This window comes from Polistes fuscatus, unplaced genomic scaffold (assembly GCF_010416935.1).
Source record: "Polistes fuscatus isolate 324 unplaced genomic scaffold, CU_Pfus_HIC Scaffold21, whole genome shotgun sequence".
In the NCBI taxonomy this organism is placed as follows: domain Eukaryota; kingdom Metazoa; phylum Arthropoda; class Insecta; order Hymenoptera; family Vespidae; genus Polistes; species Polistes fuscatus.
In genome coordinates, this window is record NW_025113098.1 from 1,958,633 (window position 1) to 2,030,721 (window position 72,089).

General features: G+C 33.3%; 3 protein-coding genes and 1 pseudogene across 3 annotated transcripts; 3 read left to right on the forward strand and 1 right to left on the reverse strand.

Annotated features, from left to right (window-relative positions):
* Positions 1 to 18,627: 18,627 nt before the first annotated feature.
* Positions 18,628 to 28,124, reverse strand: LOC122517851 (annotated as a pseudogene).
* Positions 28,125 to 33,530: 5,406 nt separating this feature from the next.
* LOC122517852 lies at positions 33,531 to 34,802 on the forward strand. The gene has a single exon (XM_043636448.1). It carries the CDS (start codon positions 33,531 to 33,533, stop codon positions 34,800 to 34,802), a length of 1,272 nt encoding a protein of 423 aa, XP_043492383.1.
* A 60-nt stretch (positions 34,803 to 34,862) lies between these two features.
* On the forward strand, positions 34,863 to 37,295 carry LOC122517853. The gene has a single exon (XM_043636449.1). It carries the CDS (start codon positions 34,863 to 34,865, stop codon positions 37,293 to 37,295), a length of 2,433 nt encoding a protein of 810 aa, XP_043492384.1.
* Positions 37,296 to 37,690: 395 nt separating this feature from the next.
* On the forward strand, positions 37,691 to 38,650 carry LOC122517854. The gene has a single exon (XM_043636450.1). The coding sequence runs from the start codon at positions 37,691 to 37,693 to the stop codon at positions 38,648 to 38,650; it is 960 nt and encodes a 319-aa protein (XP_043492385.1).
* The last annotated feature ends 33,439 nt before the right edge of the window (positions 38,651 to 72,089 follow it).

Sequence of the window (72,089 nt, forward strand, 5' to 3'; positions counted from 1 at the left end):
CTTTTTATTACAAGACCAAGTTATTTTCATTCACAGTTTGATTGTAATAATATAATATAAAATACAATAAAAAATTTAAGAACTACCATTTTAAAGCAGATGATATGAATAGATGAAGACTCGTCATTAAACAAACAATGAGAGTGATTCCTTTTTTTTTCTTAAATGATTTTTTATCGATATCTAATAATGAATTCGGCTACACTTGTGCTTGTTTGGTCCCAAGATTTTTATAGCCTTATTATTTTTCTTGTGTCGTATAATATACTTTACAATAATAAAAACCAAAAATAATAAAAGATCAGAAAAAAAATATTTTCTCTGTTAAAGAATCGATAGATACTCGTTTCACAATTCGAATAAGTCACGTAGTTAATTTGACTTCGGACACTAATTTAACTTTATCATCGAAGCATGATTCAAATAATAGGGATGTTACAATACAATCGTTCGATTAAAATCTATTGCTTTTAACATGAAGCTAATAATATTTAACAGTAATCAATTGCTTCTAATAAGTTCGCAAAGATAAATATACTTTTATTACTTTTAGAAAAGATTTAATTGTTTACCCGTTTTATACTATCTAGAACGTTGACTTATCAATTGCTTGATTTACTAACTAACAAATGCAGAGTATAATTTTTTCTGACTGATTGACTTATTTTTATTATCTTTTGTTACCTGCAATTCTTCTTTAAATATATTTAGTTTTTCATATAAGAAATATTTATCAAGTACATTGGGTTTAATTGTTGCACAAAAATATTATTGTCTATGAATTGGAATAATTTAACATTTACCAAGGTTTCTGTTATATAATGAAACAATATCTAATTGACAAAAAATACGAAGGATTTAACGGAAATTATTCTTATATGGAAAGCTGATGGATATTTCCACTAATTGCCGATAATACAAACTGTTAAAGAGTGATATCGAAAGGATTGCAATTATATATTTATTTATTTGTAAAGAAAACCAATAGTATAATACAATTCAGTTTTTATCTAAAGATTTTAATTTTATAATATTGAATCATATGTGAGACCGCAAAGTTATTTCTTTTTCTCCCACACTCACTCTGTCCATATTTGACTATGTATTTCTCCATCAATACAGAATAAGTAACAGAATAAGTGGAAAATATTATACGAATAGCTTTAAAGCAGAAATACAAATTCCTGTAAATATGTCTTATTTGACCTTGTTTCGGAGTTACATCGAATTACGTGGTGTTTCTATCGCAATGATTATTACAAAAAGCGGAAATAGGACGTTAAACTGGATGTCGAACAACCTATATAGTTAACGCATGATGAAGCACCGCTGGGTCTTGCTACCTGACCTGTTCGTTCCTCCGATTTGAATCTGTTGGATTCTCACTCGTGAGGCTATTTAAAAAACATTCTCTATAAAAAAAAACCTATAAACAATGCAGAAATACTTCGTGAAAGGAATTATCAAAAACTTCCAGTATATCCGAGCAATTGTTCGAAAATATGGAGAGAGAGTAAGGCAATCGCCCGTAAAACGACTGCAAGCTTGTGCATAGGTACAAGGAAGCTATTTTGAACACCTCTTGTGAATGTAAGTGCATTCAGTTAATCCAAACTCCGATTCGATATAATTTCTAAACATGGTCAAATAGGATATATGCTCATATAAACTTTTGTTCTGATTTTGATGTGTTGAAGTTATCTCATAGTATTCCGCGTTTATGCTACTACATCCTGTATATTGATCGGTCTATCTGTATGTGTGTATGTATGTTTTACATATTTCCACTCACTATACCTATACACTCTCTCACACTCATGCTATCTACGAAATTTTTACACAATACATTCAAGCATCACACAAGTGTAACATATTTTTAATATTTATTATTTAAGAATTGATTTCTTACATATCTGAAAGACTTTCACTTCTTCTATCAACAAACTCCGTTAAAATGCTTAAAAGCTTTACGGCGTTCAGATCTAACGTCCGACAATACAAATAATCCAAAAAATCCTCAAATCAATCAGCCTTACTCATGTCAGTGAAAAAAATCCTGTGGCATTTGAAAATGCATTTGCTACGCGAAAGAGTACATGCACTAGAAAGTAAGAATTGGAATAGTTCAGAAGGAATGATTCCAAAATAGAAATGGACAGATGTATATATTCTTTTGGTTGAATCATACACTAAATTAGTAAGTAAATATTTACACTTATAATTTTTCTGTCGAATCGTGTACTTTAGTTTTAGTTGATAAATCTGCAGTTAGTATCCAGTTTAACCAGTACTGATTATTAGGTTCGAATTTCTCAATCTTAACACATCGTTGACCGGCAATTTTACTAAAAATTTATCTCATGTCACTGGCTATTATTTCGTAATTGGATGTGGAAGTAAGACAATAAAAGTAAACTTTAATAAATTTTATTTATTATTCAACTTTTAATATTTCCTTTTCGTATGATAAGCTGTATAACAATCACCTACGTGTAATGGTACACAACAGCTTTTACAAATATATCTTGTTTGCTTCGTTTTCACTTTGAAGAGCATACTCTGCATGCTCTACTCGGATTTGCTTTTCTGGTAGTGACTTTGTTTCTAAGACGTGGTCTCTTACTTGTCCGGAAAACCTGAAAGGTGTGTTTTTATAAGGCGCTGTTTTAGAAATTCGAGAAGTGTCAGAGTTGCGTCAGGGTTGCTACATTCTTTGAAATCCACATTAACTGTTAAATTTTAATTAATTCTCTATCTACTTCCAGTAGAAATTTTGTGTATCTTGTTTTATTTTCTGGCAAATAGGTACAGTACAGTTTATAAGCATTGAACAAGGTGCAGTTTATCAGAAAAAATGCTAACTTTTTTTACCCCTTTACAGTTTTTCGTAAGATACTGCTGTTCGCCAAGTACTGATCTGCACGATCTACCCCTTTCATATGTTTATTGTATTGCAATATGCAAGTAGGTTTGATTGTGTCGCCTTTGCAATTTTTTTTCGATTTCCACTTTGTATGTGATGTAGACTTTTGTTTCACGTAGAATAATTTTAATATAGAACATGATTAAATATATATATCAATATCCTCGAAAAGGTTATGATTTTACAGAATATCCTCTAACTATCAAGGTACTATTCGTATAATTAATGCTTCAACTACACGAGATTGAAAGAATTGTTAATAAATAAATTGTAGCTTAAAATTTTTTTTAAATCGTTGTAAAATTTTATTTCAAATTTTATTCTTGACGTATGAATAATTTGAAGGTAGACGTTTTGATTTTATTTTGGTATATCAAACGCGTATGCGTTAATGTAGATATATACATAGCACATATGACGTTGATACGGAAACGCGAACTAGTTTCAAGTCAAGCTAACGTGGCTGAACCTGTCAAGGGAATATCAAAACATACAGAAAGAGAAGGAATCAGTTTTGCATTAATATACATATCATCAATGCTTCAGAATTGTATTCTGTGAAGACGTTGAAATTCGTATAACAATCGTGTAAATTACCAAGTGGTTATAGTTACCTTATTAGAAGTAATGATCGGTTACTTATAAATTATATTGTTTGTTCATTTTAAATTGAATAACCACAATAAAATATTTTTAAATTTGCGGATGTTTCACTGAATGTAGTACTATTAAGATAGATATAAGTTTCAGATGTTCAATCAATCGACATTATGGTAAAATGAAATCTTTTTTTTTTTTATTTATAATGTTAGTATGAGATATCTCACACTTGTTTTTATTATTGGTGTTACTGGATTGAACTTGGAAAAAATTGTTTGTCCATATTTTCAGGTCTTTGTTAAGAAGAACTTTATAGATCTATGCAGTTATGTTTTGTAAAATAATATAAGATAGCATAATATAAGATATAAGAAATAAAAATATATGATAAAAATTAACTTCATTTTATAAACGTTAAAGGAGCATTCTTCATCATGCAGCATATCTATGAAGCAATTGATTCAAGAAGTTCTTTGATTATTGCAAATCATCAATCATGCTTGTATTACTATTCTCTTTATTAGTCATTTATACAACCGATTTGGACATTACATGAATAAATATAGTTTAGGAGAAATTAGGTTTTTTATTGCTTTTTTTTCTCGTATTAATACTGGAAAGACTGCAACTTAGTATATACCTATATTGCCCAAAACAGTCAAAATGACTGCATCGTGAAAGAATTAGTAATGCGTAAAGAAATTTGTTTAAAATGAATTTTTATTATTTTTATATTATTTACAATTATATAAGTTATTAATAAATAATACCAACAAAAAAATTTACATCACTAGGAAAAAAAATAATTGATTCATTATTATTTGTACATTTTATGCAAATGGGTTCCCTATATACCAAGCCGCCGCTATCTCCATTCCGTCTTAATAAGTCAATAAGTCTTATTGAACAACTGCAACTTATCAAATATGTACGCCTAAATCGACAATTTATCATGTACTGTTATTTAGATACGAAGCCTAACTGGTCATATAAGAAATTTACTCAATTCAATAATAAGAGTCATTTGATTCTATAAAATTTCCCATGCAGCAAAAATGATTGCTTTTGGGCAATATAGGTATAACATATATATACAGGAAATGAAGGAGAGGGGAGGTAACTACACAATTGTTAATAAACGCATTTATATGTTTTACAAAAAGTCACAATATTCTAAGAAATTGTGTCTTATATACATAACTATTTTTATAATTGGAATTAAAAAGTAGTCAAAATGACTTCCTTGGGCAATCTAGTGTTAAATTGTTTACCGAATAAAATTTAAGATTAAAGTAAGCTACTTTCTATTTTTTTTTATAGTTTTGAATTATAATATAAAAATATAAAGTGATCGGATTTTCAGGGATCTACAATATTTTACAACATAGGAGTTATATTTAGTTTCTACTTTTTCTTTTCCTATACATGTTATAATACAATAAATCTAACAATCTCAACAATTTAAAAAAAACTGGTGTATGTATTTATGTACGCACGTAAGAAGTTATACTTCTTCGGCGTACCAAAACGAATATAACCTCAATAACCTCAAAAATAACTTTAAAAATATAACTTCAAAAAAGTTATTGTTGGTGTCGTCGTCGTCGTCGTTAATTTTCTTTTTACATAGAATACAGTTGATAAAGAAACCTGTTTCCCCCTCCTTGCTTGATGATCGATAATATTCGCTAATGTAAGCCGATTATTTTTTTCTTTTATTATTATATTTTTATTAATTTATTTATTTATTAAATTTTATAAATATATATTTATATATATAGCGTGACCAGATAAAAAGGGGTAGGATTGAAAGTATGAGAAGATAAGCTACCAATTATTATTAATTATTTATTTAACAAAAAAAAAGAAAAAAAACATATTTTCAATCGATCGATCTATTATATATATATAAAAGAATAAAAAAAATATTAAAATCAGTCCACACTTAATATAAGGGAGATATATCGAATTACTTAATGCGTCAACGGCCATGACTCGGTGATAGAACTACTTCCCGCTCGATCATTTAAGTCAAGCAGCACTAAGTACGATGCTGTGCATCTTTATTACCGACAAACTTCGTGGTGTCGATTTTTACCATGTCGCTCGTAAAAATTTCACTCTCATCACATTTTCCCAATCGCGCCAAAAGAAGTATAACTTCAAAACTATTTTTCGAATCATTTTCAAAGAAAAATTTAATTTTTCTTATTCGTCAAAAGTATTTACATTTATTAACTATTGAGCACTATAATGCTTCGTTATTGATCACAGATTTTTTTTTTAAATCACAGATAATTCGTTACATAACTGATAAAAGTAAAAAAGAAATAATCTAAATAGTGTTGTTTGTAGCTTATATTGTTTACTCGTTGATATATCGTGGAAGGTCCACATAAGCGCTAAACCTATTACTGCTGGTCGAATTAACAATTTTTAAGCTTTTGGGTATAATTTCTCACATACAATCTCATTACATGGCTATTTATTTTTACGGAATTTTTTAAAAATATGCATACAATAAATGTTTCATTACTTACTTTTTCTCTCCTGTTTTTTTTTTTTTTTTTTTTTTTTTTTTTGTAGCCTCTCCTATTTACTACGACCGATCAATCTGACCAATCAGAAAAATTATGAAGACATTTATTCTTTTGAATTTATTCACTCAATACAAAAAATGAAGGACAAACTGAAAGCGAAATGAATCTTTTTATTACATTGTCTGAAAGTGTCCATTATTACAAAAGTGTAAACTGACTGTAAAGTAAGGCAGGTGTTACAGAACAAATTTATAATTATAGGAAAGAGAATAATCATAGTACAAAATTTCAAAAGTGTTTCTCCGTTGCATATTAAGTTGTAAGTACTAATTTGAAGGAAAGAAAAGTAAGCCAACCATACTTCGATCTAAATTTTGTATTCTGTATATAGTGCATTATTTTTTAGTAGATATTTGAGCCGTTTATTTTGAAAGTAGCCTAAGTTCATTTTTATATATTTTTGTTGTTGATCATAATAACATCTACAACTGGAAGTCAACTGTCATGAAAAACATTTCGCGGAAAAAAAATAGTCTTAGGTTATTATCAAAATAAACGGCTCATTTATTCGAAAAATGTCATTACATTCTAAAAATAAGACATCAATAAAAGAAATAAAAAGCATATAGGGGTAGTATTCGTATTTCAAAAAACAATAAATTTTGGAAACTGAAGATAATATAGATAAAATAATGACATTTGACACATCCGATGAGCTAGAATTTTCTGACTATGATGATGACGAGGAAAATAATTTAATTGAAATAACAGAAAACAATAGATCTTTGTCATCAATTTTTTACTTCTTATATTTGCAATTGGTAGTTGAGCCAACCGTGAACGCGTTAATTTATTACTACAGTATTGTATTACATTTTATTACCTACGTTTTATTTATATAATGTATTAAATAATATTAATAATTTAATGCGTATTACATTAGCTTCCAATCTATTATCTACGATTATTGTCGATAATATAAATTTTTTCTAAAAATCAATTTTAACACAATCCTAGTAGAATAGCTATATATAAAGTTTCGCAAGGTTTAATTTCCATTGACATAAATTTCCAATTTAATAAAGAATTAACTATTATCTACGTTTAACTGCAAAAAATATTCTTTCTGTCCGAAAAAACGGTATATATTCTTAAAAACATTTAGGATTACTGGATTTGTAAAAAATGAAGTATTTAAGTAACCTTACTTTGAATTTAGTAATTATTATAAAGCATCACATGATAATAGGCAGACTTTTTTTTTATAAGAAAAACATTGTATTTATTTTAAATAATGTAATATCCGCTATTTTTAGAAAATGTGAGAGATTTTGTTAAAAGTAGTATTAAATTGTATAAAAGGAATACTAAATCGAGGCACTGAACTAATACGGAATTTACAAGTTTATTGCAAAAGTTGTTATAATTGAAGAAAGGCTAGAAGTTAAAACACACTGCTATTAAAATTATTTAAGCTGATTTTAAAACAAATTGTTTAATTGCGGCTAGAATTTAACACTTGACTTAAAAACAATATAGTAAAGGTAAAGTCTTTAACGATGTTTCAAAAGAGAAAAAGATATACCGGAGCAAACGTAAGGATTATTTAGAAAATTTGGCTAAAATTACAAATGTCCCTTTGAATCGTCGATTATCGATTAGTCTGTTTTCGAGCTATTTACGTTCAGAAATTTACATAAATATTTCTGGTTGATCAGCAAGGTTGTTAAAGCAGGAAGACCTGTTTCGACTTCGACTTTTTTCCGAACATTGGTTAAACTTTTTAAAGCGTTTAAAGTAAACAGATGACTTACGGCTAGCGAGTGCTGTGATGGTTCGATCTTCTAATAATGCCATGAAATCTACCGAATATCAATTAAAATTATCGCTGACGGCTATAAATATATCCTAAAAAAAGATTATGCTGTGTTAAACATACACAAAACTGCAGATTTCAAAAATCCGAGCACAAGTTCGGTTTTGTGGATAACAAAATTACGAAGAAAATAGTAGCTAAAACAAGTATTGACGATCGAAATAATAACTGGAAAGAAGTTACAAGCAAATAACATGCGTAAAATAACTCCGTATGCAAACAATTCTGAGATGCAACACTGGCTTGAAGAAATATCACTATCAAATTCGTCTAACTCATTAGAAGAAGAGATAGAGATGAACGTATGTAAAGAAGCTACACCTCATTTTATTAAATCACAACCAATTTACTTTCTAGCTGAATCAGTAGAACCCCGTATAGAGTTGTTTAATTATACAAAACAGGGACAGAAAACTATATTTAAAAACAAATAAAACTGCATCAAGTTAAAAATACAAACTAATACTCCTGAAATATTTCTAAAGTAAAACAAGTTCTAATGTCAAAAAACGCAGTCGTCACATATATCAGCGGAAGACGGAAGAAAGCTACAAAACAGTCATCAGAGGCTTACATCCAAAAAAAGCCAATACAACCGTCAAAAAGGATTTTAAGCTGGGACATGAGATAAGAGAAGTAAATTGTATGACGAAATTTGATATAAAACAAGTATTGCCGTTGTTTATGGGAAAATTCTCGCCTGGAAGCAATAACAAGTATATTTTTAGTATAAACAAAATGCTAAATACTATAATAAGCGTAGGACCACAACGACATAAAAAAGATATGCAGCAGTGTATAAGATTTCAGCAATACGACATACAAAAAATTATTGCAATAGAACACCTACGTGCGTAAGATGTGCACAAAATCACCTGTCAACTAACTGCCCCATTTTAAGAAAGATAGATTCAATAAAGTGCTACAATTGCAAAGAAACATCTACTAATTAGTTACAAAGGTTGTGAGATAAGAAAGTAGCTTCAAAAAAACTCATCTTAATTTCTCCAAGCAGAGTACATCCGCAGCAAAATATACAACACAGAAGAGGTAACTTACTTAAAAGATGATACGTAGGTACTCTAATCTAAACACAATGTGGGGAAAAAATAAATTTTACTGACTCAAATAGTTATGCACAGATGACTTCCACAATGCAATTAATAAACGAAGGGGTAACAAATGACGCTACAGAAATCAAGAAACTCTTCAAACAATCAATTAGAAATACAGGATACTAACAAAAATAATAATAAAATTAAACGAAATAGTAAAATAACAAACAAAAACTAAGCTACAATTGCTCACAAACGTGATAACTAAGAAATAAAAATGGAGATATCCTGAAAATATCATTTTAATATCTTCTTCAAGGGTAAACCACCTATCCTAATAGATAATATGTTTCAATCGTTCTAGATCAAGGATTCTTCACTTCTATGCAATTTTAAAACTTACTGCTTTGTCCAATACGATTAAATGCGTATAATGAATTTAAACAATAGAAAAAAAATTGAAAACGTTTTTGTAATACTACAATCATCTAATGAATTAATTAATTTAAATAAAAGAGCAAATTCCTATAAGATTCTTCGTATTATTAAGGCAAATGTTGTCATGAGGAATGATTAGCAGCGAATTTAGTATGCTTCTAATAAGCCTTAGAAAAGATCAAGTTCCATTTTAATTATAATTACTTCTCGTATTTTGAATTTTGTAAATTTATATCATCAATGACTAAAATTTCAAAAATATATGTATATATGTCCACTATATTGAATTTATTTTATATTTTGATTTTTAATTTGTAACTAGTAACCTCAAAACATTATAATATTATACCAGATTTCAATGAAATTTGATCTTTTTTAAACATATGTGTTTACCGCAATAGATTAATTCTTTTCTTTTTGTGTTATCTTCAATTTTAATTTATAATCAGCGGTTCAATAATCTTAGTATACCAAATTTGAGCCTTAGCAGCAAGAATTTTTTTGGTCTTTTCTTAAGTGACTTCTTAGGTTAAACATATCTTGCCTACAACGAGTTAAAAATTGAAAGAAAACAAAAATTTATGTTCATAAATTAAAGAAAAATTATTTCGATATAGTTCCTTCTGTTTATGAAGTTTTACTTTTACAAATTGAGTTTTAGTAAGTTCTGTTAAAAAGACAGATTCTCTTAAGAAACCATTTAATATGTATTTACAGATACTATTTCATAAAAAGTATTACGATAAAAGTTAAATTCAATTTTATTACCATAAATCTCAATAAAGAGACTTCTAAAAGAAATAGCATAAAAATTGTTAAAGAGATGACAAAGTCCAAATAATTCTTAAGATTGATATATCCTGTTCCAGAAATGAATTTTCTTATAAAACTTCAAATTCGAGCTGTACGACAACATAATAATGTTCAAACGTTGAATGTCATAGCCACCACCGGCAACCGATACTAATTGTAAGTTAGCTTAAAGCGCTACAGGGGTCACATCGATGACCGGTGAAACCATGATTATCAGGAACATATTTAAAGTAACCTACCCTCGGTAAAAACAATAAAACACTCTCGGAAATAGCAATAAAAGCTATAACAGGACGAAGCCCTAATAAAAAAGAGGAAAAAAAGAAGATAATTTAAATAAATTTCCATATATTTAAACTTTTTAATATTATTATCATTACTGCAGTTTTGCGAGGAAATTAATGCCATATAAAACATATAAATATAGAGTTTTATTTATATAAATAATTATAACATATATGTACTTAAATATTATGCACGTTTATGGCAATGTGCCGTATTGAAATATTTCAAATAAAAGAAAGGTGAACCAGTACAATATCGAATTCTTTAATATGGGTTTTTGTGTTTATCCTACTTAGATTTTTTTGTTTTTTTTTTGCAAGATTGTATAAAATCGTCGTGTTGTCTTAGTTTGTCCTAGCATTTTTTGTAATAAAGTAGTTTTTTTTAAATAATTTTACACGCGATAAAACGCCTATCTTCAATTTCACTATCTCGGGGTTTTATTAATCGGGTCAACACAAATAAATGCATTTCAGCGCTTTAGGGGTCCAAGTAAGATAAATGCATTGCATATAGCTATATTGAACTTATATGTTCAAAATAACATTTTAATATGTAATACTTAATAATACCAAATTCGTGTTAACGTCACGACAAGTTATATAAAATCACTGTGACATTGAACGTGTTAATGCAAACATAAATATAATTTTTATTATTGCTAAAGTTAAGGAATTATATATATTTTCAGTTTTGATAAAAATTCGGTTAAAGAATTGTTACAATTAAAAGAAATTAGGTAATTTGAGTAAAATTATTGAAATTTCAAATTAACTACTTAGGTATGAAGAGATAACTACTAGATTCAATTCCCTTACGTATACGGTAGTGGTTTTTTAAGAGTAATTATTGACTGATTGTGAGACAGCATTCATTTTTTATTTCTATCATTTAAAATTTATTCCCACTGGGTCGGAAGATGGTTCCACCGATCGTATTGATTTCTCGAAAATAGCATCGTTTTATATAAACTTCCTTAACTGTTTGAAAGTTTACATCTCTTAACTTCGTTTCGACCTGATTGCTGTATTATTTGCCTGCTGTATTATTTATCGGAAGTTGAATTGCACCGATTCTTAAATCAAATCTAGCTCTGGAAAAGTAAAAAATCTCACCATTTGGCAAATTTATTCTTTTATATTTTTTAAGAATATCTTCCTCTTTAAAATGTAACTCACAAACTAAATTCTTTTGAAGAAGTTGTGATAATGCCGAAACTCATTTTTGCAGTGCTATAGGACATTAAATTTATAGGAAAAGAATAATTTACATAATTAATTTGTTTGTTTCATAAGAAAATGTTGAAGATAACGATATCAACAATTATTTTTAAATATTAATAACATTTAAAGACATATATAGTGATAAAACAATATTAATTTAAGTCAAGTAAATTAACCGTTAAATAAGAAAGTTATTTCTTGTTTTTATAAAAACAATTATGTTTTTTTTTATTTAAAAATGGTTTATTATTTTAAATTAGAAATCTAATCAAAAATATTAAAATTTCTATAAATTTTTTGCTGAATATTTAAATAATAAATTTCTATCTGTGTACTTATATTAGTCTGTAACTGCAATACTGCAAATGAGAATAATATTAGAGAATGAGAATAAAATTATATAGGTTCAAATTGAAGAGTAACAACCAATAATTTTTTCTAAATATATTTTATATGATATTCTTTTTCTTATTCGAAAAATTCACTAATATTTGCTAGATTGATAATCATACGATTTTTTATTTTTTCTATAGATTTTTATAAAATAAAAATATAATTACCAACAATTAAAATTATAGGTTATCTCACCTGTAGAACTTTAAATAAAGTCGTTTGACGATGATTTAACTTAAACTTTTTTCTTCATTTCGCTAAACAGCCACTAATATAATTTTTCACTACACATTTTTTTACAATTTTTCAAAATGTGGGGTTAATTTAATTATAAGCGGAAAATGATTGAAGAGTGCCAAAAATAAAGTATGTAAAAACATGTTTATGTTATTTACAAACGCTGTAGCGGTTTTTCGTGACGTCACAGAAATCGAGATGATTGTAACGCTACTCTGGTGGTGAGAGCGAATATAAGTATTTTGCTTGTATTTTTGAAGACACATTTATACCAGACAACCTATCTCGATCGTCCTTATTGTATATAGCTCCATGTCCCGGTGTTAGCCAAAAACGGTTTTTGACATCTCGAAGACGTCAAAGTCCTACAATGGCACATAAAATAAATGACGTCTCTCAGACATCACTTTGTGAGGATTAGGTCAAAAGCATCGCTTTTGCAATATGGTATTTGATACAATTTACAACAGTATCTTGTTTCGCTCCATTTTCCATTGGACAGATAGACAGACTTTACATACTTTTTTGGGGGGAATTTCTTTATGGTTTTGTCTATTATTGGTTCAAGGGTAGGTATATTGTTTCGTAATACCCGAGAGTCTGTATGCCGGGTCGATTCGTACGTAATCTCTTGTTTTTGGAATAATTTGTTCAATATTCATAATAGTAGTTATTGAGTTATTTTCTTCTGATATTCATTATTGCTCCACAGCAAGTAAAAACTCTTTATATTTAATTTTATTCTCATTACAAAAATTATAAATTTTAAATGTATTTGACAGGCCGTAGTTGATTAGTATTATTAGTACCATCCTTTTCGGCCACTTGATTGTTCTTCTCAATATTGAATAATATGATAGATATTTGTCAGTTAGGTCGACGCTATTCATGTATAAATTGTAATCTACAATGTATTTCGGTTTTCCTGTGATTTTTTTCTTGAAAACTAGATATTTCGTCTCCCGGCCACAAAATTCGGATTTCTAAAGACGAGATATCTCCCATAGGTAATGTGTTAATAAGGTATTTTAATGTTTTTGACTCTATATAAACACTTATGCTCATCTTTAACGATTTAGACACCAATTTGGTATCCCAAGGAGATAGAATGATTTCCATTATCTCCAATTACAACAACAAATTAACGACGAGCAAAAAAGTAATACAATAAAATATAAAATATGACTAGAGAGCTATTCCCGAAAAGTTCAAACTTGCCGTAAAACCTATGAAAATAAATCAATAGCTTATAGTTTCCGTCTTAAGCAATAGATAAGTTGGTAGCCCGTTCTCTCTTCGGCATTTTGCCTCCACTTTTCTTCATACCCTGAAAAAACTGCATTTGGACATTTCCTACGAGCATGCAAAATAAGTTCTTCCATACTACTTTAAACAAATTTACTCGTATGTTTTTATTTCTCAAGTTTTATTTATTTCTCAATTATTAAAAAACTAATTTACATTTTCTCTGTTCATTATTAAAACTTGTGAACTATGAATGAATTCTAAGTTAATTGACCGTGTACACATATACGAGCCTAATTAATTGAATGTCCAAGCAGATAATCATAATCGATGACCTAATAACACGTCGCACTTTTAATGTCAAGTAATAAAATAGAATTAAATGAATAATGCAATAAATGTAATGCATTTTCTTGCAATATTTTTATTTAATTTTTTCTTTATATGAATTATATTAAATATTTTAAAGACTAAATCGCGATAGTGCGAAGTGCTAGTTATAATACTTAAAACTAAGCATCAAACTCATCAAAAAATTTGCGAATTTGATCGACTACATCTCGTTCGAGATAGAATCGAGATAGAAATAAATCTTTCAAATCGTTGCAAATCCTTTTGAGTCATGATACATAATAAAGATTACGGAAGAGTGACAGAATTAATTTATAAAACAAGCATGATAAAATGAAATAATATAATTTTGTAACAATTCTGTATAAAACTCGGAGGTAGGACTTCCACTTTTAAGTGAAAGTATACCACGTGTTTTTCCGGGGTTCCCACCTGCTTATAATTAAAGTTTTCACATTCATTCAGAAAAGTATGCAACCTGCCAATATATTGGCAATATCTAAAAAGAGCAAACATACGTACATACATACCCATCAACCCACTCACTCCACGATTCTCTCACATACCACCAGGGTGCAACCTATAAACTAGAGAGCATCCCCCGACGCACCTCCGACACCCTAGTTTTAAACCACGTGTTTTCTAAGCTTATATGCTAAAGGTATACGTACTTTTTGCTGTAATTGACAACCAAGGCTGATGATTATTGCAAAAATGACTAAATCAAAATTACTGGTACATACTAATATATGTGCATTCTAATAATATACGAGTATATCAGAGTTTCCATAAATAAATTCGGTAATTCTACCATTAAAAACGATTTTATTAAAAGAAGAAAGTATAAAAATTTAATATAAATGTAAAAATGCAAATATTCGTATTTTTTATCTCATAAATGACTTTACAAGTAGTACTTCAAATATTGAATGATGCATTAATTAAAAACTATCGCGAAAAACGATGTACGGTACACACTACCTAATACGCATATAGCAAAGTACATCGTGCAACCACTGCTACAAAGACAATCGCTAATAAGGGAAAAATTTAAAACTGAACCTATGCTAACCATTTCTTACCAGTACGAGTAGCATTTGAGCACACTCCTAGATGGGAAGGCAGAAAGTATAGGAGGAAGAAACGAAAGATTAGCTCATTAGAAGCTGAAAATCATGATTTGAGAAACATGATTAAAAAAACATAAATACATAACATATAAATTCATTTCTATAGAAATTCATCTAAGCGGACTAGGACTCTATAGGTTATTTAATTTTTTTATAATTATTTAATTTTTTTAACTTTTCATTTGTAAGAAATTTTAAATTTAATTTTTTAATAAGTAAGAATTTCAAAAAAGAAAAAGAAATATATAAATATATATGTAAAACCTCGGAAGACTCCTTTTATTAAGTTAGGTGTTCTAATTAAAGAACTAGGCTTTGTACCACCACTTAACTGTTAGAGTCTATCCGTCGCGAAAAGGTTTGTCTTCGTGTTCATTTATTGTTAATATCGAAGTATCGATATATTAAAATTATTCGCACTTACATAAATTAAACACGATGCAATGCATTTAAAGATAATATCACATGCTTTTTTGAACGAAATCGATAAATAAATAATAAATAAATAATAATAATAATAATCGAATAAATTCTCGATTTCAACACTAGTAACGAAAGCAAAATAGGAAATATAAGAAAGGGCGTTTATTAATTGTACTGTTAATTAAATAAATATAACCGATGAAATAAGAAGACCTATCCTGAACTAATAAAACATACAACAAATTATATAATTTTCATGAGTTATTGATGAAAAAGAATTACTCGTGTGCTCGTAAATAATTTATTTAAATAATTACAGCCAGTAGCTCGTGCCGATTAGGACCTTTAATCCTCGGCATGATTGAGCACGGGAGGAACTTTAAATTTCTTCACTCATTCGTTACCAACCGTTATATAACATATTTGTGATATTTTAGAATTAAAATAACACATATACGAAGTATTAATAGTTAGCATTAGGAGTTCTGCGGTGGCTTCAAAACACTCCTACTTCATAACAAGTATTGTAGTCTGACGATCGGAGAGTTACTCTATTTGTTATTGAAGAAGATCCATCGAAGAAATTATTCCACATCTATGAAGAGGAAGATAATCCGTCGTTATGTCTGTAACATAAAATACAACAAAATGATAAGTTATATGTAATATGATTCAAAATCATAGCAAACAAAAACGAATAAATGTTAATAAAAATGAATATTCAGAATGCATTCCAATGGGATGAAGCTCAATGGCACTATGACGATGCATCACGCATGTATCAAATAACGCGGTATAAACGAAAATAAAAACCTTATCTACAAGTTTCTTCTCGTAAAATCAAAATTTGAAATTACGGCGAACAACACTGACTTTAATTCGCGTATGATTTTAATTCATTATGCATGCGATCACTGATTCTATAACTGCTTCCCAAAACTGATTTGCACAAAAACAATGCAAGTACAAAAATCTTTATTAATACGCTGATTAATACGCGAACTGTTTGTGCGACTGTTTAAGGGTAAAAATACAACTTTACTCGAACAAAATCTAATGCAATTACTGCCTTGGTCGCAGTTAATTTAATATATAAATTTTAAAAATAACTCGCGAACGCGACAGAATTGAAATTAACGAACGAACGTGCTTCTTAACACGTTGAGCGCGGCGTTGGTCCCTGGGGACCGCCGCTGAACTTTTCTTCGGGACGGCGTCGGTCCTCGGGGACCGGCGTTAGACTTTTCGTTCGGCCGACATCGGTCCGGTGGGACCGACAGTATTAAAGATAAAAAGATAAATGTCGCCTGAATGAAATCTAGTCAAATAATTCTAATGAGCTTTATTAAAGCAATCTAAGCAAAAGTATGGCTTTACACAGGTAACAAAATGTAACAACTTTTTTGTTATATTTTTGGCTTTCTTGGACCCAAATAATCTTGAATTTTTAGCATAACAACCAGAACAATATTTTCGAACTTTATGGACGCTTCCTTTCTTTTTCTGCAATTTATGAAGAATTTTTCCTTCGCGATGCGGAATTGTTCATCTTCTCGCTGTGTCAGTCCATTCACCAATTATCTCCGGAATTCCGTAACTGATATTTTTTGTCCTGTTACTTCTTGAAAGACGAAGAGCGAATTAATCACAGCGGTGTTCAAATAACTCAAAGGCTAACTTTTTATACCATTTGAGTGTTTTCCTCAAGGGACTGCTATACGCACTCATTTCATCTGATAAATCAATGGATGTTTTTGCTTTATTATATTCAACTATAATTTGTGGTTTACAGCAAAATCTGCGTTTTGTTTTTATGTTTATCATTTCACTGGAATGTTTTGTGGATAGGACCAAAAAATCTCTCTTGTCCTTTCATTTCAACACTGTAATACCCTGATTATTTTCTTTAGCTATAAGTTCTCCACGTTTCAAATTAGTTCTTATCACATCACTTGGGTTTTCCCTACGATTTGTTCGAAGTGTTCCAATCAAATGTGCGTTTTTTTCTATTAGGCGATTCGCTAAATCGATACTGGTGTACCAGTTGTCAGTACACAATGTGTGGCCTCTATGAAATAAGTTTTTCAATAGAGACATTACAACATTTGACGGAGTTGTGTTTTCCTTATCGAGACCTTTTTTGGTGTACACATTACAGTTATAAGTGTATCCATGACCACAACATAATTTAAATAATTTTATACCGTATTTGTGTTTTCTCTGTTTCATATACTGCCTAAATACAATGCGCCCACGGAATGTAATTAGCGATTCGTCAATACATAATACTTCTGGTGATGTAAATTTTAAAACGTAATTTACAATAAATAATATTTATTAATAAATAAATCAATAAATCAAAATTTTATTTGCAACGTTTGAAAGTGTGTGTTGTTGTGAAACAGTCTACAGTTGGATTGAACAAAAGATAAAAACTATTATTATCGCGACACACAACAGGAGGTTAAATTATTGGATATATAAAATTTCATTGTTAGATTTTTTAAGTGCTTATTGTATAATATAAATGTATGTATTACAATTGTGTGAAAGAGAATTACCTTTATCGACAACCGGTTTCATAAAATCCTCTCGCAACATATTGAACACCCTGTCAGATTGTCGACCATGAAAAGTTTTAAGACCAAGTGCAGTTATTACTGGTCCGTTCATCAAATCCTCTATATTTTTACTGTCCCGTAGAATTAAATTGTGATATTTAGCATCTGTCGTATTAATAGATTATTATTATTATTATCTTCATTTATATGTATATTTCGTGCTTCATTTGTTGAGACAATTCGAATAGACGGATTATTGTCAGATTTATTCAGAAGTTACTATAGCTCGAATATTCTTTAAAGAATTTCATAATAAAATATCTTTCATGCTTTTCACAAATTATTGCCTTTCGAATTTTGATATGCAAGTTATTTTGTAAATTAAATTCAATTAGTTACTTTCTGAACAAGCTGTTATTATTATTATCATTATTTAATTGTGCTGATTGTATTGTAGCATGCTAACGAAGTTTAATAATAATTTACTAAAGTTATCAGAGATCAGAATATTGTTGTATATTTTTTTAAAAGTCATCACATTGATAAAATTGAAAAAGTATGATCACCTCCATCAGTATAAATTGATGATAGTTTCCCGAGAGTTTGAGAAGGTCCATAGGAAGGGGAAAGTTTTATTAGAATGTTATAGAAATCGATATTATCTGTAACTTGGAGAATGGTATTTTTTTTATATTCCCGTAAAGAAGTGGCCATTGACCATCGACCACTATTAACAGCATTTCTAGTTGCGTTGGCTAATATTTCTATTTTTCTATAACCATTAGAATCGATCATACCCTAAAAATATTGAATATGAAATTTATCTTAACATGATAGTTATGGTGATTGATCGTTTATAATCGTGGAACAATTGACTCCATAGCATTACCGTGCTAAGTAAAAAAGGTGCCCAAGTGAGAACAGAATCGATTGGAGATATCCATACATCGCCAAGGCCAATCCCTTTTAGGTTACTTTTTATAGTATGTACGATCGGAATCGATCATAGCCGAAAATCGATTGTAACTAAAATACGAGATTACTATGCGCCCACTAAATCGATGGAGAGTTACTAGTAACTAGCATCTATAACCCCCACCACTCGACCGTCGAGTGAGGGCGCCCTGCAGGGCACAATACGAAAGACAGGCTCGAGTCCACCGCTGGACGCCTACGAGGACACTTGGAGACAAGTTAATCGGAGGCAAGGAGCGAGAGGAGCATAGAAAGACAAGGAGTTTATCTGTTAAGCGAATGTATCTTACAGATATTATAAACACGATAGAAAGACAAGGAGTTTATCTGTTAAGCGAATGTATCTTACAGATATTATAAATACGATAGAGAGACGTAGAGGCGGCAGTTAACGGTGAGAGATATAATTTCTATTTCTTTCAACTTGATTACCCATCCGGGTAATCGTGACGAGAAGGGATCACGGACTATGTCCGTTATCCATCGTCGTCCATTGTACTGATAACAACAGGGTTTTTGCCGCAAGGCCTTTTCCCTGACGAGCCAATAAAGCATTGCACTTATTGGCTCAACCACGTGTTTTATTTTATTCTAATTCACCTTTTCACCTCCTTATAATAAGCTTAATCCAATCGCCGGAGGACTCCGTGTTGGAGGAATTTTGGCAAATACATAGTACCTGCTTGCTGTTCCTATAAATTTAATATATTATATTTTAGTAATATACCTGATATGTTTATATTAATATGTTAAGTATTATTGTCATAATTGTTTGGTTATGGTTATTGTATATATTTGTTTGCTATTATACTTTTACGTTCATAAATATTGTATAGTAATGCAGATAGATCGTAAGACCCCTTAAACCTGTAAAAGAGACAAGTAGAAGATAAATATATTATACTTTATTTTATATTTGTTCTAATACGATTTTATTATTTATTATATTTATATATATTATATTATTATTATCTTTTGATATTTTTTTTTTATCAAAAATTTTGATATTAATTTAATTTATATTTTTTATGTAATATATTATTTAAATATTCTGTTATATACATATATTATTATATATATATTTGTTATATATTTTATTATATTTATTATATATATATATTTTATATATTTTATTATATTTATTATATATATATTTTTCTTTTTATATATTTATATACATTATAATATTTATATAATAATATTTGTCTTTTTACGGTTTCCAATCACTTTTTTATTAACACCTTCTCACATTAATTTTTTACTACCAAAGGAGACGCGTTTTATTCGACGACTCTCTGGACTCAATAATCACACAGTTTCAGTCTTTTGTTTCTTCGGACGGGTCACCCATCCATGTTACTAACTGTGCCTATGTGACTTGATTTTAGTAATCGTACCGGAAACTAGTAATCTACAGTGTGGCTAGACCATCGATTTATATAAAATAATTATTGTAATAAACATTACTATATATAATAATTAATAGTATTATTTTATTTTATATTATATTTATTTATATTTACAATGTTGCAAATATAATTTTTATTTAAAACATTACCTTTAATACTTTCTCTTTTATGGATTTTTAGGGTCTTATGAATTATAAATATATTCTAAAATATCTAATAATAAGTATTAATTTTTTATAATGTATTTTTTATAGGACAAAAAAATAAGAAAATAAAAGAAAGATCAGACCTTATACCAAAGTAGAGCAAATTCAGCCACTATCTTTCCACCGTACGATTCGGTTAGGATATAAGTAAATACATCAGAAAATTTTGGTAATTTTTTTAGAAATCCTTTCATACATTCGACGAGATCAATAGCAATTTGTTCGTTTGTTTGAGCATATGCTGATGAGTCTTACACATAACTAAACCCTGCACCAACTGGATTATCAATGAACAAAACATTGTAATCCTTAACCTGTTAGAAGATAAATATTTGGAAATTTTTAATGCATTTCTGTAATACTTATTTTTATTTAGAAATGTTCGAAATGAGAAAAAAATAAATTCCTACCCACGTGTAATTCCTTGGTTTCAAATTTGTATCGAGAGAACCAAGTTCCTCGAAGTTTCCAAAAGAAGTAGAGGATGCACCAGGACCAAATCACTAAGGGTTTTTCATAATACGATTGAACGTCTGCTGTGGTGTAATAAAGCCACCGGAACATATGGGAATATTTTCTAACGGTCACATATCCCTAATCTTGTTCACCTGGACCGAAACCTACTTTTCCTAATATAAAAATTATTCAATTCACTATATTTTATTCTTTTTGTTTCTTTGTTTTTATTTATATATTTTATATTGTAATACAAATATATATTTTTGAATTATACTAATCTTACCGAGACTTTCGGAAAGAAGGCACGATAAAATGATAACACTAACGCCGAGCGGTGCATGTTCACGAATTAGAATTTACGGAACACTGATGGCACAGATTTTTACGATTGTATTTAATATATCGTCTTATCAATACATAAAATAGATTAGATACGATTCTATATGTGACTTTTATGACAAAGTATATAAGCCCCTTACTTGACAAGTGATCTAATAATAAGTTCCAAATTCGGAAAAATTAATCTGGTAGGGAAATAAAAAATAAGAATCTTTATTTGACAATGAATATAATTGAATTATGTTTTCAAAAATGTATTAGCAGTACAAATAAGTTTCCGCAGTTTTGAGAAAGATGCCATTACACGAGGCTTACGTTAGAATTCGCAGATAATAACCGGCTTGAAAATTAGGTTACCCATTCAAAAGCAACATAACCCTATCATATTATTAACTTCGTATTAGCATCATATATTTTTTTTATCCAAAAATGTCTAAATTTGAGCTAAATAAGCGTCATTTGCGGGAACTTTTAATTTACTTCTTTAATTTAAAAAAATCTACAGTTGAAGCGCATCGATTGCTCGTAGAAGCATATAATGAGGCTGCCTTGAATGTGAGAACATGTTATGAGTGGTTTCAAAAGTTTAAAAACGGTGATTTTGACGTAAAAGACAAAGATCGCAGTGGAAAGCCAAAAATTTACGAGGATGCAGAATTGGTGGAATTATTGGAGGAAGATTTGTCTCAAACACAAAAGGAACTTGCACTTACTTTAGAAGTCACTCAGCAAGTAGTCTCACATCGTTTAAAATCGTTAGGAATGATTCATAAACAATATAATTGGGTTCCATACGAATTAAAGCCGAGAGATGTTGAACGCTAATTATACATGAGTGAAATGCTGTTAGCTAGGCAAAAAAAAAAGGGTTTTTACATCGAATCGTCACTGGTGATGAAAAGTGGATACATTATGATGATCCAGAAAGAAAAAATCATGGGGACTACCTGGCCACGCGTCAATATCCACAGCAAAACCGAATATTCATGGAAGAAAACTCATGTTGTGTATTTGGTGGGATCAGCTGGGTGTGGTGTATTACGAGTTGCTTAATCCAAGCGAAACAATCACTGGAACTCTCTACCGAATACAATTGATGAGATTGAGCCGAGCTCTGAAGAAAAAACGCTCTCAATACTATTCTAGACACGAAAAAATTATTCTCCTGCATGACAATGCTCGTCCACATGTAGCGGCTCCCGTGAAAAAGTATTTGGAAAAACTCGATTGGGAAGTGTTACCCCACCCGCCGTATTCACCAGACATTGCACCGTCCGATTATCACCTATTTCGGTCCATGGCACATGCTCTGTCGGAGCAGCGGTTCAAATCATATGAAGATACCAAAAATTGGGTTGATTCGTAAATAGCCTCAAAAGACAAGGAGTTCTTCAGACATGGAATCTGAACGCTGCCTGAAAGATGGGAAAAAGTAGTTGCTAATGATGGACAATACTTCGATTAAATTTAAACTACCGTTCTGTCACAATAAATATTATTTTTTTGACAAAAAACTGCGGAAAGTTATTTGTACTCCTGGTTGAATTGTTCAACACAATGGTGGATGATGATGTCCATACGGGTGTCAAGCATGCGTTCCCTTCTTTCAACTACTCTGAACTTGCATACGAAGATATAATATATCATTACCTGTGTTTTTTTGCTTCATCCAATGAAACCGATTTACAAAAAGTCGATTTACGTGTCGAAATCAATATGAAAAAGAAACGATAGAAAATTATGCTGATAGCTTACGAAAAATATATAAGAAGTGCAATTATCCGGATCGCTTAGAAAACATATTATGCGAACGATTTCTTAATGGAATCCGCGACGATGATATAAGAAATCATTTAAGTAAAACACCTTGTTTATCGTTCGATGAGACGGTAGTAGAAGCCATTGCATTTGAAAAATCTAATGGAGTAATTGATTATGTAAATTTAGCTCTCCCTATGATTAATATGTACAATCAAGAAAAGAAAGATATATTTTATATGTGGTTAAATAAACTTGAATATGTTATGAATATTGTCAGGGTACCAGATGAGAAAAAGGTTAAATTTTTCAACGAAATGGTAGATAATGATGTTCAAAATAAAGTTAAGCAGACTTTTTTTTCAGTAAAATTCTCCGAACTTTCATACGAAGATATTATAAGCTATTAACTTCATTTTTTTAATTCGTCCTATGAAAATGATTTGCACATGAAACGTTTTTTGTGTCGAAATCAGTATGAACAAGAAACGATAGGGAAATATGCTGATAACTTACGGAAAATATATAATAAGTGCAACTTTACAAGTCACTTAGAAGAAAAATTATGCGAAAAGTTTCGTAATGGAATACGTAACGTTGATATAAGAACTCATTTAATTAGATCTCCTAGATTATCATTCGAGGAAGCGGTAGTAGTGGGTGTTGCACTGGAAAAAAGAATGTTTGTTTTGCAAAGTAAACAAGAAAGCCTAAGTTTACTACAGGACTTTAAACAATAAACAAATAAAAAAGAATAAGCAAAAAAAATATCGCAATTAGTGTAGTAGTCTTCAATAATTCACGAAGAAGAAGAAAAGCAAAGAATATCACATTTTTATAACATTTTCTACGAGAACAAGAAAAGTTCTTAACCAGTAAGGTTTTATCATCAGCTATTTAAGAACAAGGAAATTCCATTGAAAATATTACACTAGCAAAGGTTAAAAGAAGTTTAAGTAAGCAAAAAAGCTGTGTTTCTATCGTTAAAGAATATTCCTGCACGTTATCGATAAATTTCAAACATCTTTTTTTGGACAACAATTACACACAATTAAGATATTATTTTTATATTAAAGACATGAACATTTTTTTTGTTTTCAACAAATGTTTCTAACAATTAGACGAAAAAAAAATGATATATTTTTCGAGAATAATATTGTTATTTATTTAAATTTTGTACAAAGTGAATGCACAATATAATTATGATATTTAGATAAAAACTGTTTATAAGTTAGTACATGTAGTTACCTTATATTGTCCTATCAGGTTTTCATCATCATTTTACAAATTGTTTGACAAAATGCTAATTAATTGTTTCTTTAAAGTATTAAGTACCCCGACATTCTGTAAGCATCATTTCGGGTTTCGAAAATGGCTTTGAATAATCGAGCAAAGTCATCGTCTAATTCGTAATATATCACGAAATCTTAAACAGAAAAAATACTGTTTAACAATATTACTGGACTTTGGACAAGCTTTCGATATAATGTGATACACTGGACTATTGTATAAACTCAAGTAAACGCTGCTGTATCCTTTCTACATAATCCTCAAATCTTACTTCACTGACAAAAAATTCGTCCTAAGGTACCTAAATTACTTCACCACACTTTTTCCAATCCTATCCGGTATCCCATAAATCAGTGTACTAAAACTATTATTATACGTAATTTACAAGGCAGATTTAACTAACTCAGATGAGATAACAACGGCTTCATTTGTGGACGACACAGCTTTGTTAGCATCAGATGACTATCCTCAAAACGGGATTGAAATCCTTCAACGTCATCTGCACGTGCTAGAAAAATTATGCCAAAAGTGGCGAATCAACATTAATGAAAATAAATTAGTACGTGTAACCTTAACGCTGCGTAAGCGCACATGTCCTCCTGTGACCAGAAATTAAGCAGTTTTACAAACTAAAGATTTAGTCAAATATTTAGTTAAGGTACTGGAAAACAGACTGACACGGAATTCAACTGTAGGGAACCTCTGGTAACTCAAATATTGAAATTCTTCACAGATTTTAGTCAAAAACCCTGCGGAATATTTGCAATGTCTTATGGTTAAAACAAATGAAAGAATTTACAAGGACTTAAGAATTTTTACAGTAAAAGAAGACATTGCAAATATCAGTGAACACTACAACTTCCGTTTAGACAAATATCGAAATCCTCTAGCAACATATTTGTTAGAAAATACTGGTTTAGTACTTAGGTTAAGAAGGTTCTACCCTTCTGATCTAGAAACAAGATTTGGCTTATCAATTATCTTGTTATGCTGATAGAATTTTGTATGTTTACATTTACCATTTTATCATCTCTTGCTTGTTAATGCATTTAATTGCTTGTTAATGCTTGTTAATGCATTACGTCAGCATAAATTACTCATAATGCTTGCTGAGAATTGATTGTATTTTCTTCTATTAATAAAAAAGAATGTTTAAAGATAATATTATTTAGACGATTTATATTATCTATTGTATTTTTATTTGATTTTTGCTTTAAGTGAATATAGAAAATTGAAAGTTGGTTATGAGTAACTCTGTGTCTAATTTTGTTTATGTTTACGATCTCATGCCTAAGCTTTTGAAATTCATCTTTAAGGTCTTTCAGATCAATAGAGTGATGTACGTTTTGTAAAACAACATAAAACGATTGTTGACTTGTTTTGAAATAGTTTTTTAACTTACTGATACTCTAATTTACTCTTTACTCTGATATTGTTACTCTACTCTTTAAACTCTTACTTTACTTTTTCAACTCTTACACTCGTCGATACTCTTTACACTCGTTAATACATTCGTCAAACTCATCAAACTCATACTCATTAAACTCATCAATATACTCAGATTACACTCGTCCAACTCGTACTCCTCTGCCCATTCTCTCACCTTATATCCTTTCTTCCTTTTGTCTTCCCCGCATCCACGCTAAATACATACATACATACATACTCTCTCATTCCCTTCATACTACAATAATAAAGGAAAACAATTCTTATACCTATACCTAACCGAAAAACAACTTTTTCCTGATTCTCGATTATTCTTGAATATTCATATTTCAACGCCTCTTGTTTCTATATTTATTCCAATCCCACATGTATGAAAACTAGCGTTAGATGATTTCAATATTCCCGTTATTTTTCTACAGGTCTCACAAGGGGACCTTACAGGGATACCAACGGATTTTAACGAGCTTTGGTATATTAGTAGTATACTTTTAAGGTGTTATTGTGGTAAAATATTTTCGTCAAATGCCCAGCCAATTTTGAGAATAAAGCTTTAAAACATTATTTGTTATACAATTGCATGCATTAAAATTATTTATTTCTTTTTATACATTAAAATTATTTTTCAAATTTGGCGCTCCAGCGAGTGTTTATTAGTGGTCTTAGTTTTTATTTTTCTTCACCTTTTTCCTTCAGCCCGATATTCACGCGTACACCGGTCCGGATTTTGTAACGTGTACAGTTTTAAAACTATACCTGAAACTATTATGATTACTCTTTTAAGCCCTGTTGTCCTTCACGTCACGTGATTACTGCCAAAATAAAATATGCAATATTTAAAATCAAGATTCTTCTATACGTGAATACCTGGATGGGTTTCATAAGTTTTTCTTCATTAATTAACTCGTTTATAAAAAATATTAATATTTTTTGAAAAATAGTTCACCACGCGATAGTCTATTTATCCGATTCATGAAATTTCGAGTAGTTTGATACCACTGTTGTTTAATCAAAATTTTTTTTATTAGTTATCTTATTGTTTATAAGAAATAGAAATTTTGTTGAAAAAAAAGTTCACCACACGATAGTGTATTTATCCGATTCATGAAATTCCGAGTCGTTTAATACCTATATTGTGGTACCGATTTTTTAAAACTAAGAAACGAAACTAAGAAAAAAAGAAATGCAGTCTCACTGCCTCTAATCTCGTTTATTACCACTAGTGGGGATTCGCGCATGCGCCGTGCAGCATATGAAAGATCCGAAGAGTGTGACTTTTGTCTTACTCATTGGCTTCGGAGTAAGCGACAGAAAAATTGAATATATTAAAACTGCTTTTTTCCATTCAAAAAAAATTTTTTTATATTTAATTTTTAGCTAGCCGTACGCATTTTGGTCTATAGAATCTGTCAATATTAAAAAAAAATTTATTTTTCAATATTGACTATTTTTTAATGCCAAAAAACTAAAATTCGTTTTTTGATAAAAATGGCCAAAAATTTATTGAGCTTTTTTGAGCTTTTTCATTATAAAGCTAGATTAAAGTTACAATTTAAAAAAGAAAATTTTTAATTAATGGATTTTTCGCTGAGTTAGAGCTATTTGTTTACAAGCGCTCGCACTCGGCGCCTATATTTTTCATTAAAAAATTCATAACTCGTAAACTATTAGTCGTTGAGGAATCAGGTTTTACTCGTTCGATTTGTTATTCTTTTCTCTAAATTTCATACGCAGCATGTCTCGACTACTTTTTATTAGTTTTTGAGATATTTTAATCTAAAGCTACTTGCAAAATGGCTATTTCGTAAACGATTGAATTTCTGCGATTTTTTTCTGTGAAAATGATCTACATATTTTCTGAATATTAAAAAAAAATTTTTAACTTTTGAGCAATTTTTTTTGGAAGTCGTAAACAAACCCTGTATTTTTTCTTGGCCGACTGGATTATATGCCGTGCCTTCCTATCGTTCACTTCGGTAAAGTCTCGTAGCCGTCTGCAAAGGTGCGACGTTGCACCGCTATTTACGCAACATGTTGCCGCGAACATATTCTCCTCTGTACGCAATCCCTTCTGTGATTTGGCAACCGCGCACAATACACGCTCTCCGTGCCGTTCGCTTCCAGCGGTTCGTTTGCTTTTCGGGATCTGCATTTTTCTCTGCACAAGGTATAAGAGTGGGAACAGACGAAATGTAACCACGTAACAGAACATAGAAGGCGTCAGAAGGGAGTGCTAATACAAATTAATACGGAGTTGGCCAATCGCAGAGCGAAGCACGAGTAACGTCGTGTGTACTATTACTCCTATTACCAACAGCTCTCAATAATTTGCGTAATTTTAATGTGCATCATCTTGTCAACAAAAACGGTTCAAGGTTATGCAATAGGATCGTGCTCTGCACAACTGAAATGCCAGATATTTATTATGCCACATCGAAAGGGTCGTAAAGGATATAAACCTGATCATTTCTTTAGATGTCGAAAAGTTATTGGATAAATTAGAGAATCAAAAATAAATGTTAATATAAAATATTATTCCAATATATATTATATGTCAAATTCATTTATGTAAAATATAATGAAAAATATAAATATTGTAACATTAGGGGAGAATAAGTGTTAAATTAAAAATTAAAAGAGAAAAAAAATATTAAAAGTATCTTAGCTATTATATTAGTAATTTGTAAATTATACATTTGGATATAATGTTAAAAAAGAAAAATTTTATTGTAGCAAGGGAATAAAATGTAAAAAAGACTTTTTGAAATTTTTGCTTGAAGGTAAGCGCGATCCGGAAATCACGTGGGTCTGTCAACAATGTTGCCATATATGTGTCAAACCGGGGATTTATTGAGTAACGTGTTAAGATTGATGGGTAATATAAGAGAATAAATTTGAAGATAAACGAATTTAGGTAGTTTCGATTATTTCGTATAGTAACTACCGGATTTAAGCATCGCTTGTCTATTCTTACACCACTGAATTGTGTTTTTATTATAATTTATTTTACTACTAGATAACTTTCGCTTGTTCTTTTATTTCATTCTAATGATCTTGAGGAAAACAGCGAGAAGAAGAAGTAATAAAAGATAAGGCGGTAGGGGCGAAAGTATTTCAAAGGAAGAAAAACGTGATGTAAAAAGTGTGGAACGTCACAAAAGCCTAGGAGGCATAACTGTATCTACGCATAAACGATCTGTATATGTAGCTGTCGTAAATGAAAGTAACTATGCGTCCTACCCATGCACAAGGCTCAAGACACAATACTCCAACCTTGCTCTGCACGCCTTTGCATGCCCTAGCAATTCCCCTAACACCGCATTCATTAAAGCAATTCGACGCTAAGTACAAATTCTTCTCTACGGGTTAAACAATCAAAACAAAATATTAGAAATGTTATTCAATGATTTTAATAGTGTCAATAATTTGTTCTAAGTTTGCAGATAGAATTAAAATAAAATATGTGAAGAGAGAGAAAAGAGAAAATATAAAATATTTTTTATTTACTAGACAGAAAGTATTATCAATATGCGTTATTGTAACAATACCTTGCAAAATATTGATTTACATCTCTGTGCAACGATCACGATCAGAGATAGAGATGTTAAAAGAAAAATTTTACGTGCGATTAGAGTACCATCATGTTCACCTGAACATAAACTTGATGTAAATGGTAGATGTCGACTCGTAATAAAAGTATATATATTACATATTTTTCTTCGAAATTTATAATATATGTTTATATCATTTTTATATTTTAATAAAAATTGATAGTACAACATTCTTGATATTCTAGCAATTACTTTCGATATTACTTTAATTGAATATTTTCTTTTATATTTATATATTTGCTTACACTATTAACTCTTACAACAATGGATCTCAAGTTTTGTAATAATAGTAAATTTCCGATTTAAATTCGATTAAAACTAATTCCGAATTATTTTAAAGTTTGAATTAAAAAAAGAAAACAAATAAAAAATTGAACACACGTGGAATAAATGAAACAAGGTCGTTCTAAAAAGTATCGAATCATCGCTAATAAAAACGAGTAAAATTTTAAACTTGGCATAATTTTTAATGTTAAAAATAACACTTTACGATTGAGATTATTTCGTAACGCAAAAAAATTATTGGCGATTAATTTTGTAGATATATTATAGTTTGTTAGTATTTGAATTTAACGTTTTTCATACAGTGTTACGGACAAAATTTAATTTAAAGAAGAAGAAAAAGAAATAATCTAGATACTAATAATCACATTCGTCCGGATATAGAAAAATTGCACTAGGTGTACACTTGGTGAAAGTTTAAATGTTTAATATTATTTATATCTCTTTCCTTGAAAGTTTCATTTTTAGTCGCCTTTTACGACAAGACGGGATTACTGAGGGGGTATTATTACCCGCCCACCCTACGTGTTTTATTATTATTTTATTATTACATATCAAATTTTGTTTGTCTGATTTAAATAAATGTAATTTCATTATTTCGAATGATTTTTTTTTCGTAAAACAATTTAAGAGAATAAAAATTATAGAAATGAAAATGAAATATTATTTGTTTCAGATTATTTTAATCTTATCAGTTGCGGAACATATTTTTTTAACAAAGTATAATGTTTATAGAAATAACGAAGCGAAAAACGATGAATCATTGAAAATTTTAATATTTGGTAATCAAAATTACCACGTGTCGGTAATCAAACTAATATTTTCAAGGAAATTCGTATAATAAAAAATAAAATATAAAAAAATAAAAAACGTGCTACGAAAATTGGAACCACGTAAAATTCTAAAATTAAATTTAACGTTTCTTCAACGCGTGATAATGCTCTAAACAATAAACTAATATTGTACTTTCTAAGATATAAATACGATGTTTGAATAGTGCAAAAGCAGATATTCGAGCAACACAACTGCATCGATTTAGAATAAAACATTTGCTATAAAAAAAATAGAAAGAATAACTCGAGTTTCTGTTCTTTTGGACCATCTTAGTTCACGTAAGTATCGCAATAATTTAATGCTAATAACGAAAATTAAATGATTTCATTAAACGTTCTCACATCACTTATAGAGAGACTTAGAGAGAATTAACTGATTAATTTAATAATATTTAAGATGAACAACAAGTGAATAATTTTTTCTGAAGTAAAAAATATTGTTTTTTTTGTAATTTTTTAGGGAAATAATCAACATGCGTTTTCTTTCATAATTTGCGTATTTTTAATATTCACCATTTTTTTTAACAAACACGGTTCAAGGTTATGCTACTGGTTCGAGCTCTGCAGAACCTAAAGGCTCGATCATTAATCCTCCACCACGGAAATGTCCTGAAGGATACAAACTAGATCGTCGCTTTGGATGTAGAAAAGTTATTAAGGTTTAATAACTTATAGTATTAATAAAATTATAAATAATGTAACATAAGTGGAGAATAATGTAAAATTAAAAATTGAAAGAAACAAATAAATATTAAAATACTTCGATATAATATTAAATATAAAAATTATATTGTTGCAAGAGAAAAAAATGTAAAAAACCAATTTTTAAAATACAATAATCATTGCATTGGAATAATCCAAATTTGTTTTATTAATTATTTAACTACCTAATACCGAATAACAATTGATCTACGTTCTTGCCACGTTCTGTATCTATATATATCGACGTAGAAGCGCGGCGTTTTTAAATCGAATCTGAATGCTTATGGCACGCCATTTTTTACTTATTGTCAAGAAAAGTAAACCTTCAATAACAGAAAAACAATAATTAATTTTAACATAAACTTATTATTAGTCGAGAATAAAAATAATGAAATTATTTCGTGTCTCGTTTTAATACTCTACAACCTGATTTAAAAGCTAAGTATTGAAAATAGGGTTTTTTTAAAAAACAAAGGAAATCTGTACCGATCGGAATCGATCATAGCCGAAAATCGATTGTAACTAAAATACGAGATTACTATGCGCCCACTAATCGATAGAGAGTTACTAGTAACACTAGCATGTATAACCCCACCACTCGACCGTCGAGTGAGAGCACCCTGCAGGGCTCATTACAAAAGACATTCGGTCTATTCAACCGCTGGACGCCTACGAGGACACTTGGAGACAAGTTTAATCGGAGACTACAAGCGAGAGGAATTTAGAGAGAGAGGCATATAGCCGAAAATCGATTGTAACTAAAATACGACGATTACTATTCGCCACTAATTCGATAGAGAGTTACTAGAACTAGCATGCATAACCCCACCACTCGACCGTCGAGTGAGAGCCCCTGGCAGGGCTCATTACAAAGACATTCGGTCTATTCAACCGTGGACGCCTACGAGGACACTTGGAGACAAGTTAATCGGAGACTACAAGCGAAGGAATATTAAGAGAGAGGCAAGGAATTCATCTGTTGAGACGAATACGTCTTAGAGATATACCCGGTAATAGACGTAGAGGTGGTAACCCGGTAGTAGAGGTAGAGGCGACAATTAACGGTGAGAGATATAATTTTTATTTCTTTCAACTTGATTACCCATCCGGGTGATCGTGACGAGAAGTGATTACGGACTATGTCCGTTATCCATCGTCGTCCATTGTATTAATAACAACCAGGGTTTTTTGCCGCAAGGCTTTTTCCCTGACGAGCCAATAAAGCATTGCACTTATTGGCTCAACCACGTGTTTTTATTTATTCTAATTCACCTTTTCACCTCCTTATAATAAGCTTAATCCAATCGCCGGAGGACTCCGTGTTGGAGGAATTTTGGCAAATACATTTTGGTGCCTCCTGTGAGGTCTGAATTTCTGATTCCTGGTTTGAGTGAAGCTGCGTATACGGAATCGCCACTGAGAAAATCTAGTTCCTGAACATACACGCTGCCACGTCGAGCTAGTCATCACAAAGGATTCGAAAGGGAGATAAGTAGATTGCATCATTTGTGCATACGTTTATGCGTATCCACTTTAAATATTATAAAATATTCTATAGGAAATTACGTCTTCGAACCCCGTAGAAGTTCGTAATTTCTAATATAAATTTTATTATTTTCTCTCATCTTTCTTACTAAATTGGTATATTAAAATCGGAAACAACTCATTCGAATCCACTTCAAATTTTAACCGAAGTAACGTATATTAATAGAATTTGAAAATCGCTTTGTCTTCGGACAAAGAGCGCGATAACAGTTTATACGGTCACATCGCTTAGCAACGATACATATTTTCAAATCGCTTTGTTTCTACGGTTACATCGCTTAGCAACGATACATATTTTCAAATCGCTTGTGTTTCGGACAAAGAGCGATAACAGTTTCCACGGTTACATCGCTTAGCAACGATACTTTTTCAAACAAAGATTAAGCAACGACGAAATCGTGACGTCGATAGAGCCGATAGATAAGGGACCCCCACCCCTTCTTTACCAACTCACAGCTCAGGACCGTAACCGCGTAATCGGAAACCCGACGCATTATAACAAAAATTCATATATTAAAATCTTCGTATCAACATAATTTACATTAACCCATCTTCGAAAAGTAAGATAATTAAAACCGGTAAACGATGGAACCGAAGGAACGTTTGAATCGGTTACGAAGGACATTAAAAATGCAATTGACAATTTTTGAACAAGAAATTGAAGGGGAGAGATTAGATGAAACAACATTAGTAGGTCGATTTAAGAAAATCACGAAACACTTAGAAGCATACGATCAGGCACAACTGGAGTGTGATGATGAGGATTTAGGGGAAGAAGAAATACAAGAAGTAATGTTAATATTACGCCGGTACCATGCCATAGAAGCAAGAGTTCACCCAAATCCAATACCCGCGGCTAACATTCCGAACGATAACAGTATAATTTCAAATCAGACGAGTACGACCGACCGACCGATTAAATTAAAACGAATTGAGATACCTAAATTTGATGGAAGATTAGAAAAATGGTTAGAATTTAAGAAAGGTTTTTTAACTCTGATAGACGCGCGGTCGGACATATCCGATCTAGAAAAACACGCCTATCTTCGAGATGCATTGCAGGGCCGTGCACTCGAAGTGATTACACTATATTCAGGGGACGGGTCGAATTACAAACTCGCGTGGGAAGCATTATTAGAAAAATACGATAGAAAACGCGTACTGCTAGCAAGACTTCTCGACGCGATTCTGGATTTAACACACTCCGAGGATGATTCGGCAAGAGGGATTCAAAAACTCATAAGAGATACGGAGGCATATCTCAACATGATTGATTCGTTTAACGAGCCTCATGCCCTAACAGTGCGCGTTATCGAGCGCCTTTTACCTCGTCGCGTTCGGGAAGAATGGGATCGACAACTCAATTCGGACGATTACCCTACCCTCAAGGAACTCTATAAATTTTTAAAAGAGATAGACCACCGATACAGTGCTTCGGAGAAGCTAACGACGGATATCAAAGACGAGCCCCGCGAAAAACGTAAACGCACCGAACCGACCGCGTTACGACCGCGGAAACGACAAATTGTAAGACCCACGCGTACATTTCTCACGGAGATTAAACAGAAATGCACCCTTTGTAAAAGAGATTCTCACGCACTATTTCGTTGTAGTCGATACGGACGCATGACACCGCTCGAGCGATGGACAGTAGTAAAATCTCGGAGATTATGTCCAAATTGTTTAAAAAGACATGTAGGAAACTGTTCAGGTCCACTTTGTCAGATTTGCTGCAGACCGCATCATACATCGTTACATAGAACTGATTCAAATAATCACGCGGAAAATTATGAAAGCCCGTCGCCAAAAAGGGAAGCTGTCGCGACCGCGTCTCAAACCGATTCTAAAACATTGTGACTTAGGCCAGTTTTTCATGTTAACCCGCGAGGCACAACGCCTCAATTACTCATGAGCGCGATGTGTCGCGTGAGAAGGGGGGACGGAACTTATAAGCAATGCCGCGCACTATTAGACACCTGCGCAGCAGCGCATTTTATAACCGAAGACGTCGCGAAGGAATTACGTTTACCAATCAGACCGTATTCAATTCCTATCAATGCCATTAATGATACACGAACTCGATCGACGGGTATTATCGAGATAACAATTCAATCCTTAGATAGTCGATATAAACGGAACCTTTCATTACTCATCGTACCCAAGATAGCCGACCAAGTTCCAAGCGAAGTCTTTCCTCGAGAACTTATTAAGATTCCAATCGATCGAAAATTAGCAGACCCTCAGTTTCACTTACCGCGACCAGTGGATATTTTGATAGGTTCCGGAGCCACGTTATCCCTTATGTCCGTTGGACAATTTCGTTTGTCACGCGCCCGCGGCGATCTAATACTTCAAAAGACGCAGTTAGGTTGGGTAGTCGTCGGCGGAATCGACTCGGAAGAATCAAAAGAAAAAACCGCACTGTTCGCGACCACAGAGTTGAGAGACCAATTAGAAAGGTTTTGGTTAATCGAGGACGCGATCGTGACGCGAACGGAAGGAACACAGGAAGTAGAATGCGAAACCCATTATACTCAAAATACAAAACGCGACGAAACGGGACGATATATAGTGCGTTTACCATTCCGCGAAAAGGGACACGATTACAGCGAGCTGTATCATATAGCTTTACGTCGCTTCCACAACCTATGGAAAAAGTTGAACGCGAACCCGGAACTTCGGAAAGAGTATGAGCGCACCATGCAGGAATATTTAACATTAGGACACATGTCGCTTGTCGAGGACGACCCGACGGGCGGCTGTTATCTTCCCCACCACGCCGTTATTAAATCAACCAGCACAACGACGAAGGTTCGAGTCGTATTCGACGCTTCTGCAAAGAATAGTCAGGGCATTTCCCTTAATAGTACATTGTTAGTCGGGCCTACGATACAGGACACATTAGTGGAACATTTACTGCGATTTCGTACATATCGATACGTGTTAACCGCGGATATAGAGAAAATGTATCGACAGATATGGATACATCCGGACGATCGGCAATATCAACGTATATTTTGGATACATAAGGATCGAATTCGTACGTTCGAGCTCAATACGGTTACATTCGGTATAGCGTCAGCACCCTTTCTCGCCATTCGGACCATAAAGCAACTAGCGAAGGATGAAAGCGTCAATTATCCCCTCGGAGCTGAGATTCTAAACCGAGATTTATACGTCGACGATCTCATCACGGGAACCGACGATGTAGAGACACTCGGGAGAATACGAGACCAGACCATCGAGATATTAAAACGAGGCGGTTTTAACATACGGCAATGGGCTTCCAATTATAGGCCGATTCTCGATAAATTAGATACAAAAAAGGTTAACGTCGAATTCTTCTCCGGAGAAACATCGATCCTAAAGACACTCGGAATTTCATGGAATACACATCATGATCATTTGATCTATACAGTCGCGCCGATAGACCTTCATGAGAAAATCACAAAACGTCGGATACTGTCGGAAATCGCGAAAATATATGACCCACTGGGATTATTAGGCCCCATTATCTTAACAGCTAAAATCTTGATCCAAGATTGCTGGAAAACTAAGGTCGAGTGGGACGAGTCGGTACCTAATGCATTGCATTCCTCCTGGACAAGGTTCGCGGAACAATTAAAATTAATTGACAATTTGACCATTGAAAGACGTTTGATCATTGATAATCACATTGAAGTACAAATCCACGGATTTTGCGATGCGAGTCAGGCGGGTTACGGTGGCAGTTTATACGTAAGATCGCGAGATCAAGTTGGTAACGTACACATACGATTATTCTGCGCGAAGAGCCGCGTGGCTCCACTTAAGGACACGACCATACCGCGATTAGAATTGTGTGGAGCATTAACGCTTGCTCGACTATATAGAGAGATACGGGCATCTTGCGGAATAAGACCTAACAAGATAATCTTTTGGTCCGACTCCACGATTGTATTAGGTTGGTTAAGAAAGGATCCCAACACGTTGAAACAATTCACGGCGAATCGCGTACGCGAAATCCAGGAAATTTGTGTAGGGGTCACGTGGCGGCACGTACGTACAGAAAACAATCCCGCGGACGCATTATCTCGCGGACAACTTCCACGCGAATTCGTAAAAAACAATTCGTGGTTTCAGGGCCCTTCTTGGCTTCGCCGACCGGAACTTGAATGGCCAATTCAGACCGAAACAGAGACAGACGAACTACCCGAACTTAAAAAAATTCCATTATTGATGACACGGATCGAACCGGAGAGCATCTTTCGGCGATTCTCTAACTACACGCGATTATTAGAATCACAGCTAGATGTAGAAGATGGGTCAAAACCAATTCATATCGGGGAGAAATTTCGACCGCGGAAATAATAGATACAGAACGACACGTACTCAGGCTCATACAAAATGAACAATTTCGCGCCGAAAAGGATAGATTAACTGAATCGGGGGGAGTAAAGGGCGCAAGACTCGCCGCGCTAAACCCAATCATCGATGAAACGGGCTTGATTCGAGTAGGAGGCCGATTAAAGAATGCGAACTTACCTTTCCAGGAGAAATGTCCAATATTATTACCATCGCACCACCACGTGACCGATCTCCTCATCCGGAAATTCCATGAACAAAATTTTCACGCCGGCATACAAACTACTCTCTACGCTATACGCCAACGATTTTGGCTTTTGGACGGTAAGAATCAAGTGCGAAAAATCGTACGTCATTGCGTACGTTGCATTCGATTCCGTGCATCTGGCATACAATACAAAATGGGCGATCTACCGAGATCTCGAGTCCAAGAAACCATCGCGTTTTCCCACACTGGAGTGGATTTCTTTGGTCCACTCTACGTGAAAGAAAAGAAATACCGAAATAAGGGTCGCGTGAAGGTATACGGGTGCATCTTCGTCTGCATGTGCATAAAGGCCGTGCATATCGAGTTAGTCAGCGACTTGACAACAGACGCTTTTCTGGCCGCCTTTCGACGCTTCACGGGGCGAAGAGCGATTCCATCGCACGTATATTCGGATAACGGTACCAATTTTGTCGGGGCGAACAACCAATTAAGGGAATTATACGCGTTAATCGAATCGGAAGAGTACAAAACAAAGATCCATAATTACGCGACCGACCAAAGAATCTCGTGGCACTTCAACCCCCCATTATCACCTCATTTCGGAGGTCTATGGGAGGCCGCGGTTAAGTCATTCAAACACCATTTTAGACGGGTGGTAGGAGAAGCCTTATTTACATATGAGGAACTGAACACATTCGCGATCGAAATCGAAGCCATATTAAATTCGAGACCTTTATGCCCTATTTCGTCAGATCCGAACGATGCGACAGCTCTAACACCTGCACATTTTTTAGTAGGAAGACCTCTTAATATGCTACCAGAAGAAAACTACGAAAACACGCCGATAAATCGACTATCGTCATGGAAGCACATTACAAAGGTGCGACAAGACTTCTGGCGACGGTGGTACATCGAATATTTACGCGAGCTGCAGAAACGACAGAAATGGAATAATTCCCAATATAAACTGGAGAAGGACACAATAGTCATCCTCATCGATAAAAATCAACCCTGCATGAGGTGGCAATTGGGACGGATCATAGACGTCCATCCCGGAGAAGACGACGTGGTTCGGGTAGTAACCATAAAAACTACTCACGGAAACATCAAGCGAAACGCGACAACCATCTGTCCTTTATTAAGTGATAGATGAATAGTTTAAATATGCACGCTAAACGAAATATTAAGACATAATGTAATTTGCAATAGATAAGCTTGTACGTACAAGATATACAAGATATATAAGTCGCCTGGCCAGCGACATTATAACGACGCTAAACGATCTACGACAAACCCATTGTAACCTAAATTAAGAAATTAACGTCATACCTACGTAGGTTAAGAATATTGTTGATAGGTACCCTCTCAACGGGGGGAGTATGTACGATCGGAATCGATCATAGCCGAAAATCGATTGTAACTAAAATACGAGATTACTATGCGCCCACTAATTCGATAGAGAGTTACTAGTAACTAGCATGCATAACCCCACCACTCGACCGTCGAGTGAGAGCACCCTGCAGGGCTCATTACAAAAGACATTCGGTCTATTCAACCGCTGGACGCCTACGAGGACACTTGGAGACAAGTTAATCGGAGACTACAAGCGAGAGGAATATTAGAGAGAGAGGCAAAGAATTCATCTGTTGAGACGAATACGTCTTAGAGATATACCCGGTAATAGACGTAGAGGTGGTAACCCGGTAGTAGAGGTAGAGGCGACAATTAACGGTGAGAGATATAATTTTTATTTCTTTCAACTTGATTACCCATCCGGGTGATCGTGACGAGAAGTGATTACGGACTATGTCCGTTATCCATCGTCGTCCATTGTATTAATAACAACCAGGGTTTTTTGCCGCAAGGCTTTTTCCCTGACGAGCCAATAAAGCATTGCACTTATTGGCTCAACCACGTGTTTTTATTTATTCTAATTCACCTTTTCACCTCCTTATAATAAGCTTAATCCAATCGCCGGAGGACTCCGTGTTGGAGGAATTTTGGCAAATACACATAAAATTAATTCAAGATATACAGGAAAGGATATTCTAAACGTTGAATTTATTTTTGTCTAGACATAATTTTAATTTGTTTTTATTATGTTATAAGAAAACAGTAATGCATTTTTATTGAGCTTCAAAGTCATAAAAATTGTAGGAAAAAAAATTAAATACTTGTCAAGTGGCGCGTTAGCGTAAGTAGTATCCTCTTTTATTCTCGCGCCGGTTATTTACGTTCGATTCTTAGTGGGTCGAATTATTTTTTTTATAAGTTTTTCTATCCTTAACAAGGAGACGGTCAGTGAGTCCAACCTCAGAAAAACTTATAAAAAATAATTCCCCCACGAAGAATCGAACGTTAAATACCCAGCGCGAGAAGCGAAGACGTTACTACTTTCGCTAACGCACCAATTGATAATAGCTCAATTTATTTCGTACAATTCTTAAGACTTCGAAGATGAATCAGAATGCATTACTGTTTTCTTATAACATAATAAAAATGAATTAAAATATGTATAGACAAAAATAAATTCCACGTTTTTAGAATATCCTTTCATATATCTTGAATTAATTTTATGTGTGGTTAAAAATTCTTCTTTTTCAAATATGTATTTAATTTGATAAACTAATAAATTTTTACGAGACAAAAGTCAGTAATTAAAATTTATAATACATAATTTAATAGGAAAAATATTTAATTTAAATCTCGTCTTAAAGAGAATACGTATTCAATTTGATATACAAATCTATTTTGTGAGGCAAAGAATTTATATCAATTAATTATTCTAATTAATTTTATGGCGAGACACAAAATTAATTCATTATTTTTACTCTCAACTAAATAATAGAGTTGTTAAAATGAAGTTATTTTTTTTTACTCAAGGTTCATTATTTTTGACAATAAATAAAGAAATGGCGTGCTATAAGCATCAAGATTCGATTTAAAGTGCCGGCGCTTATACGCCGAATATATAGATATATAGAACGCTCGACGCAACGATGGCCAAAACGAAAAAATTCTCGCTACCGAAAGAAAAAATAGAAAGAGAGAATATCGGTTTTTCTTTCTCACTCGCACTCGTATACAAACGCACGACGCTCGATGGCCAAGAAGTAGATTCTGCTACCGAAAGAAAAAACTATAAAAAGAGAAATATTAGAAAGCTCCCAGGACAATAATACTCGTATTATCGCATGATAAATAAAAAGAGAGATAGTTGGTTTCTTCTCTCACTCTCATTGCATTCAAGACCGAGAGTCCCGAAGATTGCCGAAGATCCTTCGTTTTGTGTATTAGTGCACACGGAAGCTCGCACGCTACTAGCTCGCTCGCGTGTAAAACGCGACGGAGGGATAAGCTTGCTTTCTCCCACTCTTACAATTTTTTTCCCATCTTCAATTCAATTATGCGCTTATTTTTGAAAATACGAAGATAACTCATAGAAACATTTTTTTAGTATTTTTCAATTCTCTACAACTTTTGTTTGAAACTTTTTTCGATTAAATGCCTAGATTCTAAGATATGGCTATATTTTACCCTTTTTTACCCTTTTTCCCCAAGATCACGGTGCTGATCTTATTATAATTAGCACCATTCGATTCAGCGTCGTCAACTTACCCTTAGGTCAATTTTGAAGATGCCAGCTAAAAGGTCAGTTTTGGCCCGCGTTGACTGGGCTATATGAACAAGAAAATTAAAAAGGTATAAGAAAAATAAATTATAATAATAATATAATAATAATAAAAAAAAATTTTTTTTTTTTAAGTTATTTTTTTCTTTGAAGTATTTTTTTGAAGTTATTTTGAGTTTATTGGGTTATATTCGTTTTGGTACAGCAAAGAAGTATACCTTCTTACGTGCGTACATAAGTACACACACCATTTTTAATTTTCCTGTATTATATTTTTTAAAATAATGTTTATAATTATTGTATTATTATTATTATTATTATTATCATTATTTCTTAGTACATAGAATATAGAGATAAAGATACCTGTTCCCCCTCCCGCTAGCTGATCGATAATATTCGCTATGTTAGCCGATATTTTTTTTTTATTATTATAGATTTTATTCATTTATGTGATTTATCTAATTATAAATATAAATATAGCGTGACAGGTAAAAGGGGAAGATTGGAAGTATGAGAAGACAAGCTACTAATTATTATATGTATTATTGAACAAAAAAAAGAAAGAAATCATATTTTCAATCGATCGATANACTCTCTCTCTCTCTCTCTCTGTTTATTCTTTTTTTTCATTATTTTTTTCTCCTTCTACGTTATTCTACATCGGCAATAACTTTGATACAGTCACGTCGTTTCTAATTGCGCAGTTATTTGTTAAGATAAAGCCCTCGGAGAGTGTCTCATGGTCGTTCGCGTTCGTATCATAATATAGACGGTACAGATTAGGCGAATTATTATTTTACATATATATAGATATATATGTATAATATATTCTTTTTCTATTTCTTTCTCTAGTTGTTTTTCTTTTCTTCCTGAAATGAGAGAAAGAAAGAAAGAGAGAAAAAGAGATAGCGAAAAGAATATACAAACGGAGTTTCGTAGTCGGCGATAGCGCAACTTAAGTTTCATATCAATATTTATTGTAAAGATAAGATTAAATGGAGAATTTATTAATACGCCGCTTCGCGTATTTAAATTCTTACGTCTCGTGGCGCGTCGGCAACGGCTCGAGTCGCCGATGAGGAGAGGCACTACGGCTTTTGTATCGAATAAAATAAAACGGTTCTCATTCTCCCAGGCAGGCATACATACTTACACGTAGTTAAATCGCTGTAAGAGAAATCGAGAATAATTAAAGCTCCGTCGAATTAAATTCAACACTTGTTCCCCCGTTCGAATCGTCGAAATTAGATCAAGCGTTTTAGAACAAACCTGAGAGAAACGTTATTTCAAATCTTATATCATTTCCCGCCCTTGTATCATCGATAAGAAAGATTTCTACGCTACCACCGAATGAATATCTTCTCGATTATTATTATTATTATTTAAATATTTTATTTTTTTTTCGAACCCCTCCCCAACCCCCCAAATGCCTATTCTTGAACAAACTTATTAACGTGTTTTTTACTTTTCTTTTTTTTGTTTTTCTTTCTAACATAGCAATCGCGCGTCGCGCGCTTATGTGTTTGTGTTGTGTTGGTTGAAGAAACAATTGAGAACTGACGTGGTTCAGATATATTTTTCTCGTTAGGGAGAATAAAAATATCCTTCGCAAGAAAATGGCCGAGAGCGCGGGAGCTCAACGAGCAATAAAACGTCGAACTCCACGGGCATTATTAATAAATCGTATAGTGGTTTAGCGGTAACTATAGCTCGGCTCGCGGAGAGTACGGCGATAACGTACGCGCTCTTTTTCGTCTTCGTTCGTTCGTTCGTTCATTCGTTCGTACGTACGTACGTACGTTTTATCCTTTTCAAACCCTTTTTCTCTCTTCTTCTCCTCTTCTTCTTTTCTTTTTTCTTTCTTTTTCTTCTGAACCTAAACACGAGCTCTGCCGTCGAGTTGGTCGGTGCAATCGTTCATCCAGAATTCGTGGTTCGGGGACGATTTTTACCTTTCTACCATAACTCTGCCGATGGTCAATTGCGACAAACTTTCGAAATTTAATTAAAGTATATAAATATATATATCTCGGTTATTAGATTCCAATAATTTTCTCGGATAGTTAGAGAAAACTTGGAGAGATATGAATTTTTTTCCTTGAACCCTTTTTTTATTTGCTAGAAAAAATAGAAAAGAAAAAGAAGAAAAAAGGAAGAGAAGAGAAGAGAGAGAAGAGAAGAGAGAAAGTAGGAAAGAATTTCTTGGTGGAGGGAAGGGGGTGGGTCGAAGGCGGAGAAAGAAGGCCAGCTGGCTGTAACGAGGCGTTTATCGATCGATAATAATTTAATGATAGTTATTTCCGCTGTTTTCTGCGTCCCTTTAGCTTTTTTCCCCCCTCCCTTCCCTTCCAACCCACCGTCCCGCCCTCTTTTTCTCTCATAATATATGTGGGATGCGAGCACCTCCAAGCCAAACACTTAAATAGGCATTCGTGAGGAGATTGGACGGTGGGCCCTGGATAGCTCAATTGGTTAAAGAGCAGTCGCCCGGAAAGCGGAAGATCCGGGTTCGAGTCCCGGTCCAGTCTGTCCAACAGCCCAATTTTTCACGAATCCTACATAATATACACAGTAGGATCTTGGAGGCCCTTACTATCCTTATTCTTTTCCTTCGGTACGCTATGTACGAAAATATTTTTATTTCCCACTCTCGGCTTCTACTTGAAAGTCGATTCTTCACGATCTATGCGTAGGAGAAATATGCTACTTCATTCCCAATGGAAGAAGAATGACGAACGGTGAGTAAACGAACGAGGATCTCGTGGAAGAAGGGGTACAAGGGGGAGTTTAGGAAAAAAACAACTAAGTGTATAAGAATAAAAGAATAAGAGAATGGAAGGAAAGAGATAGAAATATCTAATATTTTTTGGCCCCCTCGGTTGTGTATTATTATATTATATATAATTATATTATATATATATATATATATATATATACATATAAAATAAATAAATACGATACATTACATTCATTTTAAGTTCTTTATCGATGCTTGCCCTCGGAGATCGTATGTATTACGTGTAGTTGCACACACTAACTTCTATCACAGACAGGACACAAAACTTAAAAACACAGACGGTCCACTGTCTCCTCTCGAGTTCGTCCTTCCTTTTCTCTCGTATCTCTGTCTCTTTCCTACTTCTTTCTCACGAACCACCTTCTCACAGACTTCGTAGTCTCAACGATTCATGCCTCCTATGTCTGTCTATCTGTCTCTCTCTTTCTTTCTCTTTCTCTCTTCTTTGTGTCTCAATGTACGTATGTATGCAGGTGTATTTGTATGTATGTGTGTTTATGTGAAGGGCATGTATAGGTATACGTACGCGCGGGCGCACGGTTATAACTTAATATTTTAAAGATGGCAGCGAAGCTCATTTGCAATTCTATGCCGGACGTCGATATACCTGATTTATCGTAACTATACTTATATACGCGGACCCGAGTCCGCGTTTCTCTTGCAATTTATATATTATATTGAGAACAACGTGTATATATATATATATATATATATGTGGGATGCGAGCACCTCCAAGCCAAACACTTAAATAGGCATTCGTGAGGAGATTGGACGGTGGGCCCTGGATAGCTCAATTGGTTAAAGAGCAGTCGCCCGGAAAGCGGAAGATCCGGGTTCGAGTCCCGGTCCAGTCAGTCCAACGGCCCAATTTTTTCACGAATCCTACATATATTTCTATATACGTATGCGTGTCACCTGACGTATTTAATTGAAATATATCATAATTCAATATTTCACGTGCACCCGATGATAACTTACTTGCCTCATTATTTTCATTTATTTCATTTATTTTTAATTAATTATATTTAATTTGATTTTTTGATTTGGATTTTTCTTTTTTTTTTTTTTTTTTTTAAGAAGAATAAGAATAATTTAGATTAATTATAATAATATCGAAAAGATGTATTGTAACCCGTAACGACATCTTTTTCCGACCTTGATCGATGCGTTCGCAGATCGAACACTCCTCGGGAAACTTGTAAGAAAAGTAGATCGTAAAAAAAAAAGGTTGTAATAAAAATGGTAATGCAGTGAGTAATACGCGCGTAATACCGGCCATTATCTGCGCGCGAGCGCGTACTAGCGTTCGCTCGTCTTTCTTTATTATCTACTTTATACTCGATACAGTACTACAGATCGTAAGGATCGCGGCAATAAAAGGTATTATTTTTTGCTACTTAACAGTCACGCTTAAATCGAGCCGCGAGTTTTCTTATATTCTATCTGTCTGTCTGTCTGTCTGTCCCGTCTGTCCGTCCGATTCTAGATATTTTCATTCCGAAGAATTATTCTCCCAATTATATCTTTTATTTTATCGTTCGTCCGAGAATCGTATTCTGCATCCGATTAGAAAAAAGAAGGACGATTGAATTTATTAATAATAATAATAATAATAATGATAGTGATAATATAATAATTAAACGAATGCAAAAATATTCAAACGCAATTCTGATAGAGATTAATAAAATATATGATATAATTAATGTGGAATAATATCATTTCTTTTCTATTATATATAATTATAATAGTATGAAAAAAAAATCAAAGATATTAATATTAATGATAATAATTATTACAATCGTGTTATATTAAAAATATCGCGTAATTATGTTACGAGTATTAGTATTAGTAGTAGTAGTAGTAGTTGTAGTTCGGTGCGAATAGATTTTTCGAACGATTCGAATCACGATTTCACGGATAACTCTTAAAAAAGCTATCGAATTTATTTCATGGTCCATCGTATCTACCTAACTCTCAGAATTATTCACGTAATATTAAAACGTTCGCCGTAAGAATAATCTTGTTCGTAGGTTTCTCAGATACTGCGGAAACAAACATGGGAATGGTATGATGAATATCCCTCGCGCTCCTTCACCCCTCTTTTTTATATATATATAACAAAATACTTCTTCGGAATAAATTCATCGTATTAATCAAAGTTTATACTCGGTACGTACATACACACATACATATATAATCATACACACGTATAGATCGTGTAACCCGGTACGAGCCGTTCTCGAACAAGAAAGTAATTTTCTTCCCTAACGTGCTCGTTAATTTCGCTTGTCATCTCTACTCTCCTTCCTAAAGATATTCGAATAAGAGACAACAGATCGAGAAAATGAAAAGCAAAAAAAAAAAGAAAAGAAAAAAGAAAAGGAAAAAGGAAAGAAAGGAAAAAAGACAAAAAAGAAAAACAAGGAGGAGCGCGTATACGCGTGTACGTACGGGTGAGAGAAAAAGAGGAGAAAAGGGCGAAAGGAAGGAAGGAAGGAGGGCGGGAGGGAGGAGGTTTAGGAGGGGAAGAGGTGGTTGTTGAGAGACACAAATAGACAGAGAAATAGAGATACGATGGTAGAGATAGAAGAGATCGATTTCGTGGAAGGGTCGGTCGACAGAGTTTTCTATCTCTTTCCGTCTCTCTTTCTCTCGTCCCTCTCGGAGAGAGTAGGTAAAGCCCCCCCGGCGCGTGTTGTATCCGCGTAGCAGCGCGAACTCGTTCTATTGTTCGACTTATCGTACTCCGCCATGTGCTCTACATAATGGTAGTGTCGAAAGTGTGGTTTAACGATATCTAAACACGAGTATACCGCTCGTTTCCGCACTGCTGGGAAGAGTCGGTGGGGAGGATGGGGTGAAACAGGGTGAGGGGGTGTGAGAGGAGGATGAGGAAAAGGAGCAGGAGGGGATGGTCGAAGCGAGTACGATTTTGACGAGAGCGTTTTCCACCAACAAAATCCCTCCGATATGCGATGCGTGCGAGGCCACCCGGAGTATTGTGTTTGTACCCTTGTACATACGTACCTACGTATTTCTATGTGTATTCGTGCGTGTGCTTGTATGCACGAGAACGAGAGAGTATCGATGCATATCCTCTATCTCTCTCTCTTTCTCTTTCTCTCTCTCTTTTTCTATCTCTCGATACCTTCGAAACGAGGAACCACGTTCACGGTGTGCTGCGAGGAACAGATATCGGTTTACATCGGTGCAATAACTGCCTCTTGCTGGCCACCAAAATGTTATGCTAATTGCCCGATGCCCGAAATCTCTTCGTCTTTCCATTTCGTGTATCCTTCGATCTAACTATCCACTTCGCGAAATTTTATCCGATTACTTTCGTTTCTTTTTTCCTTTTCGTACATTTGTTTGTTTGTTTGTTTGTTGTTCGTAGGTTTGTTTGCTTGTTTATTTTTTTCTTCTCCTCCCCCCACCCCCTTATCACTCGATTCCCTCGTATCTTCGATGTCCTTTATACGCGTTATTTATTTCTGAGATATTTTTATTTTCCTTTTTTCTTTTTATCCTTTTTGTTATTTTTGTAGTTGTTGTTATTTTTGTTTCGTGTTATCCTCTCACGTATATTGCATGTTTCATGTACCTCGTATTTTTATTTACTATCCAGAGAATTTTAGTAGTACACTTGATTTATTTAAAAGAAGAGAGAGAAAGAGAAAAAAAAGGAAAAGGGGAAAAGGGAATAAAGAAACGAGAAACAAGATAAAAGGATAAAGGTTTGATTAATCGCGTATAATTTACGTAAATCGCTTATATATTTACGATAAATCGCGTTGAAACCACGAGTAAGAAGAAGAAGATAGTATTATATACCCTCCTATAGGTAATATATATATATGTGTGCGTAGGAGTTTTGTTTTGTTGCTTTAATTTTTTTTTTGTATCGTTGGTATATGTAAGGTGGTGGTGCTCTTACTTAAGAGAGATAAAATTTAACTGGTGCGCATTGCAGCTTTTAAGTCGGATCCCCAAAACCTGTAATTCACCTAACGGATGCTGTTATTCGCCGAAAAGGACGTTCGTCCGTGGGGGAAGGGTAGGAGGAGGAGAGAGAGAGAGAGAGAATGAACGAAAGGAAAAAAAAGAAAAAAAGAAAGAAAGAAAGAAAAGAAAAATAAAGAGAAATGGAAGGTCGTTTAACGTGGAAAAACAAAAAAAGGAAAAACTTGGTGGGTTGTGGACGAAGAGCAAAGGGCGCAAAAGGAATGAGAGAGTGGGAAGGAAAGGGGGGGTCTTTCTAAGGGAGCGAGAGAGAGATAGATAGATCTCTGGACCAATCGTAAATCTTATTAGCCTCGTCGGGACTCGGAGTCGAACGTTTCGTAATTGATTAGTGGCGGCGGGCGCATAAGGCGGATATCTAAATTATACTCATTCCGATGGACCAATCATGCAATTATCCGTAATTTTATATCGCTCCGAATATTACTTATATTATATCCTACCCAAGAGATAAATAGATAGATACAGAAAAAAAGTCGGGGAGAGTGAGAGAGAGGAAGGGCGGGAGTGAAAGGGGGTTAAGGATATACAAAGAAGGAAGAACTGAGAGGGTTTTTTCTGTTCCATTCGTTGATCTTCACCCCCACCCCTTCTTTCTTCCCGTTCTCTTTCTTCCTCTCATTTCGTTTCGTATCTTTATCTGTCATTACGACGAACGACACACTATTACTATTACTTTTTCTTCTGGTACGAGGATGTGAGAACACACACACACGCGACATGCGATTTAAGGCACGAACGCGAAGAAAAACGAGTTCTTAACGTGTACGTTAGAATTAGCAGCAGCAGCAGCAACAGCAGCAGCAGCAGCATGAACGCGCTAATGATAAACAGGTTTCACGCAGAAAATGTCATTTATTGTAATAATGGATAGAAGAAAGGAGTATCGTTATTACAGAGAATACGAAGTTGATACAGTGTTAGAAAGAGATAGGGAGAAGGAGTGGGAGTGGTGGAGGGGAAAGAGGGAAGATTACGTTCTCGATGTTTATCCTGATGTGTTGTGTCGGACATTGAAAAAGATGTTGGGATAATGTATTGCTTGTAGTATACATATCTTTTCTCGGTAAGAAAATTACTCTGACGAGTCGTTGGTTATAATAACTTAATTGTTATATAAAAGTATATTATGCGGCTTATTGCTCCCGTCGTAAGCTTTTTTTTTTTTTCTTTTTTCTTTTCAAATTCTCGGTGGATTTTTTTCTTTTTTCCTCTTTTTTTATTTTCTTATTTTTTTATTTATTTATTTATTTGTTTTTCTTTCCTTCTACCCAAGTATAATCCTCGTTCTTCGACGTTCGTCGTTCTACTCTTACGGAGGTTCGTGCGCGTACTTTTTTTTTCATATAGATTTTTTCCCGGTTTTTTTTTCTTCTTTTTCTTTTATCTTTTTATTTAGATTTAATTTGAATAAAAAGTACGAATAATGTCGGTTATTATGGATAAGAATAAGATATAAAAAGAAGTTAATATTATATCCTTGGAAACTTAAATTGTAGTTAGAACTAAATTACGGTAGAACAGATAATAAGTTTTCATTGGAAAATTCTTTATCGAGATCGGAACGGTCCGATCTTTTAAAGGATACGCGTATCGTAGATCTCAGGAGGGAAGAAAAAAATATCAAATTTTTTTACGACTAAGAAAAGTCGCGGTTGTTGTATTACTATGATTAAAAACTAACGCGGATTTTTCGTTCGATGCAAATGTTGATTTTTCTAGGCTGAAATATAAAGAAGACGAGTCGAGAAAGAGAGAGAGGGGGAGAGAGAGAGGGAGAGAGGGAGAGAGGCTTACTTTCGCAGATGATATCCTGCTTAAAAATTAGTTTGGACGTTTAAGAACAACATAACATATTAATATTATTGATTTCATATTGGTAAAATATAATTTTTTTTAGTTGAAAATGTCCAATTTTGAGCCAAATAAGCGTCATTTGCGGGAAATATTAGTTCTCTTCTTTAATATAAAGAAATCTGCTGCTGAGGCGCATTGATTGCTCGTAGAAGCATATGGTGAGACTGCTTTGTGTGAGAGAACGTATCGTGAGTGGTTTCAAAAGTTTAAAAACGGTGATTTTGACGTAGAAGGCAAAGATCGCAGTGGAAGGCCAAAAATTTACGAGGATGCAGAATTGGAGGATATTGGAGGAAGATTCATCTCAAACACAAAAAGAACTTGCTGTAACATTAGAAGTCACTTAGCAAGCAGTCTCACATCGTTTAAAATCATTAGGAATGATTAATAAACAAGGAAATTGGGTTCCGTACGAATTAAAGCCGAGAGATATTGAACGCCGATTATGCTTAAGAGAAATACTGCCTGCTAGACATAAAAAAAGGGTTTTTTACATCGTATCGTCACTGGTGACGAGAAATGGATACATTATGATAATCCAAAAAAAGAAAATCATGGGGATTACCAAGCCATGCGTCAACATCAACAACAAAACCGAATATTCACGGAAAAAAACTCATGCTGTGTATTTGGTGGGATCAGCTGGGTGTAGTGTATTATGAGTTGCTTAATCCGAGCGAAAAAATCACCGGAGCCCTCTATCGAACACAATTAATAAGATTGAGCCGAGCTCTGAAGGAAAAATGCCCTCAATACTAATCTAGACACGAAAAAATTATTCTCCTGCATGACAATGCTCGTCCACATGTAGCGGCTCCCGTGAAAAAGTATTTGGAAACACTTGATTGGGAAGTGTTACCCCACCCGCCGTATTCACCAGACATTGCTCCGTCCGATTATCACCTATTTCGGTCCATGGCACATGCTCTGTCGGAGCAGCGGTTCAAATCATATGAAGATACCAAAAATTGGGTTGATTCGTGGATAGCCTCAAAAGACAAGGAGTTCTTCCGACATGGGATCCGAATGTTGCCTGAGAGATAGGAAAAAGTCATTGCAAGTGATGGACAGTATTTTTAATAACCTTAAAATTACCATTCTTCTAGAATAAATACTTAATTTTTAATAAAACATGGCGGAAACTTATTTGTACACCTAATAATTAAAAAGTAACAAGGAAAATTAAAGATGATATTATTATCAATAATAATAATAATAATATGTAATTATTGTGATAGTTGATCTGTAATTAATTATAAAAATATCGAGAAGAAGATTGGAAACGTATCGTGCGATGTAAATGTAATTATTTTCGTTTTGAAGTTATACTTCTTTTTCAATACTAAATAACGAACGTAGCCTGACGAGGACTTCCTTCACAATTCGTGTTGCACTCAACGTGATAACGGTTTATGTATCATTTGTAACGACTATAAATTCTTAGCGTATATTCAAAATACGCGCTTTAATCGTTTTGAGAATATTGAAAATATTGAAAATATCGAAATGTTGTTATCGAGTTTTTCCACTATTCAAATTGTTGCTAAGCACGCACTGCTGGGCCATTAACAAAGACACTCGTCTTATTCTTACACACTAGTTTATTTGAATTATTACAAATGGTGGGGATTGATATTAAAAAACAGTGAATATCTTTAAAAATATCATCAAAATCATTGATTAATTATGAATATTAGTAATAAAAATCTTTTTTGAAGTTAATTGAGGTATGTATTATTATTTATTGGTTTTATTTCGTTTCATTTTTTCTCTTTAGTGATCATCAATTTAGGTTGAAAATGAATAAACTGGATAACATGCTGTACGACTTTTTTTATGCCTTAACTATACGATGAAATTTTTCTGATTTTAATCTAAGTATACCGATGAAATACAAATTGTTTCCTTCATCCTGATATTATAACAAACAATGGTAAGAAGAATATCTTAAAGTTCAGTTAAAATACTTTACCGAGTAAAATATATGTATTATATTATTTTTTAATTTAATTTATGAGACTATGCTTCTCTTTTTATATTTTTTAAATTTCATACTTAAACTACTTTCTTAATTAGGTTTAGCTAAGTATGCGGCTTTACATTTTTTTATTCAAATCAACGACCGTAACACATTCAAGAAAAAGACTCAAATCTATGCATATAAATTTCATTTTCCAATGAGGGTTAACGATATAAAAATTTCTTTTAACTAATGTCTCCTTCGTAGAGATTTCATGTGAATTATCATGCAAATAGAATTCAACAACAGTTACAAGGAATAAGCAAGACATGAATCTGGTAAGAGGTTAAAATAATAATCTTGCTTCTGAAAAAAACAAATATTATAATTTTCTTGAAAAATATTTATTTATAGTAATAATAAACTTATTCTTTCTTCATAGGTTTTCAATTATTTTACTGGAAAAGAGAGTATATAACTTTCCACAACGATAAGAAAAAGCTGACAACACTGCAATCATGAAAGATTTTGGAAGACACCGTCTTCTTTTTACCACACTGCAAAGAAACCATGTGCATTTATTTTCTATTGAAAAAATTGAAGAAGGAATGCTTCCTTGTTATTACAAATTTAAAATGTAAATAGGAAATATATTATATTGGAAGATTCTTTAATTCGCAGAGGTTTCATGTGAATTATTATACGTATAGAATGCATCTACAGTAACAAAAAATAATTTAAACAAGAATCTATTAATAGGTAAAAATAGAAATATTGTTTAAGAAAAGAGAGAAACACAACAAAATATAATATTATTTTTAAAAATTATTTATTTAAAACATTGTAAAATTGATTTTTATTGCAATAACTTTCATTTTTTTTACAAGAAGAGATTGCATAATCTTTATTTTATTACCGAGAGTTGAAGTGAGTATACCCACATCTCGGCGAATCCAGCTGATACCAACAGAGAATGTTGTTAGGCGTATAGGCTGCGAAAAAAATGATAGCACAAGCATACCAATTGACTGCGAATGAAATTTTATGTACTCCATCAACTTCAAATTTACTAATGACTTCTGCACCATCGCCTCAGCCTGTGATTATTGGTACAAAAATTGTTATGAATTTAGCGGATAGCAACTATCATCAATTTGATACTTTCCATTATCAAAGTCAGTGGGCTCACTCCGATGAACTGCTGATTGATTCAATTATACAATAATCTCAAATTTTAATGTTGAGGAAAATTTAGTTATATGATTATGAGTCCTTTAATATACCAAATTGCAATTGTTTAATTCAATACAAACGATTAAATGTTTGAGCTTGAGGTATTGCTATCTATCACAATGCGAATGATATAACTAACATTGTGACCACTACCATTGACATGACTGTGAGGGTTCTGTAACATTTCAACCAACGACGTTTCAACCGCGACATTTCAACTGACGACTTTTCAACCGGATGATAATTAATGTGATTATATTGTATTTTACCATTAAGATTTTCAGTATCAGTATGTACTATTGCAGGACAAAGTAGCGTTGAGTGATATGAAACACACCTCCATGTAATATTGTCATTGTTTATAGTTTTCTTGTTATATAAATAACCTTTATTTCCATGCAAAACATTTAATTCCATGGCATTACTTTCATGTACAACAATTCGAGAGGCATATATAAGTATAGGGGAGGGAGGATAAGTTACTAAGGATTTTAAGTGAAAATTTTAATGTTATTTTCAACTCAGAAAATTCTGATGTACTCATCAACTTTTTACGTGAAGACCTAAATATTTCAATAAATAATGACTAAGCAGTTTCTACAACATAATATGGTGGTCCTACAACTAATGCTGTATTTATACGACATTTAGGTAATGTTTCTACTAGACAATTTGTATCATATTTTAGCTACATTAAGCCTCTTGCAACTCACATGCCTATTGTATCACAACCGAATTTCAAAGATTCAGCATCCATGCTTTCAATTTTATATAAACTAGTTAATATTTTCCCTCTTTCGTTATCTAATAAGTGTCCTGGATATTTCTAATGCAACATTTTTCTTACCAACTAATTTAATTTTTATTAAAGTTACGTATGCGTGTAATATTAACAACCAGAAATATTTTTCCATATATCGCTATTTCGTGATATTAATAGTTCGTATAACGCTTTCAAAAAGAATTTTAATTAAAATGTTAAATAAAAAAATGTTACTTTTTATTGAAGTCCTAATTATAATATCTATTGATAGTTTTCCGTAACATTTAAGTACTTTGATCCAGCATTAGGAGTGTTCAAAAAGTATTTCCAAAAAACTATGTTATATTTGAAGTATATTGCTATTTACGTCTGTTCGACGGATTTATTATTTTTGGATAACATTTTCATATCAAGCTAGTATTAAATGTTTTTGAATTTAATAGAATTAAGTTTTTCGAATCGTTTACCCTATAGATCATACATAAATATCTTTTTTCTATAAAAAGAATTAGAAATCAAAAGTCATCATCGGTAGTCCAGGGAAAGATTTCTTTTATACAATCATGCATTGACAACGCAGCATAATCCATAGTAAATACATTTAAATTGCAAAACTATTAGGCATAATTAACAATTTAAATTGTACTTAATCGATGGGCTATATAAACAGCGATTTCAATGAATAGCTTTATTTGTCATACGAATTTGTAGCTGATAGTTCGTCGCGTGTTGCTACATTTAGCAAATATGGAAGTAGAAGGCTTAGATGAAAATGCAGTGGTTATCTCTGGAATATCGGGAAAATTTCCAAAGAGTGATAATATCAATGATTTAACGGCAAATCTATTAAATAAAGAAGATTGCGTATCTGAGGATAATACAAGTTGAAAATTAGGTAAGAATATGTTCAATTTATTTTTATATAAAAATTAAGTGGAATAATGTGCGTTATTTTTGTTTCATTAAATTATTATTTTTTAGGTCATTCGTCTCAAATATCATCGCGTTTAGGACGCATTTCTAATTTAACGAAATTCGATAACTTTTTTTTTGGAATTAGTGCAATTCAGGCAAAATTTCTATCGCCAGAAATAAGAATGGCAATGGAAGTTACGTTTGAAGCGATCATTGATGCCGGAATAAATCCTGTAGAGTTACGGAACAAGAAAACCAATGTTTACGGGGTATTGAGTTTATATGAGTCAGATAGTTATCTACTGAAAGATAAAACTCAAGTAAGTAAATAGAATGATCTAATGGATTTCATTTAAAGGTAAAATCATTCTATGTGCAATTGTTTTTATTTTCATTATAGGAGAATGGGTATAGTCTACTGGGTATTGCCGTGGTTTGCTATCAAATCGGATCTCGTTTTGTATGGGTTTAACCGGGTCAAACTGCACTGTCGATTCATCTTGCACATCAAGTTCATTAGCAATTCAAAAAACGTACGAAGCTATAAAAGCTGGAGATTGCGAATACGCGATTGTTAGTGGTTGTATATTAAGCTTACTTCCCCAAACATCTCACCAACTGTACGAATTAGGTAAAATAAAAGTATATTAGATATCATTTATTCCAGTTGTAGCATGTAAAGACAAAAAGGTAATTTTTCTTATATTTTTTTTTTTCTATGATAATTACAAACCTTAGAACAGCAAGTTAAATTTTTCGTAATTTATGAATAATTTTTTGTTCTATGCATTCCTTTTTTTAGGTTTGTTGTCAACAGACGGCGTAAATAGATCTTTTGATAAGAAAGCGTCTGGATTCTCGAGAAGCGACTCAGTAGGAACCATTTTCCTTCAAAGAGTCGAAAATGCACAGCGGGTTTATGCCAAAGTCGTTAATCTTTCTGTTAAGTACACTGAAGCAATTACAAGAAACACGTGTCTATTTCCCACAGCCGAATCTCAGGCTCAAATAATGAAACAGACATTGAAACACTGCGGCCTAAAACCAAGCGACGTAACATACATCGAGGCCGATGGTACAGGAATAAAATCAGTGGATTTCGAAGAATTAAAGGCAATAGATCTTGTTTATGGTCAAGATCGAAGTCTTTCTAATCCTCTTTTAATAGGATCTGTTAAGTCGAACATTGGTAACACATATAATAATAATGCAATAAATTCGATAATCAAGGTAAATTTTTTGAAAACACAAAATTAAATATAAAACTAAACAAATTTGGTTTAATTTTCTACATTTCTTTATTTTTTATTTCTAGGTACTAATTGCTATGAAGACCGGAGTTATATCTCCGAATCTTCATTATTCCGAGCCTCCAGAAGAAGCCCAATGCCTTTGGGATGGACGCGTAAAAGTAATAACCAAACCAACACCTTGGACGGATTGTTGCGCTGCTGTTAACACAGCTGCTTTAAACAGTTCCTTCTCTCACATTATCCTAAAACGTCATTCAAAAAAGAAGCAAAGGAGAAAACTTTCACCATATAATATGCCACGACTTTTTGTAGCTTCTTGTCGAACTCAGGAAATGATATCGTCGATCTTTAATATTGTAAGATATTTATTTTCCGACCGAAGTGATTAGGCAAAATGATCGTGATTTATATTCTATTTGTATTTAGTTAAATTCGAGCAGAGGAGATGATGAACTGGCTCAATTAATTACTGATATTACTGAGAAACCATTTCCTAATTCTCTGTATTCTGGGTATACAGTAATTCCAGATTTTGAAGCAGCTGATTCAGAGCAATCGATAGAGATTGCTCAAGCTAATTTTTCAGCTTAATCTCGAGAGATTTAGTTCGTTTTTTCGGAGATGGGATCACAATGGACTGGAATGGGTACTACAAATTTTATACTTAAATAATTAAAAAAATGTTACATCTCTCTCTCTCTCTCTCTCTCTCTCTCTCTTCTCTCTTTTCTCTCATCTTTTTCTATCTTCCCCTCTCTCTCTTTCTCTCTATCTATCTCTATGTCTGGCTCTCTCTTCTCTTCACGAGCACGATCATCCTTGAATCTCGAAGGAACACTTCCCCCTTTTTTTTGTGTTTTTATTTTTTCAATTCTATCCACCGGAACAAGGATGAACGATATATATATTTTTTTTTTCAACTTTTTCTTTTTTCTCCCTTGTGTATATTTCCTTTCTCTCTCTCTCTCTTTTCTCTCTTCTCTCACACACTCTACTTTTACCTTTCCGTCTCGACGTTGTGGAAAAGGTCGAAATTAGTTTTTCAGTCTCGGACGAAGACATTCGTTCTGATATCTACTGCTCTCTCTCTCTTTCTCTCTCGTGGTATGCCGTAGGTGAATCTGTGTACTCTTTTTTCTTGTATTTTTTTTTCTTTTTTAATTTTTTTTCTCTATATGTGTGCGTACGCGTTGTATGACGAGGGGAGGAGGAGGAGGAGGAGGAGGAACGTTGCGAGCCGCATAATATTCGTAGATGCATGTCTGATTTCTTTCTCTTTCTAAACCGAGGTAGATAGGAACACATATATATATAAACGTATAAATATATGAACATGTACAGGAACTAAATAAAAAAATTGTACGTCCATTGTCATTGGTCATCGTCGTCGTCGTAGTCGTCATAGTCGTAGTCATCGTCGTGGTTGAGAGAAAAAATGATGAAGGAAGGGAAAGGAAGGGAAGGAGAGAGAGGGAAAGAGAGAGAGTGAGAGAGAGTCGAAATTTGTTGTACGTCGATGATTACTATAATCAATGGGAGAAGTTAGAATGGAAAATATCCATCAAGGTGACTCGGGCGTGAAACAACATTCAGATAGTCCGGCGCGTATTCTCTCTGTGTGTCCGCCGTTCTGTGTACGCGCCGCCGCTGTGCTTGCTCGCTCGCTCCGATTTAATTATCGTGTAATGGCATAATTTCACTCGCGGATAATTAACCGTTTGAAAATAATACCGCGATGTACGAGAGTGCATGTATATGTATATATATATATCTTTCTCTCTCTCTCTCTCTCTCTCTCTCTCTCTCTCTCTTCGCTTCGTCTATGTAAACGCTCGCGCGCAACCTCGATAATTCCTTTCGTTGATCGTGCGCGCCCACAAATAGAAAAGAAAATGTAGAAAGAAATATTATTAGACGCAACCAAAGAATGCATTGAAAGAGACGAACGTATATATATATATATATATATATATATATATATATATATATATTTTTTTAATCCATTCTCTCTTGATTATTATTATTTTTTTTTTCTTTTTCTTCTTCTTCTTCTTCTTCTTTTTTTTCTACCCCCGTTTTTCATATATCATTTCGAGCCTACAATTGGGATTTTTATCACCGTTGTTTGTTCCCTCGAAATCATTGAAATCTCTATTCGGGTTTAATTATTCTTTTTCCCTCCCACTCCCTTATCCTCTCTCTCTCTCTCTCTCTCTCTCTCTGTTTATTCTTTTTTTCATTATTTTTTTCTCCTTCTACGTTATTCTACATCAGCAATAACTTTTGATACAGTCACGTCGTTTCTAATTGCGCAGTTATTTTGTTAAGATAAGGCCCTCGGAGAGTGTCTCATGTCGTTCGCGTTCGTAGCATAATATAGACGGTACAGATTAGGCGAATTATTATTTTACATATATATATATATGTATAATATATTCTTTTTCTATTTCTTTCTCCAGTTGTTTTTCTTTTTCTTCCGGAAATGAGAGAAAGAAAGAAAGAGAGAGAAAAAGAGAGAGAGAAAAAGAATATACAAACGGAGTTTCGTAGTCGGCGATAGCGCAACTTAAGTTTCATATCAATATTTATTGTAAAAGATAAGATTAAATGGAGAATTTATTAATACGCCGCTTCGCGTATTTAAATTGTTACGTCTCGTGGCGCGTCGGCAACGGCTCGAGTCGCCGTTAAGGAGAGGCACTACGGCTTTTGTATCGAATAAAATAAAACGGTTCTCATTCTCCCAGGCAGGCATACATACTTACACGTATAGCCCAGTCAACGCGGGCCATACCCGGAACTTTTCTTGCTTATGCTTCAAAATTTGATCTAAGGGTAAGTTGACGACGCTGAATCGAGTGGTGCTAATTATAATAAAATCAGCAACTGGCATCTTATGGAAAAAGGGTAAAAAAGGGTAAAATATAGCCTTATCTTAGAATCTAGGCATTTAATTGAAAAAAGTTTTAAACAAAAGTTGTAGAGAATTAAAATATACATAAAAAATGTTCTATGAGTTATCTTCGTATTTTCAAAAATAAGCGAATAAAATTGGATTGAAGATGAGAACAAAATTTTAAGAGTGGGAGAAAGCAAGCTTATCCCTCCGTCGCGTTTTACACGCGAGCGAGCTAGTATGCGTGCGAGCATCCGTGTGCACTAATTCACAAACGAGGGATCTTCGGCAATCTTCGGGACTCTCGGTCTTAAATGAAAGTGCGAGTGAGAGAACAAACCAATATTTCTCTCTTTTTATTTATCATGCGATAACGAGTATTATTGTCCTTGGCCATCGATTGTTGAGCCTTCTGATATTTCTCTTTTTATATTTTTTCTTTCGGTAGCGAGAATTTTACGTCTTGGCCATCGAGCGTCGAGCGTTTTGTATACGAGTGCGAGTGAGAAAGAAAACCGATATTTCTCTCTTTCTATTTTTTCTTTCGGTAGCGAGAATTTTTCGTTTTAACCATCGTGCGTCGAGCGTTTTGTATATCTATATATATCGGCGTATAAGCGCGGCATTTTTAAATCGAATCTTGATGCTTATGGCACGCCGTTTCTTTATTTATTGTCAAAAATAATGAACCTTGAGTAAAAAAAAAAATAATTCATTTTAACAGAAACTATTATTATTTAGTTGAGAGTAAAAATAATGAATTAATTTTGTGTCTCGCCCTAAAATTAATTAGAATATATAATTGATATAAATTCTTTGTCTCACAAAAATTTATTTGTATGTCAAATTGAATACGTATTCTTTTTAAGACGAAATTTAAAATTTAAATATTTTTCCTATTAAATTATGTATTTTATAAAATTTTAAATTACTGACTTTTTGTCTCGTAAAAATTTATTTGTTTATCAAATTAAATACATATTTGAAAAAGAAGAATTTTATAACCACACAAAATTAATTCAAGATATATATGAAAGGATATTCTAAAAACGTGGAATTTATTTTTAGTCTATACATAATTTTAATTCATTTTTATTATGTTATAAGAAAATAGTAATACATTCTGATTCATCTTCGAAGTCTTAAGAATTGTACGAAATACATTGAACAATTACCAAGTGGTGCGTTAGCGTAAGGAGTAACGTCTTTGCTTCTCGCGCTGGGTATTTAACGTTCGATTCTTTGTGGGGGAATTATTTTTTTTATAAGTTTTTCTATCCTTAGTTTATATAAATTATTTTTACATTTCCTAATTTCTAATTATATATAGAAAAAAAATTAAAATTATTACAAAAAAATTCAAAGCAATAAATTTTTTTACATCCTGCACAAATAAACGAAGTTTATTACTTAAATTACCAATTCATCCTGTAAATATCATCCTAAAAAATGTCTCGTTCCGGCACGTTAAAAATTAATTTTTGTTATTTATTGGATATTATTTTATTTATAATTGGTAATTTTATTACTCGCGTAATAATGTTGATTTCTTAATAAAATTTATATCGTTAGTGCAAAATTTGAAAAAAATCTGAGGTGGGACTCACTGACCGTCTCCTTGTTTAGGATAGAAAAACTTAGAAAAAAAATAATTCCCCCACAAAGAATCGAACGTTTAATACCCAGCGCGAGAAGCGAAGACGTTACTCCTTACGTTAACGCACCACTTGGTAATTGTTCAATTTATTTTGTACAATTCTTAAGACTTCGAAGATGAATCAGAATGCATTACTATTTTCTTATAACATAATAAAAATGAATTAAAATTATGTATAGACTAAAAATAAATTCCACGTTTTTAGAATATCCTTTCATATATATCTTGAATTAATTTTGTGTGGTTATAAAATTCTTCTTTTTCAAATATGTATTTAATTTGATAAACAAATAAATTTTTACGAGACAAAAAGTCAGTAATTTAAAATTTTATAAAATACATAATTTAATAGGAAAAATATTTAAATTTTAAATTTCGTCTTAAAAAGAATACGTATTCAATTTGACATACAAATAAATTTTTGTGAGACAAAGAATTTATATCAATTATATATTCTAATTAATTTTAGGGCGAGACACAAAATTAATTCATTATTTTTACTCTCAACTAAATAATAATAGTTTCTGTTAAAATGAATTATTTTTTTTTTTACTCAAGGTTCATTATTTTTGACAATAAATAAAGAAACGGCGTGCCATAAGCATCAAGATTCGATTTAAAAATGTTGCGCTTATACGCCGATATATATAGATATACAAAACGCTCGACGCACGATGGTTAAAACGAAAAATTCTCGCTACCGAAAGAAAAAATAGAAAGAGAGAAATATCGGTTTTCTTTCTCACTCGCACTCGTATACAAAACGCTCGACGCTCGATGGCCAAGACGTAAAATTCTCGCTACCGAAAGAAAAAATATAAAAAGAGAAATATCAGAAGGCTCAACAATCGATGGCCAAGGACAATAATACTCGTTATCGCATGATAAATAAAAAGAGAGAAATATTGGTTTGTTCTCTCACTCGCACTTTCATTTAAGACCGAGAGTCCCGAAGATTGCCGAAGATCCCTCGTTTGTGAATTAGTGCACACGGATGCTCGCACGCATACTAGCTCGCTCGCGTGTAAAACGCGACGGAGGGATAAGCTTGCTTTCTCCCACTCTTAAAATTTTGTTCTCATCTTCAATCCAATTTTATTCGCTTATTTTTGAAAATACGAAGATAACTCATAGAACATTTTTTATGTATATTTTAATTCTCTACAACTTTTGTTTAAAACTTTTTTCAATTAAATGCCTAGATTCTAAGATAAGGCTATATTTTACCCTTTTTTACCCTTTTTCCATAAGATGCCAGTTGCTGATTTTATTATAATTAGCACCACTCGATTCAGCGTCGTCAACTTACCCTTAGATCAAATTTTGAAGCATAAACAAGAAAAGTTCCGGGTATGGCCTGCGTTGACTGGGCTAGTAGTTAAATCGCTGTAAGAGAAATCGAGAATAGTTAAAGCTCCGTCGAATTAAATTCAACACTTGTTCCCCCGTTCGAATCGTCGAAATTAGATCAAGCGTTTTAGAACAAACCTGAGAGAAACGTTATTTCAAATCTTTTATCATTTCCCGCCCTTGTATCTTCGATAAGAGAGATTTCTACGCTACCACCGAATGAATGTCTTCTCGATTATTATTATTATTATTTAAATATTTTATTTTATTTTTCGAACCCCTCCCAAACCCCACCTGACTATTCTTGAACAAACTTATTAACGTGTTTTTTACTTTTCTTTTTTTTGTTTTTCTTTCTAACATAGCAATCGCGCGTCGCGCGCTTATGTGTTTGTGTTGTGTTGGTTGAAGAAACAATTGAGAACCGACGTGGTTCGGATATATTTTTCTCGTTAGGGAGAATAAAAATGTCCTTCGCAAGAAAATGGCCGAGAGCGCGGGGGCTCGATACGAGCAATAAAACGTCGAACTCCACGTGCATTATTAATAAACCGTACAGTGGTTTATTGCGGTAACTATAGCTCGGCTCGCGGAGAGTACGGCGATAACGTACGCGCTCTTTTTCGTCTTCGTTCGTTCGTTCGTTCATTCGTTCGTACGTACGTACGTACGTTTTTATCCTTTTCAAACCCTTTTTTTTCTTCTTCTTCTTCTTCTTCTTTTTCTTCTTCTTCTTCTTTTGAACCTAAACACGAACTCTGCTGTCGAGTTCGTCGGTGCAATCGTTCATCCAGAATTCGTGGTTCGGGGACGATTTTTACCTTTCTACCATAACTCTGCCGATGGTCAATTGCTACAGACTTTCAAAATTTAATTAAAGTTTATAAATATATATATATATCGATGGTTATTAGATTCCATTAATTTTCTCGGATAGTTAAAGAAAACTTGGAGAGATATAATTTTTTTCCTTGAACCCTTTTTTTATTTGCAAGAAAAAAATAGAAAAGAAAAAGAAGAAAAAGGAAGAGAAGAGAAGAGAAGAGAAGAGAAGAAGGAAAGAAATTTCTTGGAGGAGGAGAAGGGGGTGGGTCGAAGTAGGAGAAAGAGGAAGGAAAAGGCCAGCTAGCGGTAACGAGGCGTTTATCGATCGATAATAATTTAATGATAGTTATTTTCCGCTGTTTTCTGCGTCCCTTTAGCTTTTTATCCCCCCTCCCTTCCTCCTTCCCTCCCAACGTCCCACCCTCTCTTTTTCTCTCTCATATGTATATGTGGGATGCGAGCACCTCCAAGCCAAACACTTAAATAGGCATTCGTGAGGAGATTGGACGGTGGGCACTGGATAGCTGCTCAATGGTTAAGAGCAGTCGCCCGGAAAGCGGAAGATCCGGGTTCGAGTCCCGGTCCAGTCTGTCCAACGGCCCAATTTTTTCACGAATCCTACATATATATACACAGTAGGATCTTGGAGGCCCTTACTATCCTTATTCTTTTCCTTCGGTACGCTATGTACGAAAATATTTTTATTTCCCACTCTCGGCTTCTACTTGAAAGTCTATTCTTCACGATCTATGCGTAGGAGAAATATGCTACTTCATTCCCAATGGAAGAAGAACGACGAACGGTGAGTAAACGAACGAGGGTAACGTGGAAGAAGGGGTACAAGGGGAAGTTTAGGAAAAAAACAACTAAGTGTATAAAGAATAAAAGAATAAGAGAATAGAAAGAAAGAGATAAAAATATCTAATATTTTTTGACCCCCTCGGTTGTGTATTATATATATTATATATATATATATACATATAAAATTAAATATACGATACATTATTCATTTTAAGTTCTTTATCCATTTGCTTGCCCTCGGAGATCGTATGTATTACGTGTAGTTTCACACACTAACTTCTATCACAGACAGGACACACAACTTGAAAACACAGACGGTCCACTGTCTCCTCTCGAGTTCGTCCTTCCTTTTCTCTCGTATCTCTGTCTCTTTCCTACTTCTTTCTCACGAACCACCTTCTCACAGACTTCGTAGTCTCAACGATTCATGCCTCCTATGTCTGCCTATCTGTCTTTCTCTTTCTTTCTCTTTCTCTCTTCTTTGTGTCTCGTTGTACGTATGTATGCATGTGTATGTGTATGTATGTGTGTTTATGTGAAGGGTATGTATAGGTATACGTACGCGCGGGCGCACGGTTATAACTTTTTATTTTAAAGATGGCAGCGTAGCTCATTTGCAATTCTATGCCGGACGTCGATATTCCTGATTTATCGTAACTATACTTATATACGCGGACCTGAGTCCGCGTTTCTCTTGCAATTTATATATTATATTGAGAACAACGTGTATATATATGCGTACATTATATTATATATATATATATTATATTATATATATTTGCATATACGTATGCGTGTCACCTGACGTATTTAATTGAAATATATCATAATTCAATATTTCACGTGCACCTGATGATAACTTACTTGCCTCATTATTTTCATTTATTTCATTTATTTTTAATTAATTTATATTTAAATTGATTTTTTGATTTGGATTTTTCTTTTTTTATTTTTCTTTATTTTAAGAAAAATAAGAATTATTTAGATTAATTATAATAATATCGAAAAGATGTATTGGAACCCGTAACGACATCTTTTTCCGACCTTGATCGATGCGTTCGCAGATCTAACACTCCTCGGGAAACTTGTAAGAAAAGTAGATCGTCAAAAAAAAAGGTTGTAATAAAAATGGTAATGCAGTGAGTAATACGCGCGTAATACCGGCCATTATCTGCGCGCGAGCGCGTACTAGCGTTCGCTCGTCTTTCTTTATTATCTACTTTATACTCGATACAGTACTACAGATCGTAAAGATCGCGGCAATAAAAGGTATTATTTTTTGCTACTTAACAGTAACGCTTAAATCGAGCCGCGAGTTTTCTTATATTCTATCTGTCTGTCTGTCCCGTCTGTCCGTCCGATTCTAGATATTTTCATTCCGAAGAATTATTCTCCCAATTATATCTTTTATTTTATCGTTCGTCCGAGAATCGTATTCTGCATCCGATTAGAAAAAAGAAGGACGATTGAATTTCATATTAATAATAATAATAATAATAATAATAATAATGATAGTAATAATATAATAATTAAACGAATGCAAAAATATTCAAACGCAATTCTAATATAGACTAATAAGATATATGATATAATTAATGTGGAATAATATCATTTTTTTTCTATTATATATAATTATAATAGTATGAAAAAAAAATCAAAGATATTAATATTAATGATAATAATTATTACAATCGTGTCATATTAAAAATATCGCGTAATAATGTTACGAGTATTAGTATTAGTAGTAGTAGTAGTAGTAGTAGTTCGGTGCGAATAGATTTTTCGAACGATTCGAATCACGATTTCACGGATAACTCTTAAAAAAGCTATCGAATTTATTTCATGGTTCATCGTATCTACCTATCTTTCAGAATTATTCACGTAATATTAAAACGTTCGCCGAGAGAATAATCTTGTTCGTAGGTTTCTCAGATACTGCGAAAACAAACATGGGAATGGTATGATGAATATCCCTCGCGCTCCTTCAACCCTCTTTTATATATATAACAAAATACTTCTTCGGAATAAATTCATCGTATTAATCAAAGTTTATACTCGGTACGTACATACACACATACATATATAATCATACACACGTATAGATCGTATAACCCGGTACGAGCCGTTCTCGAACAAGAAAGTAATTTTCTTCCCTAACGTGATCGTTAATTTCGCTTGTCATCTTTACTCTCCTTCCTAAAGATATTCGAATGAGAGACAACAGATCGAGAAAATGAAAAGCAAAAAAAAAAAAGAAAAGAAAAAAGAAAAGGAAAAAGGAAAGAAAGGAAAAAAGACAAAAAAGAAAAGCAAGGAGGAGCGCGTATACGCGTGTACGTACGGGCGAGAGAAAAAGAGGAGTAAAGGGTGAAAGGAGGAAGGAAGGAAGGCGGGAGGGAGGAGGTTTAGGAGGGGAAGAGGTGGTTGTTGAGAGACACAAATAGACAGAGAAATAGAGATACGATGGTAGAGATAGAAGAGATCGATTTCGTGGAAGGGTCGGTCGACAGAGTTTTCTATCTCTTTCCGTCTCTCTTTCTCTCGTCCCTCTCGGAGAGAGTAGGTAAAGCCCCCCCGGCGCGTGTTGTATCCGCGTAGCAGCGCGAACTCGTTCAATTGTTCGACTTATCGTACTCCGCCATGTGCTCTACATAATGGTAGTGTCGAAAGTGTGGTTTAACGATATCTAAACACGAGTATACCGCTCGTTTCCGCGCTGCTGGGAAGGGTCAGTGGAGAGGATGGGGTAAACATGGTTAGGGGTTGTGAGAGGAAGATGAGGGAGAGGAGCAGGAGGGGATGGTCGAAGCGAGCACGATTTCGACGAAGCGTTTTCCACCAACAAAATCCCTCCGATATGCGATGCGTGCGAAGCCACCCGGAGTATTGTGTCTGTACCCTTGTACATACGTACCTACGTATTTCTATGTGTATTCGTGCGTGTGCTCGTATGTACGAGAACGAGAGAGTATCGATGCATATCCGCTCTCTCTCTCTTTCTCTTTCTCTCTTTCTCTTTCTATCTCTCGATACCCTCGAAACGAGGAACCACGTTCACGGTGTGCTGCGAGGAACAGATATCGGTTTACATCTGTGCAATTATTTCCTCCTGCTGGCCACCAAAATGTTATGCTAATTGCCCGATGCCCGAAATCTCTTCGTCTTTCCATTTCGTGTATCCTTCGAGCAAACTATCCACTTCGCGAAATTTTATCCGATTACTTTCGTTTCTTTTTCCTTTTCGTACATTTGTTTGTTTGTTTGTTTGCTTGTTTATTTTTTTCTTCCCCCCCCCACCCCCTTATCGCTCGATTCCCTCGTATCTTCGATGTCCTTTATACGCGTTATTTATTTCTGAGATATTTTTATTTTCCTTTTTTCTTTTTATCCTTTTTGTTATTTTTGTAGTTGTTGTTATTTTTGTTTCGTGTTATCCTCTCACGTATATTGCATGTTTCATGTACCTCGTATTTTTATTTACTCTCGAGAGAATTTGAGTAGTACACTTGTTTTATTTAAAAGAAGAGAGAGAAAGAGAAAAAAAAGGAAAAGGGGATGAAGGGAATAAAGAAACGAGAAACAAGATAAAAGGATAAAGGTTTGATTATTTCGCGTATAAATTTACGATAAATCGATTATATATTTACGATAAATCGCGTTGAAACTACGAGTAAGAAGAAGAAGATAGTATTTATGTATATACCCTCCTATAGTTATATATATATATATATATGTGCGTAGGAGTTTTGTTTTGTTGCTTTAATTTTTTTTTTGTATCGTTGGTATATGTAAGGTGGTGGTACTCTTACTTAAGAGAGATAAAATTTAACTGGTACGCATTGCAGCTGTTGGGTCGGATAACCAAAACATGTAATTCACCTAACGGATGCTGTTATTCGCCGAAAAGGACGTTCGTCCGTGGGGGAAGGGAAGGAGGAGGAGAGGGAGAGAGAGAGAATGAACGAAAGGAAAAAAAAGAAAAAAAGAAAGAAAGAAAGAAACAAAAGAAAAATAAAGAGAAATGGAAGGTCGTTTAACGTGGAAAAAGAAAAAAAAGAAAAAACATGGTGGATTGTGGACGAAGAGCAAAGGGCGCAAAAGGAATGGGAGAGTGGGAAGGAAAGGGGGGGTCTCTCTAAGGGAGCGAGAGAGAGATAGATAGATCTCTGGACCAATCGTAAATTTTATTAGCCTCGTCGGGACTCGGAGTCGAACGTTTCGTAATTGATTAGTGGCGGCGGGCGCATAAGGCGGATATCTAAATTACACTTATTCCGATGGTCCAATCAAGCAATTATCCGTAATTTTATATCGCTCCGAATATTACTTATATTATATCCTACCCAAGAGAAAGATAGATAGATACAGAAAAAAAGTCGGGGAGAGTGAGAGAGAGGAAGGGAGGGAGTGAAAGGGGGTTAAGGATATACAAAGAAGGAAGAACCGAGAGGGTTTCTTCTGTCCCATTCGTTGATCTTCACCCCCTCCCCTTCTTTCTTCCCGTTCTCTTCCCTCCTCTCATTTCGTTTCGTATCTTTATCTGTCATTACGACGAACGACACACTATTACTATTACTTTTTCTTCTGGTACGAGGATGTGAGAACACACACATACGCGACATGCGAGGGAAGGCACGAACGCGAGGAAAAACGAGTTCTTAGCGTGTACGTTAGACTTAGCAGCAGCAGCAGCAACAGCAGCAGCAGCAGCATGAACGCGCTAATGATAAACAGGTTTCACGCAGAAAATGTCATTTATTGTAATAATAGATACAAGAAAGGAGTATCGTTATTACAGAGAATACGAAGTTGATACAGTGTTAGAAAGAGATAGGGAGAAGGAGTGGGAGTGGCGGAGGGGAAAGAGGGAAGATTGCGTTCTCGATGTTTATCCTGATGTGTTGTGTCGGACATTGAAGAAGATGTTGGGATAATGTATTGCTTGTAGTATACATATCTTTTCTCGGTAAGAAAATTACTCCGACGAGTCGTTGGTTATAATAACTTAATTGTTATATAAAAGTATATTATGCGGCTTATTGCTCCCGTCGTTAGCTTCTTCTTTTTTTTTTCTTTTTTCTTTTAAAATTCTCGGTGGATTTTTTTCTTTTTTTCTCTTTTTTTATTTTTTTATTTTTTTATTTATTTATTTATTTGTTTTTCTTTCCTTCTACCCAAGTATAATCCTCGTTCTTCGACGTTCGTCGTTCTACTCTTACGGAGGTCCGTGCGCGTACTTTTTTTTTCATTAAGATTTATTCCCGGTTTTTTTCTTCTTTTTCTTTTTTCTTTTTATTTAGATTTAATTTGAATAAAAAGTACGAATAATGTCGGTTATTATATGGATAAGAAATAAGATATAAAAAGAAGTTAATATTATATCCTTGGTAACTTAAATTGTAGTTAGAACTAAATTACGGTAGAACAGATAATAAGTTTTCATTGGAAAATTCTTTATCGAGATCGGAACGGTCCGATCTTTTAAAGGATACGCGTATCGTAGATCTCAGGAGGGAAGAAAAAAATATCAAATGTTTTTACGACTAAGAAAAGTCGCGGTTGTTGTATTACTATGATTAAAAACTAACGCGGATTTTTCGTTCGATGCAAATGTTGATTTTTCTAGGATGAAATATAAAGAAGACGAGTCGAGAAAGAGAGAGAGGGGGAGAGAGAGAGGGAGAGAGGGAGAGAGAAAGATGTTTGGCAAAACTTTGATAACGTCATTTATATTATTTGAAAAATGTGTGTGTCGGGGACGGAGAGGAGGTGAAGGAAGATGAAGAGGAGGAAGGGGGTGTATTGGAAGGTGAGAGAACGGGGAGAGGGGTGTTTTATTATATTTTATTTTACATATCTTGCGTAATACAAGTGCTTTGCATATTTCATGCATATTTATTTGCATATTTTATTTGCATAAATATTCGCAATTCAATAATAATCGTTACGTATAAGGAAGAAGAAAAATAGTCAAACGAGTTTGTTATTACGAATTATAATCTCGCGTTGGTTGTGTTAGCTGTACGTAAAAATATGTTTCTTTCATTCCGTCCCCCTTTTCTCCTCTCACCTACTTCTTCTCTCTTGCTCTCTCTCTCTCTCTTATTCCCAGTATTATTACTTAGATAATCATTCAAAATAGTATATTACGATTGCAACAAGAATATCGTGGCAAAAAACCTTCCGACTAGAAACACAATTATCGATCATCGAGTTGCATAAAAAAAATCGCATTCTCTCGTATAATAATCTATTGTATTAAAATATGAATATATTATATTTTAATTGTAAGTACTTACTTATACTTACATACTTATATACTTATTTTATATCGAGATATAATAACGATTAAAATAAATAACGTATTAAGAAAAATCAATAGACGTTAAGTAGAATATTTTACGGTCGTGTCGTATCTTGAAATGTCCTTTAGGAAAATTTCAAATAATAAGCTTGTTCTCTAAGATGAGTGTACTTATTTCCTATCTCTACTCTCTTTATCTATCGTTAGTTGACAGTTATTCGGTTCGTTTAATTAAGCACTACCGTTTTTATCGATCTCTATCGCGAGTGAGTGCTATTATCCTTACCTGAAAGCTGTTTCTGTAACGAGAAGATTTAAACATTTATTTTCAAACTTATGTGACAAATATTTACATTTTTTACCTGTAACGAGAAGAAACGACATTTAGTGTTCGTTATAAACCGTATCGTTCCTACTACTCAAGTAAACGTTCGCGACTGCTCTCGCAACTCTTATCTTATTTATTCCCCCTCTCTTTTACATCAGCTGACCTATATGTCAGGTACGTACCAACGATTTCGACTAACGCGCTAAATCAATTAAAGAATATTTCTTTACATATATATATATATATGTATGTATGTATGTATGTATGTATGTATGTACATATATGTAAGTTATGTATATAACTGTAAGTAACAAAACATACATCGGATTCAGTGTTTCCCGTCAGGACGATTAATTTTAATTGAGAGAGCGTCAGTTACAGTTGGAGTTTAAGGATCGTTTTACTTTGATTTATTTAGTAATAATTAAATATTATCGATTTTATCAACCTATCAAATTCATAGTTATTAACTGTATATTTAGCATATAATAAACAAGTGCCACATATTTTTCCCTCAGTATTTTCATCCAAGGAAAATAATATAACTCGTAATTCTTTTAAAAAAATCAAACGCGAATTTATACCATAGTGCGTTTTGTAAAGAGTGTTTTTCAGCCTTTCGAAACATGGAAGAAATTCATTTATTATAATCGTACGTGTCTCGTTTTATCGAGTACAGGTTGGATTTTTATATTATTCTTCTATAACTTTTTCTTCGAAGAAGAAGAAGAAGAATAATACAGGTTTTTTTCAAGAGATTTCATTGGGTGAACAACAAATTCTTTTTCTTCTTTTTTTTTCTTTTTTATACGAGACGCATATATTGCAGATATTATTCAGAATAGGCGTATCATCTCCTCTCGCGTATTTATGGAATTATATTAGATATATCGACAAATTCTCAACGTTGAATAATTTCTTAGCTCTTTCAGGGACGAGTTATTTTATTGAGAGATGCATTTGTAGAAAGCTTCGATAATACTTCAACTTTTATCGAAAATCGTTCTCACACCTCGAGCAATATATATTATATTTATTTTTAATACTTTTCGTACTATTCATATCTACCATAAAATTAATAGAAACAATAAATTAAACGACTAATTAATATAACTCGAAAATAATAAATAAATGACATGCGTGTATTTATAAAAAAAATTGTACGAAATGTTCCGACAAATAATTTCAAACCGTTTCATTTTGATAAGGTTTCATATTTTTTCGTTAGAATTTCGTGAATGGAAAGACGTTGTAACTTAAGAAAATTAATTGGATAAGGTTTAAACAAAAAATTCTTTCGATAATTCAAAAGTAGACAAGGAGGTGGTGGTGGGTTAGGGGGGAGATGGAATCACGCCGAAGTGTAAAACGAAAGTAGTGAGAGAGGAGGGAGAAAAGGAATAATGGGACGAAGGGGCGGTAGGGAGGGAGTCTCGTTCGCGTCTCCCTCCCGCCCTTCTTCGTCCTACCTAGCTAGCTACAACCCCCACCTACATGCACCACTACTACTACCACCACCACCATCACCACCTTCCAAGCCCGAAATCCATAAGTTAAGAATTTTTAACGGAGTGGAAAATTTGGAATAATATAGTGTTCGGTCGCCAAGCAGGCGCGCGCGGCTGCTACGAAGTTTCGTAATATATTACACGTTTCTCCGCTTCGTCGGCGGTGCTTTAACGCCGTTTCGGAAAACGAAGACGAAAGGTAGAAAGGGAGAAGAAAGAAAGAGGAGAATTGGCAAGAGGAGGAGGAGGAGACGAAGAAGATGGTGGGAGAGAGAGAGAGAGAGAGGACTCGCCAACAAATTGGAATTTTTACTTTTCGGAAAAGTCCTGCTCGGCTTGTTCGTCCTCGCTCTCTTTTTCTCTCCCTCTCTCTTTCTTTTTTTTTTCTTTCTCTTCCCCTCGCTTGTCGGACTTCTTCGCGGACAGGGAAAAATAGAAGAAAGAGGAATATCTCTGGTATCTTTTTCTTTTCGAATCCGAATCTATGGAAAATC

Excerpts from the sequence above, each read along its gene's own strand:
- LOC122517854 (XM_043636450.1), top strand. The coding sequence starts at position 37,691 with ATGGGCGATCTACCGAGATCTCGAGTCCAAGAAACCATCGCGTTTTCC.
- LOC122517853 (XM_043636449.1), top strand. The coding sequence starts at position 34,863 with ATGTGTCGCGTGAGAAGGGGGGACGGAACTTATAAGCAATGCCGCGCA.
- LOC122517852 (XM_043636448.1), top strand. The coding sequence starts at position 33,531 with ATGGAACCGAAGGAACGTTTGAATCGGTTACGAAGGACATTAAAAATG.